Source organism: Erythrolamprus reginae, chromosome 2 (assembly GCF_031021105.1).
Source record: "Erythrolamprus reginae isolate rEryReg1 chromosome 2, rEryReg1.hap1, whole genome shotgun sequence".
Classification (NCBI taxonomy): domain Eukaryota; kingdom Metazoa; phylum Chordata; class Lepidosauria; order Squamata; family Dipsadidae; genus Erythrolamprus; species Erythrolamprus reginae.
Window position 1 is genome coordinate 231,288,697 of NC_091951.1, and position 72,089 is coordinate 231,360,785.

The 72,089-nt window shown below is 41.9% G+C and overlaps 1 protein-coding gene across 1 annotated transcript; it reads right to left on the bottom strand.

The window, feature by feature from the left end:
• Window positions 1–13,606: 13,606 nt before the first annotated feature.
• Window positions 13,607–43,425, bottom strand: LOC139158857 (perilipin-2-like). The gene is made up of 7 exons (XM_070736197.1): window positions 43,285–43,425; window positions 42,470–42,569; window positions 40,395–40,477; window positions 38,096–38,348; window positions 17,147–17,181; window positions 15,969–16,097; window positions 13,607–14,315 (listed from the first exon to the last, which is right to left on the bottom strand). Coding segments are annotated over exons 1-5 (492 nt in total). The 5' UTR covers window positions 43,339–43,425; the 3' UTR covers window positions 13,607–14,315; window positions 15,969–16,097; window positions 17,147–17,179.
• Window positions 43,426–72,089: the final 28,664 nt, after the last annotated feature.

Consider the following 72,089-nt stretch of genomic DNA (forward strand, 5'->3'; position numbering starts at 1 on the left):
GTTCAGTACAGTAAGCTCATGTATTGATATCAACAAAAAAAGCTAAGTCCATAAGCCATTTTGTATCACTTGGCGCAGGAATAGCAATCCCATCTTTCTCCACTTCCGCTCTCAACTCAAAAAATCTCTTCAATATGTTTCCCCTGCTGAGCCAACGTACCTCGGTGAAGTAGAGCACATCCCCATATTCTGACTCCATTTCCTCTAAAGAAGCCTGAAACCTGTGCTTTAAGCCCCTGGATCTGATACTCCTCAGCATGTTTAGTTGTGTAATGACATTTCAAATTGTATTCTTTGTGCAAATAAGACACGTGCTCATCACCAACCTTTTTTCTTCACTGCAGGCTTTGAAAAAGACATGTTTAGGGCTGTCTTATATATAATTGCCCCCCGGAGGCGGAGTAAAGACGCTGAGACATATATTGTGGATTAATTAAGGGTCATTTATTAGTTAGCATAAATTTAAATAAATTTAAATACGTAACTTGGAATATTTAATTCAAAACAAACTAAGGACCTGCAGAGCCAAACTAACGGGGCGGAAATTCCTAAATAACTAAATGCGCCACACCCCCTAACCAATCCAGTCCGCACCGTCAGTGTGGAATAGGCGAAAAAACGGCCGCCTCTAAAGGGGAGGCCGCAAAAAATTCCTATTCGGCCCCAAAGGCGACCTCCTTATGACACACTGTTGATAGCGGAGGGTGGGCGGGTGTTCGCTCCAATTGCCGCAATGCGGAGGTCCCTTCCGGATCGCCCTTAAATTATTAGTTTTGCTTTGCAGAGTCACTTAAAAACAAAACAGAAACATCAACTTTAAACCACATTTCGGGGGGTGGGGGTGGAAAGCAACTCAGGTTAGTCATACATACCTCAAAGCCAACGATAAAGCCACTTCTGGCCTCAGTGGTCTTTATATACCTATAAAAACATGAAAAGGCAGAGGCGGGCTATCATTGACTGACAGTTCCAAAAAGCAATCAAAAGCTTCTTCCACTGCTGAATGGGAGATAAGGAAAATTGTGTTAGGAAAGACAATGGTTTTAACAACCCACAATCAGGTTGATTAAGAATTATGTTAACTAGAATTAAAAACATCCAGAGGAGCCGATGCTAGAAAAGGTAGCTATAAATTTATAGTAACCATATCTGTCCTTTATTAAAAAGGGCAATCTTTTATTTTTTTAAAAAACCTTTCCTTTAGATTTATTAAAAAATTCATCATTATTCTAGGTCTTGCTGTTTTATTTTTCTTCATTCTACAGAGTTGTAAACACAAAGAATTAAATGTTTGTATTCTTATGAACCTCTTTCAGATTTATCCCTTTTGGGGATTATACTTTATTTTTTTCCAAGGTGTAGGTTCCTTTCCTGGTGTAGGTCGTCTCTGATTTACAACCAGTTTAATAGCCATTCAAAATTATAATGTACTCAGTTATCGCATCGTCAGATGATTGCATTTTGTGTGCCTGGCAGCCAAACTTGCATTTATGATGGCTTGCAATGGCCCATGGTCATGTCATCACATTTGCAACACTTTTTGCCAATGGCAAAACCGCCCACTGGTTAAAACGGATTTGCACTTACGACCACATGTTTTGCTTAATAATCACAATGACTTGCGTAAGGATGGTCATAAAAACAGTTGTAACATTAAATCTTATCAAATAGTGACTCAACTTATGACTGCGGTACCTTAACAACTGATATTCAGATCCTTATTATAGTTGTAAATTTTGGACTACTGACCGTCCTATTTCATTAGTATTTCATTATCCTATTAGATTTCTTTGTGCCTTTGTTTCTTTAGTGTTATGCAGCTTAGCTATTTATCATTGCTGTATCTTTATTTAGTGTTATGCAGCTTAGCTATTTATCATTGTTGTATCTTCTTGCTGTGAGATTCCGGATGCTGCGCATGTGGAGCAACCGTAATCTCGTGCGCAGACGTTCTTCCAGCAGCAAAAATTCTGTGCATGCATGGAATCAAAACCCGTGATTTTAGCTGCCAGAATTGCTTAGGTTGTGCGTGCATTGCGCCTGCAAGACCGGCGGCAGTGGACCGAGACTACGCACTCCATTGCCGCTGCCGGAATAGCGTTTCCAACCATTCTGGGTCCTGCCCATCCCTACATAGTGCAGTCTCCTGGAGTTCTGCATTCCCTGCAGGCTTTTCACAGCCAACTACCAACTCACCTCTGGAGGTGCCTGGAGCTGGTTCTTCCTCCTTCTGTTGCAGCTCCTGGGGAAGGAAGGAAAGGCTGTTATTTGTACCAGTTTGCTCTTTCTGTACTTGCCCTCTGCTCTTCCCACGTAGCATATTGGACTCCTTCCTATCTGAGGGGCTCGTCTTCTGGCATTGTTTTGATGCTTTTCTTGGGGTTTTCTTACTAAGGATACTGGAGGAGGCTGCCATTTCCTTCTCCAGTAGACCACATTGTGCCAGCATCCCCCACTAGGACCTGTCTGATTGGGTGGCCCTGCACAGCATAGCTCATTGCTTCATTGAGCTTCGCAAGGCAAGGCATTGATCCCTGAAGAGGGTAGAATACATACCTCTAATTCCTGGAGGAGGCGCTCCAAGCTGTCCGGGGTGTTTCCCTCCAGGCTGCCCAAATTCGCCGGACTGTTCTCTGGAGAATCCTGTGGACGACAATGATCCCATTCTAAATTACCAATCTCATTACTAGGAAGAATTGCCACAATAAAAATGACCATATTACCCAAATTTCTATATTACTTCCAAACAATCCCAATTAAATTAGAAGGAACCTTTAAAAAAAAAAATAGACAAATTAATATCCAAATTTATATGGCAAATGAAGAGACCAGAATTAGACTTAAATGGACACAAGATAGCCCTATGCAAGGCGGACTTGGCTTACCCGACTTCAAACTCTATTACCGAGCAGCAGCCCTAACATGGGTTAAAGAGTGGATACAACTTCAAAATACGAGACTACTAGCTTTGGAAGGATATGATATCCAGTCCGGATGGCACAGTTTCATTTGGGACAGCAAATCTACTACACACTCATATTTTAAACACCATCTGATAAGGAAGTCATTAATAGACAACTGGAACTTAATTAGGAAGCAACATTATTTTAAAATACCACTATGGTTCTCAAGCATAGAAGCAATAATTTACCCAAACACTATAAGTCGACAAAAACTATTAAACTATTCACAGTTATTAAATAAAGACTCAAAATTAAAAACACGAACACAGTTAAATGAAGAAGGAATAAAAGTGGATTGGTGGTGTTATCACCAAATATCATCTAGATTCCATGTAGACATAAAGAAATATGGAATACAGAAAAACTACACTCCATTAGATAAAATCTTATCAGGGCCCCACAAGAAATCAATTGCAAACATTTACAAAATACTCCAAGAACACCAAAACGTGGAAGAAATAGTAAAAGGGAATATGATTGCTTGGGCAAAGAATATAGGTCACACAATACAATTGTACCAATGGGAAAAAATATGGCATACCAATTACAAAATCACAAAATCCACCGCATACAAAGAAAATGCAATAAAAATGTTTTATAGATGGCATGTGCCCCCTGAAAGGCTAGCAAAAATGTACACCAACCTCAAGCCTAACTGTTGGAAGTGTGGTGAGAAACAAGGTTCATATTTTCATATGTGGTGAACCTGCAGACAAGTTAAAGGAATCTGGCACAAACTTCAGAAATGGATAAAGGAAATAACTAAGATTGAACTAGAAATGAAACCTGAAATATTTTTGCTTGGCATTATTGAAAATCAGATGAATAAGGAACATTATTACCTAATACAACATCTAATAACATCAACGAGAATAGCTATCGCACAATTTTGGAAGAATGAAAACATGCCAAATGAAAGGAATTTAATAAAAAAAAATGTTACATTGTGCTGAAGCAGATAAACTAACAATGGAACTAAAAGAAAAAGAAAAAACAAAATACTACCAAATATGGGAATAATTTTACATTTGGTTAAATAAAAGAACACCCCTTTATAGTGCTGCGAGATAAAGAAAAAACTTAAAGAACAATCTTTTTTTAAAAAGTCAATACAGTGGTCCCCCGAGTTTCGCGATCCAAAGTGTGGAATCAGAAGTGTGGAAAGTGTTCTCACTGAGAGTTAGCAACTTGAGAGGGCAAAAAAACCAGGTTCAAATCGGACTTGGAAATCAGAAGTGACAGAACGACTCGTGCCCCAAGAAAGCCGGTGACAGGGGCGAATCGGGCGGGCGGGGGTAGCGGCGAGGAGCCCGGAGACGCTGGGGGGGGTGGCCGGCATGAAAAATAACCATTGCCAGCCTCCGAACTGCCGTCGCCACACCATCTGTGCATGCGCGGCCATGGAAAACAGGACACGCTTGCGCAGATGGTGTTTTTACTTCCGTGCCGCTCATCGCGAGGTTACGATTATCGCGAGGGGTCTTGGAACGGAACCCTCGCGATAATCGGGGGACCACTGTATAGTTTTTTGCTTGGTTTATTTGATAAGAACTTACGACATAAGAATTCAACTATAACAACATACAACTCAAACCACTGGTCTTAACACCGCCAAGAATTTTTTTTTAAAAAAAAAGAGAGGACGCTGTCAACAATCTCTACTACAGGAGAAGAGAAGAAATATATTTCTTGCTTGTTTTTTCTGTTCTCTGTATTTTATGTAAATGTACTGTTTGTCGTTATTGTCTTATTATATATACAGTGGTACCACGGTACTCGACCACAATTCGTTCCAAAAGTGTGGTCGAGAACCGATTTGGTCGAGTACCAAATTTATTTATCTCATAGGAAATAATGGAAATGGATTTAATTGGTTCCCAGCCAATGTTAACTCTCTGAGAACCAATTAAATCTATTTTCTTTATTTCCAATGGGATAAATAAATTCGGTACTCCAAGTTGCAGGAAGGGTGGGGGCTGCTGCAATCCCGGCAGCTTCGGGGGGCTGCTTTCCTCATTGCTTCCTCTTATTATATGTATGCAGCTGCAAAAACTTTCTCCTTCCCGGCGCCGCCGTTGCAGCCGCCGGGAAGGAGAAAGTTTTTGCAGCTGCTTACAGGTAATAAGAGGAAGCAATGAGGAAAGGAGCCCCGCGAAGCTGCCGGGATTGCAGCAGCCCCCGGCGGTAACATTTCGGATAATGAACAAAATTTTCTCTGGCTGTTTGGTATCTGAATTTTTGTTCAGATACTGAAGCAAATTTTTGCCGAAAATTTTGTTCGTTATCCGAAATGTACGAGAACCAAAGCGTTCGAGTACCGAGGTACCACTGTATGTAAATAAAAAATTTTTTTTTTTAAAAAAAAAGAATACATACCTCTAATTCCTGGATGAGGCGTTCCAAGCTGTCCGGGGTGTCTTCGTCCAGGCTGCCCAAATCAGTGAAACTGTCCTGAGAATCCTGTGGACGACAATAATCCCATTCTCCATTAAGGACACCAGTCCCTGCTGATTTGTGGCAAAGGAGCCATTGGCACCAGAGCTTGGGAGCATGTGGCTAACCTAAGTACCATCTCCCAAGGGCCGGGTGTCCCCCTGCTCCGCTGCCCAGAACGCTCCAGCACCGCTCGGTCAGGGTAGGAGAACTAACTAGGGGGACTCCACCCCTCCCCAACTGAGAAGACTTTGTCTTACTTACCCAAGGGCTGGAGGATCCCAAAAATGAGGCCAGGTCCAGGCTGCTCCCTGACCCCATTTGAGCTGTCATCGAATCCTGCAAATGAAGATACGGAGGCTAAATCCTAAGCTTTCTGCGTCCCAGTAAGATTGAGAAAGGACAGGGTGCATCAGGCCCTATGGGCCAACAGCAAGCCTTAAGGTTAGGGCGATGCCTTCAGTCCTGATGGGAGGGGGAGAAAGCTTTTGCAAGCCTTAAGCTTAGAAGGATATCTACCATAATTTCTCCCCCTCCCATCAGGAGTCAAGGCATCGCCCTAACCCTCTCACCCTCTGCCCCCCTGCCAAAGGTTTCTTACCTCCGAGGGCTCTCGCTGCCAGATCGTATAGGTCGTCTCTCTGGGGGAAGAAAACAAAGGGGAGAAAGATCAAAAGCAGCCATGGCCCATTTTGCAAAAGTGGCCATGTAGACGCTCCAAGAGCCCTTCCAGCTGGCCTGCCAAGGGGTTTGGCCTGCCAGTGGGACTGCCCTGTGTCACCTGTCCTATGACACAAGCAGCAGCAGCAGAAGCAGAGACGCCTCCCCTCTGCACGTTTTTTTACCTACCCTGAACCCTGGCTGTATTCTCCATCTTGTGGCTCCTGAAATAAGAAGGCAAATATTATATCTATTGGCATAATTTCTTGGCAGGATGTCTGCCATTACAGTGGGGAGGGGGTCTTACCAGTGGCCTTACCAGTTCCTTAATAGAGGAGAGCCCTGGAGTCCACCTTCTGGGGATCTCCATCCTGGGGAGAGAACGAAGGGCCTGAGTCATTCTTCTGTTAGCCAAAGTAGAGGCAGAGGGTAGAGATGCCTCCCCTCTTGTAAACCTTACTCCTAGCCACCTTCTTGGGGGCTTCAGAGTCCCTCGGATGAGAGGACACTCACCCCACGAAGGGCAGGTCCCTGCCAGACTTCGATGTATTTGGGGTCCTGGCAGCCCCAGCCATCGATACCTGCAAGTAAAAAAAAAATCCAAAGAGGTCTTCTTCAGTTTTCTAGGCTGGCCAAGTTCCCCCCAGTGGGATTTCCACCCTTCCCCCACCCAGATTTGAGGAATGGCCACCCACTGGCCACGTTGCAGAAGCGTACTTACTCCAGGAGGTGTCTCTTCTCCTCCTCTTCCTCCTCCTTCAGTCCTGCCCAAAAGAAGAAGGTGGCATGTCAAAAACATCCATCTCTAGCTGAGCCTCTCCTTTCTCAGCCTGGCCTGTCAGCCTGCCCATCTTTTTGCCCCTGAAGGCCCCTCTGCACAGAAAGTCATTTTGGGGAGAGGATCTTACAGACTCTGCAGACCTTCAGCAGTGCCTAGGGATGGGCAGCAACCACTTTCAGCTGGAAAACTCCCTCATTGTCCAGGTTTACTGCCTTATAAATAAAGTACAGGCTGGAGTGGGAGCGCTGGAGGTGATTGCTTTTTTTCCACAGTTGTCCATGAGAGGCAGAGAATTGCAAAGCAACAGCCATCCCCCTCACAGGCCCATCCAAACGGAGAGGCTGCCATTGTCCAAGTTTATTTCCCTCCTGACCCTCCCCTGCCACCGCCGCTCTCCTACAGCCGCTCATGGACAACTGCGCTCGGCGAGCCGCTGGGGATTTGGAAACACCAGGGATTTGGTGGCACCTTTTAAATAAAGTAAAGTCCTGATTTTCCTTTCTCTCGACTGCCCAGAGTGAATGAAACATTTCGCTTCTCAGGGTGCTGGGACGAGGATTCTTCTCCCTCTGCTACTAATCCATTTGAACACTTTTAATTATTCAATTTTTTCAAGTTTTTTCTTACAATGCTTATAAACTCTTAGTTCTCGTTATAATCCATAGAACTATTTATTTTTTTAATGGTAATTTTATTTAAGATTACAATTTTACAACAAAGTAACAAATCAATATGTTTTACAGAACTGAAGAAGTTTCCTTCAATCCTTACTGAAAGAAGTTACTAAGGACAAACTTTAAGGAATAAATAGCGAAAGAGTATTAAATTTTTTATTTTAAAAAGTTTCAAATGCCTATTGGTTCAGATAAATTTTAAATAACATTTTGGAGTTAATTATAAAGACCCATTCTCATAGGAAAATATAATTTTTAATTATTTAAAAAATAAAAAAGTCTAAAATTTGGGCATTAAAGGAAAATAGATGAAATATTACAATTATAAAAAACCACTCACCCTCAAATTATAAATGTAGAATGAAGCAAAATATTTTAACATTGCACATACTAAAAATATTTTGAACAATGAACCTAGAAATTAACTTTAAGAGTTTCTTCCTCTACAGATACACTACTTTGTAAATTGTTACTTTGTTGCAAATTGTAATCTTAAATGAAATTACCATTAAAAAAAGAAATAGTTCTACGGTTTATAATGAGAACTAAGAGTTTATAAGCATTGTAAGAAAAAAACTAGAAAAAATTGAATAATTAAAAGTGTTCAAATGGATTAGTAGCAATTCTTAAATATCTGATTTGCAAACCGATGGAAAAAAGTATAATTCAAAGATTCCTAACAACTGAAAAACCCTTAACTGGGTGCTGACTCTGGCTTCATCCTGACCATCTGCACCCTCACGCAATGTCCTTAGGACAGTGGTTCCCAACCTTTCTTTGACCATACCCCACCTAAGCATCTCTAAAATTGTGACCCCCCCCTGACATATAATTGTTACTATTCAAAAGTGAACTCCTCAGCCAAAGGAAGCGTAAAAGGCCATTAACTTGGTTTAAACAAGGTTCCAATCGCTCCCATTAAAAATCAAATTGGCCCCCTGTAGGGCGTGGGCCCCACGTTGGGAACCATGGCCTTAGTAAAAAGTTTGGCTGCCCTATCCTGGTGTTGTCCCACCATGGCCAGGGTTTAAGGAGAAGGGGGAGGTGGTACCTGGGAATGGCTTCATCTTCTCCTGTGCAGCAGCAAAATCTTCTTCGCAAATATTTCCAAAATCTCTGTGAAATAAAATAGAGATGTTAAAAGAGTTGGGAAGCATGAACTTCCTCCCCTACTGCGAGATTCCTCCCATTTGAGATATCAACACTTACCCTGCAGCACTTTCTGGCTGCCATGCTGAGACTTCACCCGGTTAGAATGCTCTGGGGAGGGGCTTATCAGGGCAACTGACAACCAGGTTCCCTTGGCAACAGGTAAACAATAGCCATTGTCTATGTCTACACAAGTGGGGCAGCTCACCTGGGTCTAGGGAAGGCCAGTGGCTGACTCTTTTGGTGACCTTTGGCCTCTGCATTTCCTGTGGGTAGTTGTCTGTTCATGAACAACAGGGAAGTACCATCATTGTGGCACAAAGCACAGAGGGCATCATGGCATCCTAGGGCGGAATCGACTTTTAGTCCAACTCTCTCTCTCCACTTATATTATGAGTTATCCCTACATCTATGGTTACATAATTGCAATTAGATGCTCGGCAATTGTCTTACATTGGTCACTGTTTGCATCCTTCTGGAATCCATGTGATGCCTCGATTTAGGACTGCAACAACTTACAAATGTAATTCTGGCTTCAATTGCAGTCTTAAGTTGAGGATTACTGTTACTGATAATGGGACTTTACATTAGAGAGATTCTGTACTGAAATACATTCACTGCCCTAATATATAGAGAGAGACAGTTCTTCTTTCCTCAGGAATGGACTTGGTAGTAGCAAATATATTCTATTTTAAATTTCCAAATATACACTAGGAACAAAATAAAAATAAAAATAGACACCCAGTTTAAAGTAACCAGTTTCCCAACTTGTACAAAATCAGATACAATGAAATATGAAAGCACACGCTTCACGGAAACTGAACAATTTCTGACTTTCTTTTAAATCCAATTTTGCATTTTTGGTTCTAAAATATCCATTGTATCATATCGCTATAGTTTTTATTCTTCCTGTAATGGGAGAATTCAAAATATTGGAAACAGGATTAGGTAGACATAGGACAAGTAGTCATTAGGGTTCATTTAGAGTTCATTTAGTGACTGTTGAAAGTTACAATGGCACTGAAAATAGGAACTTATGACCACTTTTCAAACTTATGACCTTTGTATCAATCCCTTGATCATGTAATCAAATTGAGATGTTTGGCAATTGGTTCATACTTATGACCACTGCTGTGTCCCAAGTTCATATAAAGCCCTTCATGGCATAGGACCAGATTATCTCCGAGACCGCCTTCTGCCGCACGAATCCCAGCGACCGGTGAGATCCCACAGAGTTGGCCTCCTTAGGATCCCGTTAACCAAACCATGTCGGCTGGTGGGACCTAGGGGAAGAGTCTTCTCTGTGGGAGCCCCGACCCTCTAGAATCAGCTCCCCCCAGAGATTCTCACTGCCTCCACCCTCCTTGCCTTCCAAAAGAGCTTAAAAACTCATCTTTGCCGCCAGGCTTGGGACATTTACATCTTCCCCCTGATCAATGAATGTTTCAAGTATGAGTGTTGAATAATTGGTTTGATAGGTTTTACTTTCTTTTAATAGAATTTAATGGTTGTTTTTAATGTAGTATTAATTGGATTTATATGATTGTTCTGGTTTTTGTAAATGCTGTGAGCTGCCTCGAGTCCTTGGAGAGGGGCGGCATACAAATCCAATTAAATAAATAAATAAATAAATCTGATCATCTACTGCAACCGTTTGAAAAGCAAAATCAATGCTGAAGCCAAATTCATTTAACGACCATGTTAATAACTTATCACATACAGTTAACAACAATGGCCAAAAAAAGGTAGTAAAATGTGTCAAAACTCACTTAACAAATGTCTCACTTAAGAGCTGAAAGTTTGGGATCAATCCTGGTCATAAGTCGAGAACCATCTTTATAGCCCACGGACCAGCACTGACCAATCCGGTTTTGTGACATTATTGTAATGGCACCAGCGAGTGGCTACCGGTTCTTGTGAACTAGTCCGAAGTGGGAGAAACCCAGTTGGCGATAAAATACCAAGGCAAAACAAGGCAAGGCAACAGGAAGAAATGGTTACACCGGATATTTCTATTTGGGAGCAAATGTTATTTATTTAGCCTGCTCTGTGTCATATACATTTATTTATTTATTTATTTAGACTGGTCTATATCATATACATGGCATATACATGGACATTCTAATTTTTTAAGTTTCACCTGTAGCATCACATGATACTAGATTAGAGTTAGACCAGCTGGACATGCAAATCTAGATTCTCAATACAAAGTTATCGGCTTTCTTAACTTAATTTTGATTTTTCATATTATCTGGGCTTAGTAGTCAAAATCTTTTCAAAACCAGTTTCTGTGAAAATTTGATGGGCTTAAAAGACCATACATTTAAAGACCATACATTTCATTAGGGGTTTAACGTAGATTTGGCTGCTCCATCTTATTCTTACTAATTGAAAGTTCTAGGTTCATACAGAGGGACCCAGGTGCTCAGTGAGGAGTTCAGAACTTTTTTGGACAGGCATTTAAACTAGGTAAAGGGGACAGAGATGTAACTGATGTGGATGATTTCTGTTCCCGATCAATGATGATAAATCAGTTGCTTGAAGTTTATGAAAAGAGAGTTGTAAATAAAATAGATGTAGTTGTTGATGATAAGGGGAAAACTAATAATGATAATAATGTTCTTAGGGTAATGTGCACGAATGCTCGAAGCTTGAGCAACAAGCTCTGTGAGTTAATGGCCATAATTAGTGTTGGGCGAACCGAAATCGCAAAGTTCGGGTTCGTACCAAACTTTGCGAAATTCGGTATGCTGAACCCAAACCCGAACTTTTCCAAAGGTTCGGCAAAAGTTCGGGTTCAGGTTCAGGAGAATGCCAAGAAGCACCACTAGCCAGCTGTCACCTTCCCAGAAGAGCCGGGGAGCTGTCGGCCAGTCAGGAGGTGCAAACGGAGGTGGGGAATCCCAATAGGGGATTCCAGGGGTGGAGGTTTGACATCACGGAGACATCATTCCTGGAGTCCCCGTTTCGGCCGCCCAGGAAAGACGTCTCCGTGATGTCAAAGCTCCACCCCTGGAATCCCCTATTGGGATTTCCCACCTCCGTTTGCGCCTCTTGACCGGCCGACAGCTACCCGGCTCTTCTGGGAAGGTGAAAAATATTCTAGTCTGTGCAGTCAAAGCAAGCCTGTAGCTTCAATTTTGCCTCTTCAATCCAAGTCTTTACTGATTTAATTGTTGGTTTTGTGGCTTTAAATCTTTGTAAGCAGATAGAAAATGCATCATGCGATGATCAGAATGGCTCACAGCTGCTCTTGGTTTTTTATGGAAATTGGGTTTTGGAAGGCTGACACCTAGAGTTAAAACCTAATGGTTATCTGTAATTTACTAAGCATATCTCTCCTCAATGCAGCAGCCACATTGATTCTGTTGTAGTTCCACCCTTTGATTTTCTGTTAATTGTTCTTTCTGACCTCTTTAGCCATTCATTTCCTCCTTGTCCCTGAAAACCCCCTCTAAATCCTCCTCACCTACCTCTTTCACAAAAACCTCTATCACTGCACTATTTTGATGAAAGACTTGAGCAAGAACCCAATTCTTCTCTCCTTCTGTTTGGTCCTTTCTGAACTTTTATTTCTATTACTCTTTTCATCCTGTACATCAATGACCTCTGCGATAATATCGCAAGCAACTGTGTGCTTTTTGCCGACGATGTGAAACTTTTCAACACCACTGACAACACACTCACTCTCCAAAAAGACCTCGACTTTGTCTCAGATTGGTCTAACACCTGGCAACTTCAAATATCAACCAACAAATGCTCTACCCTCCACATCGGCAAAAAGAATCCAAACCACATATATGAACTGAATAAACAAATTCTCTCAGCCAACCCACACTCAGTAAAAGACCCTGGAATACTAATAACAAATGACCTAAGTGCTAAAGCCCACTGCAACAATATCGCCGAAAAGGCTTCCAGAGTTGTTAACCTGATCCTACGTAGCTTCTGCTCTGGCAATCTCTCACTACTGACTAGAGCCTACAAAACCTATGCCAGACCCATTCTCGAATACAGCTCATCTGTCTGGAACCCACACCACATCTCAGACATCAACACTCTCTAAAACGTCCAAAGGTATTTCACCAGAAGAGCCCTTCACTCCTCCACTCGAAACAGAATACCCTACGAAAATAGACTAACTATCCTGGATCTTGAAAGCTTAGAACTGCGGCACCTAAAACACGATTTAAATATTGCCCACAAGATCATATGCTGCAACGTCCTTCCGGTCAACGACTACTTCAGCTTCAACAGCAACAACACAAGAGCACACAACAGATTCAAACTTAATATTAACCGCTCCAAACTTGACTGTAAAAAATATGACTTTAACAATCGAGTTGTCGAAGCGTGGAACTCATTGCCGGACTCAGTGGTGTCAGCCCCCAGCCCCCAACATTTCTCCCTAAGACTCTCCACGATTGACCTCTCCAGGTTCCTAAGAGGCCAGTAAGGGGCATACATAAGTGCACTGATGTGCCTATCGTCCCCTGTCCAATTGTCTTTCCTTATCTCATATATCATATATTTTCTCTCCATTCCTTCTACTTCTCTTCTTTCTTACTTTCTATCTTTATTTATATTACTTAATGTCTATTCTATTTCATATGTATTGTATATTGGACAAAGAATAAATAAATATTAGTATGTTTAATAAGCTATGTCTAGTAATTCTGAGATTGGGCGCAGCAGGAGGCAAGTCTAACATCAGTGAACCTTTATAAAAAGGAATTAAACTATTTTTGGGCAGTTAGGTTTTTGATAGAGCTGCATACGTGCAGAGAAACTGATCCTTGTGAGAGACTTCTTTTGAAGTTGCCTGCAAGAATGAATCAAACAACCTATCTAACCTCTAAAATGGAATATAATAAATTGCAACCTTCAAGAACCAGATCAAATACTAGAACCCGCTATTTCAAGCCACTTACACATTGCCACATCACAGCTGTTTAATTGCAATTTTATTTGTGTAAACAAATGTACAATTGCCTCTCACTTATTAAAAACTTCGATCTCTATAGTAATTAAAATTCTTAAGTTATACAGTTGAGTATTTGGCTAGTAGTCAACATAAAGTACACTTACAACTATATAATATTAAAAGAATCATGCATAATATGGAAGTGGCTAATAATTACTTTTAAAAGGTCAATCCATTTACTAATTTCTCTCATTTTCTAAGAGCCCAGCCACCTAAGTCTTGTCCAAGGAATGCATCGGAAGACCCCAGTTCTCAATATTATTAATAGGAAGAATTGATATATGTTATTTGTTTCATAAATTATTAAGAGTAAAGAACTAATATACGTTATTGTGTTTTATGGATTCCTCTGCTGAATATTCAGCAGGACAATAGGGTCCCTCTACCCATGGCTGACAAGTGTATTTAGCTATATATTCCATGACTTCAAACAGAGCCTTCCTGGCCTTGTTAATTTTCTCTGTGGTCTCTTTCATGAAGCCACTGGGAAGATCCTGGAAGGATGTGGCAGTAGAGAGGACAGCTTGTAGCTCTGTTAAATCACACTGAGCCTGTTGGACTTTTTGTTGAAGATGTTCAGGAAGGCTCTGCAGGTTGGTTAAGACATTCTGGCAGACCTCCTGCATCTTCTGTGCAACAGTGTAAGATGTGGCTAGAGAATGGGATTCCATCTGTTATGAAAAAAATGAACAAAAAGATCTGTTAATTGAACATCATAGGTGTTCATCTATGGCAGGGGTAGGCAAAGTTGGCTCTTCTATGACTTATGGACTTCAACTCCCAGAATTCCTGAGCCAATCATGCTAGCTCAGGCATTCTGGGAGTTGAAGTCTACATGTCATAGAAGAGCCAACTTTGCCTACCCCTGATCTATGGGATTATCTGAAGGGAGGGAGGGGGTGGGGAGAGAGATTGACAGACGGACATAGGGCAACTGAATATTCTTGTTTATGCATGGAGACACCATTGTTGATTGCTGTTCCCTTGATTTCAGCCATGCAGTACATGCCAGGTGGCAGAATTCAAATCTCCTCCCTCTTTTCTTCCTCAAACAATTTTCTGTATGTTGTGTATGTTCTATAAAGGATCTTAGACCCAGCTCTTCATCTCAGCCTTTTCATATATCCTGAGAAACACACCAACTCTCTTCTGGTTCTGGGAATAATTTTTGCATAAATATATAGTTTGTTTAATAATGTTGCAACATCCAATTTGCGTCAGCCACTGGGGATAAAGATTTAGTCCAGTGTTGGCGAAACGTTTTTGATCCGGGTGCCAAAAGGATGCGCTTGCGGGTGATAGGGCGTGTGTGTGTACCCACATCTGTAATGCAATGCTCTCCCCCACCGCATGCACACAACCCCCCCTGCGCTGCCCTTCCACATATGCGGACAGGCCTCACTGAAGCCTCCGGACTTCCAATAAGCTTTTAGGGCCTTTTTTTGCCCTTGCCCAGGGTTCAGAAAAGCCTCCTGAAGCCTGGAGATGGCAAAAAAACAGGCCAGGAGGCTTTGTTCCAGTTTTTGCTGGAGCAAAATGGCTTCAGGAGGCTTTCCTGAACTCTGGGGAGAGCAAAAACGGCCATAAAGAAGGCACGAATCCCAGCGGCCAATTAGGTCCCACAGAGGTGGCCTTCTCCAGGTCCCGTCGACCAAACAATGTCGGCTGGCAGGACCCAGGGGCAGAGCCTTCTCTGTGGTGGCCCCGGCCCTCTGGAATCAACTCCCTCTAGAGATTCAACCAGCCCTCACTCTCCTCGCCTTCCATAAAATGTTGAAGACCCACTTTTGTCGCCAGGTGTGGGCATAATTACCACCTTTCCCCCTCTTTTTAATTATGTTTTTGGCCTTACTGTATGATAGAGTAGGTTGAATGTGTGTGATTGCATAGTTAGGGATTTTATTATGTTATTAATACTTGCTTAAATTGATTTAATTTTTATTATTGGATTTGTAATGTATTGTACTACTGTTATGCTGTGAGCCGCCTCGAGTCTTCGGAGGGGGTGGCAGACAAATCTGATAAAGTATAAACTATAACTAAACTATAAATATCAGCGGACCAGCAGGCCCGAGCTGACAGAGGGCAATGCCTCACGTGCCGTCAGAAATGGCTTCGCATGCCACCACGTGTGCCATAGGTTCGCCATCCTTGATTTAATCTATTTAATAATGAATAATAATTACCAAATAAATCATAATTGTCTAGGTTTACCCAGTATGCCTAACCACAAACCATGGTCAAGGCAGAATCTTCACTGAGCAATGGCCATTCCCTATTTTTTTAATATCTTCAAAAGATGAATCATTCTCATGCTGAGATACCTCTGTCTGATTGGCTCCATTGCTCTGATCCTGCTTAGGTTCTCCTTTGTACCATTCCTTCCACATTTGGTACATTTTTTCGTGACCTCTGTGAACTTTGTAGTCCAATTCCTCCTTGGTATATTTTAGCTACAAAAAAGCAAAAAAAAAAAAGGAAAAGGGAAAGAAAAAAATCATGCACTCAAGCCTAGTGTTTTGCGTTTGGCCTCATAACTACAGTTTTGGCTCAAAGGCCAGAGCTATACATTCCCTACTCTTATCATAAGAGCCACAGCGGCACAGTGGTTAGAATCTAGAACTGCAGGCTATTTCTGACGGCTGCTTGCGAAGCTGGTAAAATGAGGACCTAGTTTTTTGCGGGGCAAAATTCTGAGGGTAGTAATAGCTATTGCTATCTTCAATTATTCAGAAAAATCTCTTAAGGAACTTCCATCAAGTTTATTCAGGAAGTATAGGTAGCCCTTGACCTATAACTATTCATTTTGTGACTGTTCAAAGTTACTGAAAGTCAGAAATTACTCTGTTTTTTCTTGTTATTCTGCATTATTTTGACTTTTTTCTGAACCATTCTTTCCTAGTCATTCTATGCTTCTGTAATACTTTTTCTTTCTTTATATATGATCTCTTATTGAAATGTAATAGTTTTCTTTAAAAAAAAGAAAATATTTTCCCCCAACAGACAAAATAAAAAAGAACCAGTGCACAATCAGCTGGGCATTTTTTCTTCATTATATAATTGCTGTAGCCTTTCGCATTAGCATTAATAAACAAGGCTCATTTTGGCCTGGGAACCTCAGAGGGCATTGCTAGTGATCTTCTAACATGACCAAAGTAGTTGTAGTGCATATTTGTGTGTGTGGGGGGGGGGGGGGGGGAAGGTTACTATTGGACAGAGGATTAAAGGAACAAATTGGAACTTCAAGCTTTGCAGATGTTTAAAGCATCCACCTCACCTTTTAAAATTCCTCCAGTGAGAGAAAATACTTAAATCTCTTTCAGCTTTGGATATTCCATTCCTCAAGCCCCATAAATGACCCCCCCCCCCAAATTGGCATATGTCCACTGGCCTGCCAAGGGGTTTGGCCTGCCAGTGGGACTGCCCTGTGTCACCTGTCCTATGACACAAGCAGCAGCAGCAGAAGTAGAGACGCCTCCCCTCTGCACGTTTTTTTACCTACCCTGAACACTGGCTGCTTTCTCCATCTTGTGGCTCCTGAAATGAGAATGCAAATATTATATCTATTGCCATAATTTCTTGGCAGGATGTCTGCCATTATAGTAGGGAGGGGGTCTTACCAGTGGCCTTACCATTTCCTTAATGGACTCCACAATAGGGGAGAGCCCTGGAGTCCATTTGGTTGGGATCACCATCCTGGGGAGAGAACGAAGGGCCTGGCATTCAGGTAGGGCAACAACCAAGGACTGTCCAAACAGCCCAGCCACCAATATTGGATCCTAACAACATTCAAAATATTATTGCCCAATATTATATAACAGTGTATGGCTGCTTTTCAGCAAATGGCTGTTTTTCCACTCTACATGGTGATTACCGGAGCTTGCTCTAGTCACCCACAAAACCAGGCCCAGCCTCTGCTGAACCAGCCTTCTTTGCAACACAAATCTTTGGAGGATTAGAGGATCATAATTATTCAGATACCTCAGGTAATGAGAGCCAAGCCTCAGCAATGGAAGAGGCAGAGTGTCAGGATGAGGCCCTCTCTGCTGATGAAGCTTTACCAATAGAGCAGCCTACTCCTGCAGGCCTTTTTCCACCAGCCTTATTTAAATCACTTCTCCAGAAGGCTACGACTGCTTCTGGCCTGGCCACGCCTCCTATCACAGGAACTGGAAACAAAGCTTCTACTTCCATTCCATATATTGCTGAACAAGTCCAGGCAGTGGCCCTTATTCCAGCTCCTCAGCTGTTCATTGATAACATTCAGAAGCAGTTCACTGTTCCTGTGGCAGACTCAATACCTCCAACTTTTGACAAGAAGCATTTCAATGTAGCTCTTGAGCTAGCAAACTTGCTCAAGCCCCTAACTTATCACCTACAGTTAACAACAATGGCAAAAAAAAAAGATAGTAAAATGGGGCAAAACTCACTTAACAAATGTCTCACTTAACAGCTGAAAGTTTGGGTTCAATTCTGGTCATAGGTTGAGAACCACCTCTATAACTCATAGAAGCTTTCCTAGGGCTAAGATTCCAGGCTTTCCCTCCCATCTGTCCATCCACTCCCAGCTCCCAAATTTCCAACTTCTCTTCCCTCCAAGAATATAAACAGGAAGGAGGACCCCTGTGTTATTGATTGATGGTTATAAGAGCCAATCAGCATTCACTGAATTTGTGGGTAATAGGAAATGGCCTTTCCCAACACAAGGCCTCCAAATCAGGCCTGAGATGAGAGATGTTGAGATGTGGTCCATGCTGTTTGTCCTCCTGTAATTCCCCCCAGGATGAGACAGCCAGTGTTTTCAATGGTTTGCATCAGGGGTAGGTTCCAACTTCCCTCGCTGCTGGTTCGCATGGGTGCGCTTCGTGGGAGGGCCAGTTCTTTGTGGGCACACATGCACAGTAAGAAAAAAATCCCCTCCCCCCAAAAAACCCCAAAGCCAAAAAAAAAATATGTGGCCTCCATATGCACAGTACAGGAACTTGGCTTCTGCACATGCTCAGGAGGAAAAACATTTTTAAAATGTGGTGGGAATTTTTTTTATTTTTAAAGATGGTGGTGCCCATGGACCGGCACTGACCAATCCGGTTTTGTGACATTATCATGACGGCACCAGCGGGTGGCTACCGGTTCTTGTGAACCAGTACGAACTGGGAGAAACCCACCTCTGGTTTGTACACTTTTTGCAGTGAAGAGAGACACACAAACACAAAAGCCCATAATTAACTATGAGTAGGTTTATGATGGCGATAAAATACCAAGGCAAAACAAAGCAAGGCAACAGGAAGGAATTATTACACCGGATATTTCCATTTGGGAGCAAATTTTATTTATTTAGACTGGTCTATATCATATACGTGGCATATACATGGATATTCTAATTTTTCAAGTTTCACCTGCAGCATCACATGATGCTAGATTAGTTAGACCAGCTGGACATGCAAATCCAGATTCTCAATACAAAGTTATGGACTTTCTTAACTTAATTTTGATTTTTCATATTATATGGGCTTAGAAGTCAAAATCTTTTAAAAATCAGTTTCTCTGAAAATTTGATGGGCTTAAAAGACCATACATTTCATTAGGGGTTTAACATAGATGTGGCTGCTCCATCTTATTCTTATTTATCTGAAAGTTCTAGGTTAATATTTGTTTTAAATTATTATAGATGTATAGACATTTGGTCCTACCTCAAGGCATTGTTTTAAACCAGGGGTCTCAAACTCAATTTACCTTGGGGGCCGCTGGAGGTAGAGTCTGGGTGAGGCTGGGTCACATCAGGTTTTCCCCCAAAAAAGCTCTTACAAAAACATTCCAATGTTATCAAATGTCTTTATTTTTTCATCTTATTTTATGTTTAAAAATAAAAATAAATTAACAAATTCATAAGAAAAATAAAAATAAATCAGTAATAAATAAAAAAAATGAAAATGATAATAATAACAACAACAACAATAATAATAATAATACAGCAGATATAGAAGACTGAAGAAACCACATATACTGTAGTTGCTGACTAGAGAAATGTAATTAGTATTATTGAGATTCAAATGTCTGTATTAATAGTTCTTTAACATTTAACTTTCTGAACATGAATGGAACATTGAACATGAACTGTTTTGAACGTGGCTTCTTCTCCCTACTTCTTGCTGCTAGAGATCTGGCAGCTCTTACTCTTGCATAGCCAAGCCACATTTGGTTTAAGGGAGGAAGCAGTTGAGATCCTCCATAGGGCTTGGAGATGCTCATCAGTAAGTCTGGACCTGTACTTGGATTTGTTAAATCAGAAGCTGGTGGCCGAGGAAGGTTAACAGCTCTTTATTGGCAATCAGGAACAGTTGAAGTGACCAGCTCGCAGGTAGGAAGTGACTGCTGGCTACCGGCTAAAGCTGCGCCTTATATACCTTGCTGGCGCGGGGAAAACAGCCGTGAGTTCCTCTTTTTTAAACTTTTGCGCCAAGGTTTCCCTTGGCCACGACTTAAGCCAATCAGCGGTTACCTTTATTTAAAAGTACAAACATAACACCCTTCCCCCCATAGCTTGAACAAACTGTCAATCATTTAGATGTGTGACGTAGTCTTGTAGCCTGATTGGTGGCTTGCCGACTCGCCCAGACCTGCACAGTTCAGTTTGCAGGGAGTTGTCCTCCTGGTCGACTGGCTCCTGTGCTGCTCCGTCCTGGTAAAGATTGTCTTGCCCTATGGACGTAGAAGTGGCCTTTCCAACGCCAGCCGCCAGGGTTCCAGGGCAGCCGCCGCTGGATGCCAGAAGAGGATGCGCTGAGTAGTCTGGTTGGTTTTGGTAATTCCCATGCGTTTGATCTACGGGAAAAATGTCATTGTTACTTTGTGTTAACTCACTTGGATGTCGTTTTCTGATTTGGTCTATGTGTCTGCGCCAGATTTTCCCATTGGCTGGTTGGATCGTTTATGATTTGGGGCCGGTTTTGGATTCAATTGTCCCCTCTCTCCAGTGGAGATTTGAGTCAAAGTCTTTTGCATAGACTGGGTCACCCATTTTAAAAGTCCGTTCTGGTTCCGTTGTATGCTTATCTTTCCTTTCGGAATACTCTGGGTGAATTCTGTCCAGCTGGGAACGGAGTTTCCTCCCCATGAGAACTGGACTTTTGTTTGTGCTAGCCGACGGGGTGATGTCCTGGACTAATAGGAATTCGCCCAGCTGCTGTTGCCATTCTCCAGGTGCTGACCGATACAGGGCTTCTTTTGTGAACCTCAACATGCGTTCAAACCGGCCACTAGCGGCCGGGAAATGGGGAGATATTAATGCATGTCAGATCCCTCTTTCGGCCAGGAAGACCTCCATTTGCCTGGAGGTTAGTTGTGGGGTGATGTCCTGGACTAATAGGAATTCGTCCAGCTGCTGTTGCCATTCTCCAGGTGCTGACCGGTGCAGGGCTTCTTTTGTGAACCTCACCATGCGTTCAAACCGGCCACTAGCGGCCGGGAAATGGGGAGATATTAATGCATGTCGGATCCCTCTTTCGGCCAGGAAGACCTCCATTTGCCTGGAGGTTAGTTGTGGACCGTTGTCTGAGACGAGCACATCCGGCAGTCCATGTGTTAAGAAAAGTCTCCGCAGCCCCTTTATTGTAGCTGCTGTTGTAGTTGAGGTCATTAAGACAATCTCCAGCCGCTTGGAGTATGCATCGACCACAATGAGGAATGATTGTCCCGCTAGAGGTCCTGCGAAGTCTATGTGTATTCGGGACCATGGTCCCTTTGGTGTCTCCCACTCCGTTGGTTTGGTCTTTGGTGGGTCTGGGCGAGTTTGTTGGCATGGGTGACATGTGGCTACCCAGGTTTCTATGTCCTGATCTAAACCTGGCCACCAAAGGTGGCTCCTGGCCAGGCTTTCATCTTTACCATGCCTGGGTGATCCTGGTGTAACAATTTCAATGCTTTCTTCTGCAGCTGTTTAGGAATTACCACCCTGTCACCCCACAATATGCAATCTCTTAATACACTTAATTCAGTTTGTCTGTTCTTGAATACCTGACATGTCTCTTTTGGAATTTTCCCCGGCCACCCTTTAAGTACCCATTGTTTTACTCGGGATAACAAGGGGTCTATTTCTGTCTCTCTGGCTATTTCCGCTGCCGTTATTAATGGGTTTTCTTGCATTTCTATCAGCAATACATTGGACGCTGGGGCTGGGTCGTGTACTAATTCTGCCTGAGGACACCTACTTAACACGTCTGCGTGCCCAATTTCCTTCCCCCTCCCTGTGCTTAAGTACATAATTATAAGCAGCTAAAAAGATCGTCCAACGGGTCATTCTCGGAGACAGAAATGTGGGGGTCTGCTTATCTCCTGCTAAAATGCCTAACAATGGCTTGTGGTCCGTAATCAATGTAAAAGGGTGGCCAAACAAATATCCATGGAAGCGTTTAACGCCTGCAACTAAAGCTAATGCCTCCTTATCTAAATGAGAGTAATTCCTTTCTGCAGGTGAAAGGGTTTTAGAATAAAACGCAAATGGGGCATCTGCGCGGGGAAAACAGACGCTAGTTCCTCTTTTTTAAACTTTCGCAACAAGGTTTCCCTTGGCCGCGACTTAAGCCAATCAGCGGTTACCTTTATTTAAAAGTACAAACATAACAGGATTTATTGAAGTTCAAGGTAGAGAAGAGCTTTTCGCACAAGTATGTGCTCCCAAAAAGACACATGGTCCACTTGAACATTCGGGAAAGCTCAGGGAAGCTGGGGGGGCAATTCTGTCAAAAATTGCCCGAGCTTGTCTGCTTTTCCACTCACCTCCCTGAACTTGGCTTTGAGTTCAGAGTTGCACTGCAGGTCAATGAGCACCATTTGAAGCACAGGAGGGGTATCCTGCACATCAAAGGAGAAGGGGTTCCCAAAAATTTGAAATGTTGCTCTGTGCGTCGTGAAGTCTGCAAATCTGTGATCAAATTCCTCCTGTAGCTTCAAAATGACATCCACATACTCCTCACCACTGAATGGTGTGCCTGCATCTATGAGTGCCTTGCATGCTGGGAAATGGCAAATGTTTGTCTGAGAAAGCTGGGCTTTCCATAACATACGTTTTGTAGAGAATGCTCTCACATTGTCATAGGCAGCACTGACAAGTTGCCCCTGGCCTTGTAACTTTTTGTTCAGTACAGTAAGCTCATGTATTGATATCAACAAAAAAAGCTAAGTCCATAAGCCATTTTGTATCACTTGGCGCAGGAATAGCAATCCCATCTTTCTCCACTTCCGCTCTCAACTCAAAAAATCTCTTCAATATGTTTCCCCTGCTGAGCCAACGTACCTCGGTGAAGTAGAGCACATCCCCATATTCTGACTCCATTTCCTCTAAAGAAGCCTGAAACCTGTGCTTTAAGCCCCTGGATCTGATACTCCTCAGCATGTTTAGTTGTGTAATGACATTTCAAATTGTATTCTTTGTGCAAATAAGACACGTGCTCATCACCAACCTTTTTTCTTCACTGCAGGCTTTGAAAAAGACATGTTTAGGGCTGTCTTATATATAATTGCCCCCCGGAGGCGGAGTAAAGACGCTGAGACATATATTGTGGATTAATTAAGGGTCATTTATTAGTTAGCATAATTTTAAATAAATTTAAATACGTAACTTGGAATATTTAATTCAAAACAAACTAAGGACCTGCAGAGCCAAACTAACGGGGCGGAAATTCCTAAATAACTAAATGCGCCACACCCCCTAACCAATCCAGTCCGCACCGTCAGTGTGGAATAGGCGAAAAAACGGCCGCCTCTAAAGGGGAGGCCGCAAAAAATTCCTATTCGGCCCCAAAGGCGACCTCCTTATGACACACTGTTGATAGCGGAGGGTAGGCGGGTGTTCGCTCCAATTGCCGCAATGCGGAGGTCCCTTCCGGATCGCCCTTAAATTATTAGTTTTGCTTTGCAGAGTCACTTAAAAACAAAACAGAAACACCAACTTTAAACCACATTTCGGGGGGTGGGGGTGGAAAGCAACTCAGGTTAGTCATACATACCTCAAAGCCAACGATAAAGCCACTTCTGGCCTCAGTGGTCTTTATATACCTATAAAAACATGAAAAGGCAGAGGCGGGCTATCATTGACTGACAGTTCCAAAAAGCAATCAAAAGCTTCTTCCACTGCTGAATGGGAGATAAGGAAAATTGTGTTAGGAAAGACAATGGTTTTAACAACCCACAATCAGGTTGATTAAGAATTATGTTAACTAGAATTAAAAACATCCAGAGGAGCCGATGCTAGAAAAGGTAGCTATAAATTTATAGTAACCATATCTGTCCTTTATTAAAAAGGGCAATCTTTTATTTTTTTAAAAAACCTTTCCTTTAGATTTATTAAAAAATTCATCATTATTCTAGGTCTTGCTGTTTTATTTTTCTTCATTCTACAGAGTTGTAAACACAAAGAATTAAATGTTTGTATTCTTATGAACCTCTTTCAGATTTATCCCTTTTGGGGATTATACTTTATTTTTTTCCAAGGTGTAGGTTCCTTTCCTGGTGTAGGTCGTCTCTGATTTACAACCAGTTTAATAGCCATTCAAAATTATAATGTACTCAGTTATCGCATCGTCAGATGATTGCATTTTGTGTGCCTGGCAGCCAAACTTGCATTTATGATGGCTTGCAATGGCCCATGGTCATGTCATCACATTTGCAACACTTTTTGCCAATGGCAAAACCGCCCACTGGTTAAAACGGATTTGCACTTACGACCACATGTTTTGCTTAATAATCACAATGACTTGCGTAAGGATGGTCATAAAAACAGTTGTAACATTAAATCTTATCAAATAGTGACTCAACTTATGACTGCGGTACCTTAACAACTGATATTCAGATCCTTATTATAGTTGTAAATTTTGGACTACTGACCGTCCTATTTCATTAGTATTTCATTATCCTATTAGATTTCTTTGTGCCTTTGTTTCTTTAGTGTTATGCAGCTTAGCTATTTATCATTGCTGTATCTTTATTTAGTGTTATGCAGCTTAGCTATTTATCATTGTTGTATCTTCTTGCTGTGAGATTCCGGATGCTGCGCATGTGGAGCAACCGTAATCTCGTGCGCAGACGTTCTTCCAGCAGCAAAAATTCTGTGCATGCATGGAATCAAAACCCGTGATTTTAGCTGCCAGAATTGCTTAGGTTGTGCGTGCATTGCGCCTGCAAGACCGGCGGCAGTGGACCGAGACTACGCACTCCATTGCCGCTGCCGGAATAGCGTTTCCAACCATTCTGGGTCCTGCCCATCCCTACATAGTGCAGTCTCCTGGAGTTCTGCATTCCCTGCAGGCTTTTCACAGCCAACTACCAACTCACCTCTGGAGGTGCCTGGAGCTGGTTCTTCCTCCTTCTGTTGCAGCTCCTGGGGAAGGAAGGAAAGGCTGTTATTTGTACCAGTTTGCTCTTTCTGTACTTGCCCTCTGCTCTTCCCACGTAGCATATTGGACTCCTTCCTATCTGAGGGGCTCGTCTTCTGGCATTGTTTTGATGCTTTTCTTGGGGTTTTCTTACTAAGGATACTGGAGGAGGCTGCCATTTCCTTCTCCAGTAGACCACATTGTGCCAGCATCCCCCACTAGGACCTGTCTGATTGGGTGGCCCTGCACAGCATAGCTCATTGCTTCATTGAGCTTCGCAAGGCAAGGCATTGATCCCTGAAGAGGGTAGAATACATACCTCTAATTCCTGGAGGAGGCGCTCCAAGCTGTCCGGGGTGTTTCCCTCCAGGCTGCCCAAATTCGCCGGACTGTTCTCTGGAGAATCCTGTGGACGACAATGATCCCATTCTAAATTACCAATCTCATTACTAGGAAGAATTGCCACAATAAAAATGACCATATTACCCAAATTTCTATATTACTTCCAAACAATCCCAATTAAATTAGAAGGAACCTTTAAAAAAAAAAATAGACAAATTAATATCCAAATTTATATGGCAAATGAAGAGACCAGAATTAGACTTAAATGGACACAAGATAGCCCTATGCAAGGCGGACTTGGCTTACCCGACTTCAAACTCTATTACCGAGCAGCAGCCCTAACATGGGTTAAAGAGTGGACACAACTTCAAAATACGAGACTACTAGCTTTGGAAGGATATGATATCCAGTCCGGATGGCACAGTTTCATTTGGGACAGCAAATCTACTACACACTCATATTTTAAACACCATCTGATAAGGAAGTCATTAATAGACAACTGGAACTTAATTAGGAAGCAACATTATTTTAAAATACCACTATGGTTCTCAAGCATAGAAGCAATAATTTACCCAAACACTATAAGTCGACAAAAACTATTAAACTATTCACAGTTATTAAATAAAGACTCAAAATTAAAAACACGAACACAGTTAAATGAAGAAGGAATAAAAGTGGATTGGTGGTGTTATCACCAAATATCATCTAGATTCCATGTAGACATAAAGAAATATGGAATACAGAAAAACTACACTCCATTAGATAAAATCTTATCAGGGCCCCACAAGAAATCAATTGCAAACATTTACAAAATACTCCAAGAACACCAAAACGTGGAAGAAATAGTAAAAGGGAATATGATTGCTTGGGCAAAGAATATAGGTCACACAATACAATTGTACCAATGGGAAAAAATATGGCATACCAATTACAAAATCACAAAATCCACCGCATACAAAGAAAATGCAATAAAAATGTTTTATAGATGGCATGTGCCCCCTGAAAGGCTAGCAAAAATGTACACCAACCTCAAGCCTAACTGTTGGAAGTGTGGTGAGAAACAAGGTTCATATTTTCATATGTGGTGAACCTGCAGACAAGTTAAAGGAATCTGGCACAAACTTCAGAAATGGATAAAGGAAATAACTAAGATTGAACTAGAAATGAAACCTGAAATATTTTTGCTTGGCATTATTGAAAATCAGATGAATAAGGAACATTATTACCTAATACAACATCTAATAACATCAACGAGAATAGCTATCGCACAATTTTGGAAGAATGAAAACATGCCAAATGAAAGGAATTTAATTAAAAAAAATGTTACATTGTGCTGAAGCAGATAAACTAACAATGGAACTAAAAGAAAAAGAAAAAACAAAATACTACCAAATATGGGAATAATTTTACATTTGGTTAAATAAAAGAACACCCCTTTATAGTGCTGCGAGATAAAGAAAAAACTTAAAGAACAATCTTTTTTTAAAAAGTCAATACAGTGGTCCCCCGAGTTTCGCGATCCGAAGTGTGGAATCAGAAGTGTGGAAAGTGTTCTCACTGAGAGTTAGCAACTTGAGAGGGCAAAAAAACCAGGTTCAAATCGGACTTGGAAATCAGAAGTGACAGAACGACTCGTGCCCCAAGAAAGCCGGTGACAGGGGCGAATCGGGCGGGCGGGGGTAGCGGCGAGGAGCCCGGAGACGCTGGGGGGGGTGGCCGGCATGAAAAATAACCATTGCCAGCCTCCGAACTGCCGTCGCCACACCATCTGTGCATGCGCGGCCATGGAAAACAGGACACGCTTGCGCAGATGGTGTTTTCACTTCCGTGCCGCTCATCGCGAGGTTACGATTATCGCGAGGGGTCTTGGAACGGAACCCTCGCGATAATCGGGGGACCACTGTATAGTTTTTTGCTTGGTTTATTTGATAAGAACTTACGACATAAGAATTCAACTATAACAACATACAACTCAAACCACTGGTCTTAACACCGCCAAGAATTTTTTTTTTAAAAAAAGAGAGGACGCTGTCAACAATCTCTACTACAGGAGAAGAGAAGAAATATATTTCTTGCTTGTTTTTTCTGTTCTCTGTATTTTATGTAAATGTACTGTTTGTCGTTATTGTCTTATTATATATACAGTGGTACCACGGTACTCGACCACAATTCGTTCCAAAAGTGTGGTCGAGAACCGATTTGGTCGAGTACCAAATTTATTTATCTCATAGGAAATAATGGAAATGGATTTAATTGGTTCCCAGCCAATGTTAACTCTCTGAGAACCAATTAAATCTATTTTCTTTATTTCCAATGGGATAAATAAATTCGGTACTCCAAGCTGCAGGAAGGGTGGGGGCTGCTGCAATCCCGGCAGCTTCGGGGGGCTGCTTTCCTCATTGCTTCCTCTTATTATATGTATGCAGCTGCAAAAACTTTCTCCTTCCCGGCGCCGCCGTTGCAGCCGCCGGGAAGGAGAAAGTTTTTGCAGCTGCTTACAGGTAATAAGAGGAAGCAATGAGGAAAGGAGCCCCGCGAAGCTGCCGGGATTGCAGCAGCCCCCGGCGGTAACATTTCGGATAATGAACAAAATTTTCTCTGGCTGTTTGGTATCTGAATTTTTGTTCAGATACTGAAGCAAATTTTTGCCGAAAATTTTGTTCGTTATCCGAAATGTACGAGAACCAAAGCGTTCGAGTACCGAGGTACCACTGTATGTAAATAAAAATTATTTTTTTTTAAAAAAAAAGAATACATACCTCTAATTCCTGGATGAGGCGTTCCAAGCTGTCCGGGGTGTCTTCGTCCAGGCTGCCCAAATCAGTGAAACTGTCCTGAGAATCCTGTGGACAACAATAATCCCATTCTCCATTAAGGACACCAGTCCCTGCTTATTTGTGGCAAAGGAGCAATTGGCACCAGAGCTTGGGAGCATGTGGCTAACCTAAGTACCATCTCCCAAGGGCCGGGTGTCCCCCTGCTCCGCTGCCCAGAACGCTCCAGCACCGCTCGGTCAGGGTAGGAGAACTAACTAGGGGGACTCCACCCCTCCCCAACTGAGAAGACTTTGTCTTACTTACCCAAGGGCTGGAGGATCCCAAAAATGAGGCCAGGTCCAGGCTGCTCCCTGACCCCATTTGAGCTGTCATCGAATCCTGCAAATGAAGATACGGAGGCTAAATCCTAAGCTTTCTGCGTCCCAGTAAGATTGAGAAAGGACAGGGTGCATCAGGCCCTATGGGCCAACAGCAAGCCTTAAGGCTAGGGCGATGCCTTCAGTCCTGATGGGAGGGGGAGAAAGCTTTTGCAAGCCTTAAGCTTAGAAGGATATCTACCATAATTTCTCCCCCTCCCATCAGGAGTCAAGGCATCGCCCTAACCCTCTCACCCTCTGCCCCCCTGCCAAAGGTTTCTTACCTCCGAGGGCTCTCGACGCCAGATGGTATAGGTCGTCTCTCTGGGGGAAGAAAACAAAGGGGACAAAGATCAAAAGCAGCCATGGCCCATTTTGCAAAAGTGACCATGTGGAGGCTCCCAGAGCCCTTCCAGCTGGCCTGCCAAGGGGTTTGGCCTGCCAGTGGGACTGCCCTGTGTCATCTGTCCTTTGACACAAGCAGCAGCAGCAGAAGCAGAGACGCCTCCCCTCTGCACGTTTTTTTACCTACCCTGAACCCTGGCTGCTTTGTCCATCTTGTGGCTCCTGAAATAAGAAGGCAAATATTATATCTATTGGCATAATTTCTTGGCAGGATGTCTGCCATTACAGTGGGGAGGGGGTCTTACCAGTGGCCTTACCAGTTCCTTAATAGAGGAGAGCCCTGGAGTCCACCTTCTGAGAACAAAGGGCCTGAGTCATTCTTCTGTTAGCCAAAGTAGAGGCAGAGGGTAGAGATGCCTCCCCTCTTGTAAACCTTACTCCTAGCCACCTTCTTGGGGGCTTCAGAGTCCCTCGGATGAGAGGACACTCACCCCACGAAGGCCAGGTCCCTGCCAGACTTCGATGTATTTGGGGTCCTGGCAGCCCCAGCCATCGATATCTGCAAGTAAAAAAAAAATCCAAAGAGCTCTTCTTCAGTTTTCTAGGCTGGCCAAGTTCCCCCCAGTGGGATTTCCACCCTTCCCCCACCCAGATTTGAGGAATGGCCACCCACTGGCCACGTTGCAGAAGCGTACTTACTCCAGGAGGTGTCTCTTCTCCTCCTCTTCCTCCTCCTTCAGTCCTGCCCAAAAGAAGAAGGTGGCATGTCAAAAACATCCATCTCTAGCTGAGCCTCTCCTTTCTCAGCCTGGCCTGTCAGCCTGCCCATCTTTTTGCCCCTGAAGGCCCCTCTGCACAGAAAGTCATTTTGGGGAGAGGATCTTACAGACTCTGCAGACCTTCAGCGGTGCCTAGGGATGGGCAGCAACCACTTTCAGCTGGAAAACTCCCTCATTGTCCAGGTTTACTGCCTTATAAATAAAGTACAGGCTGGAGTGGGAGCGCTGGAGGTGATTGCTTTTTTTCCACAGTTGTCCATGAGAGGCAGAGAATTGCAAAGCAACAGCCATCCCCCTCACAGGCCCATCCAAACGGAGATGCTGCCATTGTCCAAGTTTATTTCCCTCCTGACCCTCCCCTGCCACCGCCGCTCTCCTACAGCCGCTCATGGACAACTGCGCTCGGCGAGCCGCTGGGGATTTGGAAACACCAGGGATTTGGTGGCACCTTTTAAATAAAGTAAAGTCCTGATTTTCCTTTCTCTCGACTGCCCAGAGTGAATGAAACATTTCGCTTCTCAGGGTGCTGGGACGAGGATTCTTCTCCCTCTGCTACTAATCCATTTGAACACTTTTAATTATTCAATTTTTTCAAGTTTTTTCTTACAATGCTTATAAACTCTTAGTTCTCGTTATAATCCATAGAACTATTTCTTTTTTTAATGGTAATTTTATTTAAGATTACAATTTTACAACAAAGTAACAAATCAATATGTTTTACAGAACTGAAGAAGTTTCCTTCGATCCTTACTGAAAGAAGTTACTAAGGACAAACTTTAAGGAATAAATAGCGAAAGAGTATTAAATTTTTTATTTTAAAAAGTTTCAAATGCCTATTGGTTCAGATAAATTTTAAATAACATTTTGGAGTTAATTATAAAGACCCATTCTCATAGGAAAATATAATTTTTAATTATTTAAAAAATAAAAAAGTCTAAAATTTGGGCATTAAAGGAAAATAGATGAAATATTACAATTATAAAAAACCACTCACCCTCAAATTATAAATGTAGAATGAAGCAAAATATTTTAACATTGCACATACTAAAAATATTTTGAACAATGAACCTAGAAATTAACTTTAAGAGTTTCTTCCTCTACAGATACACTACTTTGTAAATTGTTACTTTGTTGCAAATTGTAATCTTAAATGAAATTACCATTAAAAAAAGAAATAGTTCTACGGTTTATAATGAGAACTAAGAGTTTATAAGCATTGTAAGAAAAAAACTAGAAAAAATTGAATAATTAAAAGTGTTCAAATGGATTAGTAGCAATTCTTAAATATCTGATTTGCAAACCGATGGAAAAAAGTATAATTCAAAGATTCCTAACAACTGAAAAACCCTTAACTGGGTGCTGACTCTGGCTTCATCCTGACCATCTGCACCCTCACGCAATGTCCTTAGGACAGTGGTTCCCAACCTTTCTTTGACCATACCCCACCTAAGCATCTCTAAAATTGTGACCCCCCCCTGACATATAATTGTTACTATTCAAAAGTGAATTTCTCAGCCAAAGGAAGCGTAAAAGGCCATTAACTTGGTTTAAACAAGGTTCCAATCGCTCCCATTAAAAATCAAATTGCCCCCCTGTAGGGCGTGGGCCCCACGTTGGGAACCATGGCCTTAGTAAAAAGTTTGGCTGCCCTATCCTGGTGTTGTCCCACCATGGCCAGGGTTTAAGGAGAAGGGGGAGGTGGTACCTGGGAATGGCTTCATCTTCTCCTGTGCAGCAGCAAAATCTTCTTCGCAAATATTTCCAAAATCTCTGTGAAATAAAATAGACATGTTAAAAGAGTTGGGAAGCATGAACTTCCTCCCCTACTGCGAGATTCCTCCCATTTGAGATATCAACACTTACCCTGCAGCACTTTCTGGCTGCCATGCTGAGACTTCACCCGGTTAGAATGCTCTGGGGAGGGGCTTATCAGGGCAACTGACAACCAGGTTCCCTTGGCAACAGGTAAACAATAGCCATTGTCTATGTCTACACAAGTGGGGCAGCTCACCTGGGTCTAGGGAAGGCCAGTGGCTGACTCTTTTGGTGACCTTTGGCCTCTGCATTTCCTGTGGGTAGTTGTCTGTTCATGAACAACAGGGAAGTACCATCATTGTGGCACAAAGCACAGAGGGCATCATGGCATCCTAGGGCGGAATCGACTTTTAGTCCAACTCTCTCTCTCCACTTATATTATGAGTTATGGGGGCTGCGTATCCCTACATCTATGGTTACATAATTGCAATTAGATGCTCGGCAATTGTCTTACATTGGTCACTGTTTGCATCCTTCTGGAATCCATGTGATGCCTCGATTTAGGACTGCAACAACTTACAAATGTTCAATTGCAGTCTTAAGTTGAGGATTACTGTTATTGATAATGGGACTTCACATTAGAGAGATTCTGTACTGAAATACATTCACTGCCCTAATATATATAGAGAGACAGTTCTTCTTTCCTCAGGAATGGACTTGGTAGTAGCAAATATATTCTATTTTAAATTTCCAAATATACACTAGGAACAAAATAAAAATAAAAATAGACACCCAGTTTAAAGTAACCAGTTTCCCAACTTGTACAAAATCAGATACAATGAAATATGAAAGCACACGCTTCACGGAAACTGAACAATTTCTGACTTTCTTTTAAATCCAATTTTGCATTTTTGGTTCTAAAATATCCATTGTATCATATCGCTATAGTTTTTATTCTTCCTGTAATGGGAGAATTCAAAATATTGGAAACAGGATTAGGTAGACATAGGACAAGTAGTCATTAGGGTTCATTTAGAGTTCATTTAGTGACTGTTGAAAGTTACAATGGCACTGAAAATAGGAACTTATGACCACTTTTCAAACTTATGACCTTTGTATCAATCCCTTGATCATGTAATCAAATTGAGATGTTTGGCAATTGGTTCATACTTATGACCACTGCTGTCTCCCAAGTTCATATAAAGCCCTTCATGGCATAGGAGCAGATTATCTCCGAGACCGCCTTCTGCCGCACGAATCCCAGCGACCGGTGAGATCCCACAGAGTTGGCCTCCTTAGGATCCCGTTAACCAAACCATGTCGGCTGGTGGGACCTAGGGGAAGAGTCTTCTCTGTGGGAGCCCCGACCCTCTAGAATCAGCTCCCCCCAGAGATTCTCACTGCCTCCACCCTCCTTGCCTTCCAAAAGAGCTTAAAAACTCATCTTTGCCGCCAGGCTTGGGACATTTACATCTTCCCCCTGATCAATGAATGTTTCAAGTATGAGTGTTGAATAATTGGTTTGATAGGTTTTACTTTCTTTTAATAGAATTTAATGGTTGTTTTTAATGTAGTATTAATTGGATTTATATGATTGTTCTGGTTTTTGTAAATGCTGTGAGCTGCCTCGAGTCCTCGGAGAGGGGCGGCATACAAATCCAATTAAATAAATAAATAAATAAATAAATCTGATCATCTACTGCAACCGTTTGAAAAGCAAAATCAATGCTGAAGCCAAATTCATTTAACGACCATGTTAATAACTTATCACATACAGTTAACAACAATGGCCAAAAAAAGGTAGTAAAATGTGTCAAAACTCACTTAACAAATGTCTCACTTAACAGCTGAAAGTTTGGGATCAATCCTGGTCATAAGTCGAGAACCATCTTTATAGCCCACAGACCAGCACTGACCAATCCGGTTTTGTGACATTATTGTAATGGCACCAGCGAGTGGCTACCGGTTCTTGTGAACTAGTCCGAAGTGGGAGAAACCCAGTTGGCGATAAAATACCAAGGCAAAACAAGGCAAGGCAACAGGAAGAAATGGTTACACCGGATATTTCTATTTGGGAGCAAATGTTATTTATTTAGCCTGCTCTGTGTCATATACATTTATTTATTTATTTATTTAGACTGGTCTATATCATATACATGGCATATACATGGACATTCTAATTTTTTAAGTTTCACCTGTAGCATCACACGATACTAGATTAGAGTTAGACCAGCTGGACATGCAAATCTAGATTCTCAATACAAAGTTATGGGCTTTCTTAACTTAATTTTGATTTTTCATATTATATGGGCTTAGTAGTCAAAATCTTTTCAAAACCAGTTTCTGTGAAAATTTGATGGGCTTAAAAGACCATACATTTAAAGACCATACATTTCATTAGGGGTTTAACGTAGATTTGCCTGCTCCATCTTATTCTTACTAATTGAAAGTTCTAGGTTCATACAGAGGGACCCAGGTGCTCAGTGAGGAGTTCAGAACTTTTTTGGACAGGCATTTAAACTAGGTAAAGGGGACAGAGATGTAACTGACGTGGATGATTTCTGTCCCCGATCAATGATGATAAATCAGTTGCTTGAAGTTTATGAAAAGAGAGCTGTAAATAAAATAGATGTAGTTGTTGATGATAAGGGGAAAACTAATAATGATAATAATGTTCTTAGGGTAATGTGCACGAATGCTCGAAGCTTGAGCAACAAGCTCTGTGAGTTAAGGGCCATAATTAGTGTTGGGCGAACCGAAATCGTAAAGTTCGGGTTCGTACCAAACTTTGCGAAATTCGGTATGCTGAACCCAAACCCGAACTTTTCCAAAGGTTCGGCAAAAGTTTGGGTTCAGGAGCATGCCGAGAAACGCCGCCGCCTGGCTGTCACCTTCCGAAACAGCAGGGGCGCTTCTCGCCATTCTCCCGAATGCCAAGCCCGGAAGTTCGGCAAAAGTTCGGGTTCAGGTTCAGGAGAATGCCAAGAAGCTCTACTAGCCAGCTGTCACCTTCCCAGAAGAGCCGGGGAGCTGTCGGCCAGTCAGGAGGTGCAAACGGAGGTGGGGAATCCCAATAGGGGATTCCAGGGGTGGAGGTTTGACGTCACGGAGACATCCTTCCTGGAGTCCCCGTTTCGGCCGGCCAGAAAGGACGTCTCCGTGACGTCAAAGCTCTGCCCCTGGAATCCCCTATTGGGATTTCCCACCTCCGTTTGCGCCTCTTGACCGGCCGACAGCTACCCGGCTCTTCTGGGCAGGTGAAAAATATTCTAGTCTGTGCAGTCAAAGCAAGCCTGTAGCTTTAACTTTGCCTGTTCAATTCCAGTCTTTACTGATTTAATTGTTGGTTTTGTGGCTTTAAATCTTTGTAAGCAGATAGAAAATGCATCATGCAATGATCAGAGTGGCTCACAGCTGCTCTTGGTTTTTAATGGAAATTGGGTTCTGGAAAGCTGACACCTAGAGTTAAAACCTAATGGGGGTAAAGATTTAGTCCAGTGTTGGCGAAACTTTTTTCATCCGGGTGCCAAAAGGATGCGCTTGCGGGTGATAGGGCGCGTATGTGTACCCACACCTGTAATGCAATGCTCTCTCACCCCCCCGCATGCACACAACCCCCCCTGCGCTGCCCTTCCACATATGCGGACAGGCCTCACTGAAGCCTCCGGATTTCCAATAGGCTTTTAGGGCCTTTTTTTGCCCTTGCCCAGGGTTCAGAAAAGCCTCCTGAAGCCTGGAGATGGCAAAAAAACAGGCCAGGAGGCGCCTGTAGTAACTTGGCTCTCCTTCCTGATTTTCAAGAGAGGCTGCTCCAGAGCGGTCCGAAAATGCAATGGCAACTAAACAAACAACAATTAGATCAAAAGAGATCCCCATTCACAATCCCTGAGCTAATATTATCAGTCCGTTCATTTCACAAATAACATTCCCCACAACTAGGTTTCCGAGAAATTTTAGCTAGTAGTCACTTTAGTCCTCAAATAAATCCCCCTTGATTAAGCTTTGGGGAAATCTGAGCTATACAGTGATCTCTCGATTAGCGCGGGGGTTACGTTCCAAGACCTCCCGCGCTAATCGATTTCCGCGTTATAGTGGTGCGGAAGTAAAAAACACCATCTACGCATGCGCGCCATTTTTTTCATGGCCGCACATGCGCTGATGGTGGAGTTTGCGTGTGGGCGGCGGGGAAGACCAAGGGAAGGTTCCTTCAGCCGCCCAACAGCTGATCTGCTCCGCAGCGCGGAAGCAGCGAGGAGCCGAAGATGGGGTAAAGGCAAAGGGGAAACCCCATCTTCAGCTCCTCGCTGCTGCCGCGCTGCGGAGCGGATCAGGTGTTGGGCGGCTGAAGGAACCTTCCCTTGGTCTTCCCGCCGCCCAGGCAAAGGGGAAACCCCAAGATCGCTTGCCGCTTGCCGCTTGCCGTATTGCAGCTTGGAGCCTTGCTTCGCCTCCTTCGCTGCAATACGGCAAGCGGCAAGCGGCAAGCGATCTTGGGGTTTCCCCTTTGCCTGGGCGGCGCTGGGGCCATGCGGAGCCGCTCATCTAGGGGGGCGTGGACCGGCAAGGTGCCCTCCGCTCTCTCTCTTTCTCTCCCTGTTACCGGTGTGGTATAAGAGAGAGAAAGAGAGAGAAAGGAGGGCGACTTGCCAGTCCACGCCCCCTGGATGAACAGCCTCGCATGGCCCCAGCGCCGGGCTCCGCTGTTGCCTCCGCCCCCATTCGGCTCTGCAGCTGAGAGGCCTTCCCGGCAGAGCCCTCCCCAACAGCTCCCGCCACCAGCGCAAAAAAGAAAAGAAAAAAAATCCCCAAAAGAGGCAGGCACAAAGCGGGGGCACAAGGGGAGCTGCCCGGCAGAGGTTGCTTTTTTTCTTCTCGTGGGCAAGTGGAGGGGGGGAGAGAGAAGGGAGGAAGAGAGTGTGAGAGAGGAAGAAAGAGAGAGAGAAATGATAGAAAAAAGGGGAGAAAAAAAGAGAAATGAGAAAATGATTGAAGCATAGTGACAGGAAAGAAAGAGAAAGAGACAGAGAAGTGACTCTTGGTGATGACGTATGACGTCATCGGGTGGGAAAAACCGTGGTATAGCAAAAAAACCGTGGAGTATTTTTTAATTAATATTTTGTGAAAAACCGTGTTGTAGCGTTTCGCACTAATCGAGACCGTGCTAATCGAGGGATCACTGTACTTCGAATAACTAAAAAAAACCACATTTCAATTCCTCTCCCTCATTGTTAATAATATTTAATTGAGGAAGTGAGGGGATTATTTTAGCACATGTGCTACAATTTGGTGAGGAACCACAAAAAGAGATCAGCTTTGGCCCAGACTCCTTTTCACAGCCCTCCCTTCCCCAGCACTACACTATTATTACATTTTAGTGTAGTGAACTTAACCTTCCTGCCGTGTAAAAATAAGATCCATAGGCTTTGTGAAACTGTTCAGTTAGATTTTGTGAAAGAGGGCAAGATGGTAAAATACAACCCTTTTGGTGGAGATGGGTAGGTATGTACATTTGATCAATAAACTGATCTGTACCAGGCTCCCTATCAATCATCTGCCACACTTTAGGACAGTGTTGCTCAACCTCAGAATTTTTAAGATGTGTGGTCTCTAACTCCCAGAATTCTGTGGGATGCTGGCTAGGGAATTCTGGGAAATGTAGTCCACAATCGGAAAAATTGCTGAGATTAAGAAACACTGCTTTAGAATGTTTTTCGTAAAGTCAGAGAATTAATTTCATAAGCCCGATAAGCGTGTAATTTTGTTTGCTAAAATGTGACCCAATTTTTTAAAAAGTAAAGCATTTCATTTTTGGTGACCTTACACCAAAATTGAATGGGCAATGAGTGATAGTGATGACTTGTTATGGCCTTGAACTTTTTAGACTGGGGGTTAGAAATGCCCATGCCTTTCATTTAGGTTAGGTGACAATAAGTTTTCCAAAGTCTCCATAACAGAGGAGAAAAAACAGGTACTCTTTTCACTTAAGTCTTCAACCTAACCTTTGCATCGGTCTTAAAATCAGCTGTAGCAAGGAGGATCAGCTGGAAAGAGGATCGATAGAGGGATTTGGAAGAAATGGGCTTAGGTTAAGTCATGGATGATTGAATATGGTTTGTTGAATAAGCCACAAATACTGGCTCATCATATCAGTTGGGTCTTTCAGATTTCACATCACTCACTGACCAGCAAGAGCTCTCTAGGCAAGAGATTTTCAGAATTAACAGCACTCAATTTTAACAAAAATGAACTATAAAATATTAGATTTCGTGGTTTTTAAAAATAACTAATCTAATCTGTTTAGCATACCTAAGTCCTTGGAGAAGGGCGGCATACAAGTCTAATAAATAATAATAACAATAACAATAATAATACCTCCCAATGCTTACTTCTGACATATTTTCAATATTGTATATCTTTACTAGGCCAGCAAATGCATTCTTGGTCTACTTTTTCTAGCTAATGACTTTCAGATGTTTTAAACTTTACTCAAATGAATAAGTTTTTAAAACTGAATGAATGAAAGAAGAAATACTGTTAGTTGGTTAACTATCTCAGCTATTGTATACATTTGGATTAAAAAATTAACTGTTTTACAGTTTTAGAATTATATGCCATCCAGAGTCACTTGGCAGAGATAGATAGCTGTAGAAATAAAAGAAGTAAATAAATTTACAGGTTAAACTTATTAAAAATGTGGATAATCAAGAGAGGGAACCGCATAGTCTTACAAAATTCCTCATCCGTGATTGGCAGAAAGTGCTCTAATAAGTCATCCGATTTGAAGATAATCTTGTCAACACTACTGGCCATCATCTGTGCCATGTCGATATCCATAATGGTGTCCACAGCACTCCTCGCTGAACACAACGTTACTTCCACGCTCTCCGCGGCAGCTTCGATGCTTATATCTAGCATGGTATCCATAATGTCCTTTACTTCAGTTAATTTGGTATAAATAGATTCAATGGCATTTGTCATGATCTGGCAGTGAGAATCCAAAAAGAGAAGAATGAAGAAAATTGACAGAATTAAGCACCAGCGCATATATACTGTATCTTCCTCTCTAAATTTGGGTTACTGTGTTCCCCCAAAGTAAGACCCTGTCTTATATTGTTTTGAACCCTGAAATAAGCGTTTGGCCTTATTGCCAATGGCTTAAAAGCCCGACTATCAGGGGATGTCTTATTTTGGGGGAAACAGGGTATGTGTCATTTTTGCATCCAATTTGAATTTTATTTCAGTTTGCTTTTAGGGCAGCAATTACGTTTAAAAAACAACAACAACAAATATACAGATAGTCCTCAACCTACAACCACAATTGAGCCCAAATTTCCATCATCTAAGCAAGGCAGTTAAGCGAGTTTTATCCCATTTTACATCTTTTGCCATAAAAGTTAAGCAAATTATGTAGTTGTTTAGTGAAACTGACAATGACATTGTCATATGTCAGCTGGTAAGATTAGAAATTGTGATCACACAAGACACAGACAGTGCAACTGTCATCTATACATGCCAATTGCCAAGCACCCAAATTTTGATCATGCAACCATGGGGATGTTGTAATGGTCATTAATTGTGAAAACCTCTTAAGCTACTTTTTCAGTGACGTTATTAACTTGGAATGGGCACTAAATGAATGGTTGTTAAGTAGAGGACTATATGTGCACAAACCAAATTGATTAGTATGTTCTAGGAATACTGAGCAATGGGTCAGGGTAAGAAATGAAACAAAGATTCCCAAGAAAAAACTTTTATTTATGAAAATACCCGCAAAGCCAGTCAAATGGTTTATAAATCTGGAACTCAATTACCCTGCTAATAGGAATAATGATGATGCTGAACCTAGGGAGCGCATGTCAAATATGGCATGTTTTGGGTAACACACCAGTGTTTACCAACACCTAACAATTATTCTCAAAAGCACATGCTGTTCTCATGCAATTATCTGACATCTTGGGAGCTGCATGAGAATGGGGGTATGTGTGCGTTGCCATGTAGCCTCTGGAGGTTGTGCGAGGGGGCCACGCTCTTGCACAACCTCTGGAGGCTCTAAAAATCAGGCAAGTATCAGATAGTTTTCAGAAGCCACAGAACCTACACAAAAAAAGAATGTGAGGCCTCGTGTGATCTGGAGCTGCCTCAGATAGGCTGCAGAAAAAACACCACCTGAAGGTAAATGACATGGCAGATTCTGAGGAATCGCACAATTGTTTGATACTTTTCAAAATAGGTAAAAAATTCTTTCTCATGTGTTTTTGTGTGACACACACACGTAAGAGTCCCCCTCTGAGGGAGGTAGGCAATTCAGAAATGTGAATAAATAAAATAAAAACGTTAACTGTTTTCCAAAATTTTGACATGCCAAGCCCAAACGTTTTACCCTCACATAGACCCTACTAAACATAAGGGGCTGTTTTACATTTTTTATAAAAAAGGCAAAAAAAGCATTTTAAAATGTTTGCTGGAGGAATCCTACTAGTCCAAAAATTTGGAAGGTGAAATATTTAAAGGAGAAAATAAAATGTCTTTTTTTCCCACCCATAGGAAGAAAAGGCTGGTTGGCATTTCAGCATGACCTGGTTGGTTCAGCACCTGCTGATAACAGCTATGTCTGAAATCCATTCTCATGAAGTTGATCACTTATCTCTTATACTGACTATAGTAGAGAGAGAAAGAGAATTTGTGGTCTTCTAAGTCTTGCTGAATTACAGTGCCCTGCATCCTTCACATTCCCTGTCCTAAGGACGTTGGGAGTTTGAAATTCAATGAAATGTAAAATGTCACATTTTGGTTACATGAATCTACACAGATAGATATGATATTTATATTTATGATATTTATATTTATTTACTTACTTACTTATTCCAAAACGGAGTCAGAGCTGCTAACACGTAAGATAAATACAACAATAGTAAAATAGGGAAATAGAACAATCAGATTAAAATCAATAATTTAATAAAACAATATCCTAAAAGAACCATGCATACACTGCAGTCAATCTAATATTATGGAAGGTCAAGTGATTACCTGGTCCACCGTCTGTTGCATAATAGGATATTTGTGTTGTAGCCTGTAAAGATTCCTACAGGCAAACATATTTGCAAAAGAAACTGTAAACAGTAAAGATGAAAAAAAGATTTGATTACTTAAAAGATTCCCAGTTATGTTCAACAACTGGATTCTAGTTGCATTTGGTTTTTATGCTACTTAGAATTTACAAAATGCGATATTGTTTTATGCTGCAGTGTAATGATAAAGGAAAGTAATCACATAAAGGTGGGATTGCAATGCTATGCACTCATTTAGGTAAAGGGTGGGTTCTAACTTACCTCGTTGCCATTCGCTTCCTCCTGCGCCATGTGGGCGTGTGCGCGCAAAGCGCAGGGGCCCAAAATTTGCAAAATATTTTTTATAAAAAACCAAAAACAAGATGGCGGCTCATGCGCAGTGCCGGAAACTTGGCTTCTGCGGAAAGCAATAGACATCACAATCTCTGGAACGTTTTAATTTTTAAAAATTGTACTAAGCTACAGTAATTCATCTGTTTTGTCCATGGTCTTGTAATAGGTCTGTATTGTTCTTCACACCCACCCACCCACCCCGGAACTTTAATCCCAGGGAGTAGAAAGTAGGGAACTCAGTCTCGGAAAAGTTCTGGTTCCTCTTGGATTTTGAGATACCGTAAATTGCAAGATACACATGAAAGGGGAGAATTTTGTTAATCAGTAATAGAAGATTCTCTCCCCTCTCCCGCCCACTCTCAATTAATAAAGATCAGAAACTACCGTATATACTCGAGTATAAGCCGACCCGAGTATAAGCCGAGGCACCAATTTTTGCCACAAAAACTGGGAAAACGTATTGACCCGAGTATAAGCCGAAGTTAGAAAATGCAGTGGCTACTGGTAACTTATAAAAATGGAAAACAATAAAATTACATTAATTGAGACATGTTTTAGAATATTTATTTTAAAGAAAACCAGTAAACTAGCTCTGTAAATTTAAAAGAGGGTAAACAAATTAACAATATTAACAATAAATTAAAAAGTAAAAAAAGTAGCTCGATCAGCAACAAAGCTAAAACCTAAGAGTTAAAATCCTTCAAAACTGGATTCCTTCTCATCATTAATTGGATTTACATTATTGTTCTGTTTTTATATATGCTGTGAGCCACCCTGAGTCCTTGGAGAGGGATTGCATACAAATCCAATTAAATAAATAAACAAACAAACAAACAAATTAATAAGTGTATCCAAAGAAGAGCTTCAGCATTAGCTGCTGTGAGGTTATCAGCATAGAAAACCAAATAGATAGATAGATAGATAGATAGATAGATAGATAGATAGATAGATAGATAGATAGATATAGATAGAAAGATAGATAGACAGACAGACAGACAGATAGAAAAATAGATAGATAGATAGATAGATAGATAGATAGATAGATAGATAGAAATAGATACAGATAGATACAGATACACACACACACACACACACACACACACACACACACACACACGACTTCACCGGCTTCCCATTGCTTTTCCCCTCTCTCGGTTGGAGCAAATGGCTGCCTCGTTTGCTTGAGCCAGGGAGAGGAACTACGGCGTGCGAGAGTGGACAAAAGCTGGTGCCTCCTCGCTCTGGCTCAAGCAATGGCGCCCTCGTGTGGTGACTTTGTCAATGACCTGAGTATACTCGAGTATACTGTATACGGTATATTGCAAACAAAGACCAGGCACTATTCAAAGATGTCTCCGTGGTCATGTGGCTGGCATGACTAAACACCAGAGGCACACTGTTACCTTCCCACGAAAAGTGGTCCCTATTTTTCTACTTGCATTTTTTATATGCTTTCAAAGTGCTAGGTTGGCAGAAGCTGGGACAAGTAACAGGAGCTCATCCTATTATGCGGTACTAGGGATTCGAACCGCTGAACTGCTGACCTTTCGATCGACAAGCTCAGTGTCTTAGCCACTGAGCCACCGCATCCCTACTGACAATCTCAAAAACCATACATTGGAAAACCAAGCCAAAAAGATGAAGAATGACATGGCAAAGAATAGTTTGGAGTGAGCCTACCAGCTATGACCAATTACTTACGTTGAGGTTCAAATATGTGGAGAAGAGGCTCTGTGCTTCTTGCAATACTCTTCACATCCGTCTCTGCCATCTCAAAGACTGCTTGGATAGCTGGATGAGACTGCTTGGCAAAAGTATAGGGAGACAAAACCCACTCATAAGTAGAACCGATTAATGGCACATCACCAAACCTTTGGATGGACACTAAGAAATAAGATACCATAGAGTCACCATCTTGCTGGATTGCAGAACAGCTCTACCTTGCTGAACTGCAGTTAGATCATATTTTCAATTAAGTTACGATTCATGCTGGTATGTAAAACTGAATAAATAGTAAACCGATACTGTTGAACTTTAGTTTCTCAGCACATTATTGTGAGCTTAAAAACAGTACAGTGTAAGAATGTACACTGCTCAAAAAAATAAAGGGAACACTCAAACAAAACACCCGAGATCTGAATGAATGAAAAATTCTCACTGAACACTTTGCTGTGTACAAAGTTGAATGTGCACAACAGCATGTGAAATGGATTGTCAATCAGTGTTGCTTCCTAAGTGGACAGTTTGATTTCACAGAAGTTTGCTTTACTTGGAGTTATATTGTGTTATTTAAGCGTTCCCTTTATTTTTTTTGAGCAGTGTATTTAAGGAGTACAAAAGTTTTCCTCAGCATGTTAAGTCCTTTGATAGTTTTACTGTGATAAAACTAGGAGCCTATGGGCCTGCAGATCTTTATAAATCTATGAAATAGATTAGAAAATCCATGCTGGGTTCTATCCTTGTTACAGTTTGATCCTTAAATGGTATCCTGGCTTCTTCCAGTATTGGTCACTTACCTGGTGATCATCTACAATTCTTGTAGGGATTAACTCTGCTCCAGGAGAAGACATGATGATGATAATAATGAGAACAAGCGGGCAGCACTATAGAGAGACAAGATCCCATGCAGTCACCACAGTAATATATCAAATTACATTACACACAATTTTAGCAGCTTTTGCAGGAGGAGGAAGGCCAATTAAATAAGCAAACAAATAAACCCTACTCTATCTCTATACCTCTAATTAAGCAGTATTTATTCCAAACCTGATCTATTTTCACCACAAGAACATCTGGAGATCTCAGATTTAGCTTCAGCTTTAGCGGTGAGGTCAAAAGATTCCTCACCACTAATATTTGATTCCATACTTACTGTATGTGATTTGTTTGCTTACTGTAATGTGATTTGTTTGCTTTGGGCTGATCTTTATTCTTGCACTTTTGCCAACTAGCTGTGTTTGTACAAATTATTCAGGTTTTGATTCTTATTATTTACAAGTCAATAGCTCAGGTGTTTTCGACCAAAGACTTACACCCTCAACAAAGCAAATGTTTTAACCCTGATTCTACAGTTATCAGCATAACTTTCTTTCAAAGTAATCAGAAATTGTTGGCATTTCTGAGCATTACAGGTAGGTCTCAACTTACCACAATTGAACCCAAACTTTATGTTGTTAAATGAGAAATTTGTTACATGAGTTTTGCCTCATTGTATTACTTTCCTCACCCATTTTGTTAAGCAAATGACTTCATTTCTTAAATTAGCAACACAGTTGTTAAGTGAACCTGGTTTCCCAGCTGACTTTGTTTTTCAGATCGCAAACTGTTGTAAGGCAAAGACTGCTAATTTCTTGCAACTAAAGCAATATAGCCACAGAATTTCAGACACAGGATTTTAAAGAGAAACCAAATAATTCTGCAAAACAAGCTAAAGGGGGAAAAAACCCCACCAGGATACAGCCAAATATGGCCCCCTTTAAAAAACTCAATGAAACTAAGTTTCTGGGAAATACCTCCTCTCTTAAAATATAGCAAAGTTATGTTGGCTCCGGAGCATTTTGGTGGCATTGTTGCACAATGTAACATCCACACTGCAGAAGGCCAAGAAGCTATATCTGACAAAAGTCAAATATTTTACTAAAACCTAAACCCAAATTATAAGGATAAATCATCTCTTCCACCGATGCCCAACATGTGTTATTCAAAAGGACACAATGCAATCGACTTATCTCTGAATGAGCAATTTCCATTCAACTATCAAGCCTGGGAGACCAACACTTTGCAAAAAATTTATTAGTTTTGCTTTGCAGAGTCATTTAAAAAGAAAACAGAAAGACCAACTTTAAACCACATTTCAGGTGGGGAGGAAAGCAACTCAGGTTGGTCATACATACCTCAAAGCCAACGATAAAGCCATTTCCGGCCTCAGTGGTCTTTATATACTTATAAAACATGAAAAGGAAGAGTCGGGCTATCATTGACTGACAGTTCCAAAAAGCAATCAAAAGCTTCTTCCACTGCTGAATGGGAGATAAGGTAAATTGTGTTGGGAAAGACAATGGCTGCAATTCTATACTGTATTCCTTTAAAAACCCACAATCAGGTTGACTAAGAATTATGTTAACTAGAATTAAAACCATCCAGAGGAGCCCATGCTAGAAAAAGTAGCTATAAATTTACAGTGACCATATCTGTCCTTTATTAAAAAGGGCAATCTTTTACTTTTTTTAAAAAAAACTGTCCTTTAGATTTTTAAAAAAATTAATCCTTGTATTAATTAATGTTTGTATTCTTATGAACCTCTTTCAGATTTATCCCTTTTGGGGATTATACTTTATTTTTTTCCAAGGGGGAGAGCGTGCAAGACCGGCGGCAATGGAGCGAGACTACGCGCTCCATTGCTGCTGCCGGAATAGTGCTTCCACCCATTCTGGGTCCTGCCCATCCCTACGTAGCGCAGTCTCCTGGAGTTCCGCATTCCCTGCAGGCTTTTCACAGCCACCTACCAACTCACCTCTGGAGGTGTCTGGAACTGGTTCTTCGTCATTCCGTTGCAGCTCCTGGGGAAGGAAGGAAAGGCCAAACTGTCCTCTGGAGAATCCTGTGGACGACAATGATCCCATTCTCCATTAAGGACACCAGTCCCTGCTGATTTGCGGCTGCTGCTGCTCCCTGACCCCATTTGAGCTGACATCTAATCCTGCAAATGAAGATACGGAGGCTAAATCCTAAGCTTTCTGCGTCCCAGTAAGATTGAGAAAGGACAGGGTGCATCAGGCCCTATGGGCCAACAGCAACCCTTACGGTTAGGGCGATGCCTTCATTCCTGATGGGAGGGGGAGAAAGCTTTTGCAAGCCTTAAGCTTAGAAGGATATCTACCATAATTTCTCCCCCTCCGAGCAAGAGTCAAGGCATCGCCGAGACCCTAACGCTCACCCTCTGCCCCCCTGGCCAAAGGTTTCTTACCTCCGAGGGCTCTCGCTGCCAGATGGTATAGGTCGTCTCTCTGGGGGAAGAAAACAAAGGGGACAAAGATCAAAAGCAGCCATGGCCCATTTTGCAAAAGTGGCCATGTGGAGGCTCCAAGAGCCCTTCCAGCTGGCCTGCCAAGGGGTTTGGCCTGCCAGTGGGACTGCCCTGTGTCACCTGTCCTTTGACACAAGCAGCAGCAGCAGAAGTAGAGACGCCTCCCCTCTGCACGTTTTTTTACCTACCCTGAACACTGGCTGCTTTCTCCATCTTGTGGCTCCTGAAATGAGAATGCAAATATTATATCTATTGCCATAATTTCTTGGCAGGATGTCTGCCATTATAGTAGGGAGGGGGTCTTACCAGTGGCCTTACCATTTCCTTAATGGACTCCACAATAGGGGAGAGCCCTGGAGTCCATTTGGTTGGGATCACCATCCTGGGGAGAGAACGAAGGGCCTGGCATTCAGGTAGGGCAACAACCAAGGACTGTCCAAACAGTCCAGCCACCAATATTGGATCCTAACAACATTCAAAATATTATTGCCCAATACTATATAACAGTGTATGGCTGCTTTTCAGCAAATGGCTGTTTTTCCACTCTACATGGTGATTACCTGAGCTTGCTCTAGTCACCCACAAAACCAGGCCCAGCCTCTGCTGAACCAGCCTTCTTTGCAACACAAATCTTTGGAGGATTAGAGGATCATAATTATTCAGATACCTCAGGTAATGAGAGCCAAGCCTCAGCAATGGAAGAGGCAGAGTGTCAGGATGAGGCCCTCTCTGCTGATGAAGCTTTACCAATAGAGCAGCCTACTCCTGCAGGCCTTTTTCCACCAGCCTTATTTAAATCACTTCTCCAGAAGGCTACGACTGCTTCTGGCCTGGCCACGCCTCCTATCACAGGAACTGGAAACAAAGCTTCTACTTCCCATTCCATATATTGCTGAACAAGTCCAGGCAGTGGCCCTTATTCCAGCTCCTCAGCTGTTCATTGATAACATTCAGAAGCAGTTCACTGTTCCTGTGGCAGACTCAATACCTCCAACTTTTGACAAGAAGCATTTCAATGTAGCTCTTGAGCTAGCAAACTTGCTCAAGCCCCTAACTTATCAGCTACAGTTAACAACAATGGCAAAAAAAAAAGATAGTAAAATGGGGCAAAACTCACTTAACAAATGTCTCACTTAACAGCTGAAAGTTTGGGTTCAATTCTGGTCATAGGTTGAGAACCACCTCTATAACTCATAGTAGCTTTCCTAGGGCTAAGATTCCAGGCTTTCCCTCCCATCTGTCCATCCACTCCCAGCTCCCAAATTTCCAACTTCTCTTCCCTCCAAGAATATAAACAGGAAGGAGGACCCCTGTGTTATTGATTGATGGTTATAAGAGCCAATCAGCATTCACTGAATTTGTGGGTAATAGGAAATGGCCTTTCCCAACACAAGGCCTCCAAATCAGGCCTGAGATGAGAGATGTTGAGATGTGGTCCATGCTGTTTGTCCTCCTGTAATTCCCCCCAGGATGAGACAGCCAGTGTTTTCAATGGTTTGCATCAGGGGTAGGTTCCAACTTCCCTCGCTGCTGGTTCGCATGGGTGCGCTTCGTGGGAGGGCCAGTTCTTCGTGGCCACACATGCACAGTAAGAAAAAAATCCCCTCCCCCCCAAAAACCCCAAAGCCAAAAAAACAAAAATGTGGCCTCCATATGCACAGTACAGGAACTTGGCTTCTGCACATGCTCAGGAGGAAAAACATTTTTAAAATGTGGTGGGAATTTTTTTTTATTTTTAAAGATGGTGGTGCCCATGGACCGGCACTGACCAATCCGGTTTTGTGACATTATCATGACGGCACCAGCGGGTGGCTACCAGTTCTTGTGAACCAGTACGAACTGGGAGAAACCCACCTCTGGTTTGTACACTTTTTGCAGTGAAGAGAGACACACAAACACAAAAGCCCATAATTAACTATGAGTAGGTTTATGATGGCGATAAAATACCAAGGCAAAACAAAGCAAGGCAACAGGAAGGAATTATTACACCGGATATTTCCATTTGGGAGCAAATTTTATTTATTTAGACTGCTCTATATCATATACGTGGCATATACATGGATATTCTAATTTTTCAAGTTTCACCTGCAGCATCACATGATGCTAGATTAGTTAGACCAGCTGGACATGCAAATCCAGATTCTCAATACAAAGTTATGGACTTTCTTAACTTAATTTTGATTTTTCGTATTATATGGGCTTAGAAGTCAAAATCTTTTAAAAATCAGTTTGTCTGAAAATTTGATGGGCTTAAAAGACCATACATTTCATTAGGGGTTTAACATAGATGTGGCTGCTCCATCTTATTCTTATTTATCTGAAAGTTCTAGGTTAATATTTGTTTTAAATTATTATAGATGTATAGACATTTGGTCCTACCTCAAGGCATTGTTTTAAACCAGGGGTCTCAAACTCAATTTACCTGGGGGCCGCTGGAGGTAGAGTCTGGGTGAGGCTGGGTCACATCAGGTTTTCCCCCCAAAAAGCTCTTACAAAAACATTCCAATGTTATTAAATGTCTTTATTTTTTCATCTTATTTTATGTTTAAAAATAAAAATAAATTAACAAATTCATAAGAAAAATAAAAATAAATCAGTAATAAATAAAAAAAATGAAAATGATAATAATAATAATAACAACAACAATAATAATACAGCAGATATAGAAGACTGAAGAAACCACATATACTGTAGTTGCTGACTAGAGAAATGTAATTAGTATTATTGAGATTCAAATGTCTGTATTAATAGTTCTTTAACATTTAACTTTCTGAACATGAATGGAACATTGAACATGAACTGTTTTGAACGTGGCTTCTTCTCCCTACTTCTTGCTGCTAGAGATCTGGCAGCTCTTACTCTTGCATAGCCAAGCCACATTTGGTTTAAGGGAGGAAGCAGTTGAGATCCTCCATAGGGCTTGGAGATGCTCATCAGTAAGTCTGGACCTGTACTTGGATTTGTTAAATCAGAAGCTGGAGGCCGAGGAAGGTTAACAGCTCTTTATTGGCAATCAGGAACAGTTGAAGTGACCAGCTCGCAGGTAGGAAGTGACTGCTGGCTACCGGCTAAAGCTGCGCCTTATATACCTTGCTGGCACGGGGAAAACAGCCGTGAGTTCCTCTTTTTTAAACTTTCGCGCCAAGGTTTCCCTTAGCCGCGACTTAAGCCAATCAGCGGTTACCTTTATTTAAAAGTACAAACATAACACCCTTCCCCCCATAGCTTGAACAAACTGTCAATCATTTAGATATGTGACGTAGTCTGGTAGCCTGATTGGTGGCTTGCCGACTCGCCCAGACCTGCGCAGTTCAGTTTGCAGGGAGTTGTCCTCTTGGTCGGCTGGCTCCTGTGCTGCTCCGTCCTGGTAAAGATTGTCTTCCCCTATGGACGTAGAAGTGGCCTTTCCAACGCCAGCCGCCAGGGTTCCAGGGCAGCCGCCGCTGGATGCCAGAAGAGGATGCGCTGAGTAGTCTGGTTGGTTTTGGTAATTCCCATGCGTTTGATCTACGGGAAAAATGTCATTGTTACTTTGCGTTAACTCACTTGGATGTCGTTTTCTGATTTGGTCTATGTGTCTGCGCCAGATTTTCCCATTGGCTGGTTGGATCGTGTATGATTTGGGGCCGGTTTTGGATTCAATTGTCCCCTCTCTCCAGTGGAGATTTGAGTCAAAGTCTTTTGCATAGACTGGGTCGCCCATTTTAAAAGTCAGTTCTGGTTCCGTTGTATGTTTATCTTTCCTTTCGGAATACTCTGGGTGAATTCTGTCCAGCTGGGAACGGAGTTTCCTCCCCATGAGAACTGGACTTTTGTTTGTGCTAGCCGACGGGGTGATGTCCTGGACTAATAGGAATTCGCCCAGCTGCTGTTGCCATTCTCCAGGTGCTGACCGATACAGGGCTTCTTTTGTGAACCTCAACATGCGTTCAAACCGGCCACTAGCGGCCGGGAAATGGGGAGATATTAATCCATGTCGGATCCCTCTTTTGGCCAGAAAGACCTCCATTTGCCTGGAGGTTAATTGTGGGGTGATGTCCTGGACTAATAGGAATTCGTCCAGCTGCTGTTGCCATTCTCCAGGTGCTGACCGGTGCAGGGCTTCTTTTGTGAACCTCACCATGCGTTCAAACCGGCCACTAGCGGCCGGGAAATGGGGAGATATTAATGCATGTCGGATCCCTCTTTCGGCCAGGAAGACCTCCATTTGCCTGGAGGTTAGTTGTGGACCGTTGTCTGAGACGAGCACATCCGGCAGTCCATGTGTTAAGAAAAGTCTCCGCAGCCCCTTTATTGTAGCTGCTGTTGTAGTTGAGGTCATTAAGACAATCTCCAGACGCTTGGAGTATGCATCGACCACAATAAGGAATGATTGTCCCGCTAGAGGTCCTGCGAAGTCTATGTGTATGCGGGACCGTGGTCCCTTTAGTGTCTCCCACTCCGTTGGTTTGGTCTTTGGTGGGTCTGGGCGAGTTTGTTGGCATGGGTGACATGTGGCTACCCAGGTTTCTATGTCCTGGTCTAAACCTGGCCACCAAAGGTGGCTCCTGGCCAGGCTTTCATCCTTACCATGCCTGGGTGACCCTGGTGTAACAATTTCAATGCTTTCTTCTGCAGCTGTTTAGGAATTACCACCCTGTCACCCCACAATATGCAATCTCTTAATACACTTAATTCAGTTTGTCTGTTCTTGAATACCTGACATGTCTCTTTTGGAATTTTCCCCGGCCACCCTTTAAGTACCCATTGTTTTACTCGGGATAACAAGGGGTCTATTTCTGTCTCTCTGGCTATTTCCGCTGCCGTTATTAATGGGTTTTCTTGCATTTCTATCAGCAATACATTGGACGCTGGGGCTGGGTCGTGTACTAATTCTGCCTGAGGACACCTACTTAACACGTCTGCGTGCCCAATTTCCTTCCCCCTCCCTGTGCTTAAGTACATAATTATAAGCAGCTAAAAAGATCGTCCAACGGGTCATTCTCGGAGACGGAAATGTGGGGGTCTGCTTATCTCCTGCTAAAATGCCTAACAATGGCTTGTGGTCCGTAATCAATGTAAAAGGGTGGCCAAACAAATATCCATGGAAGCGTTTAACGCCTGCAACTAAAGCTAATGCCTCCTTATCTAAATGAGAGTAATTCCTTTCTGCAGGTGAAAGGGTTTTAGAATAAAACGCAAATGGGGCATCTGCGCGGGGAAAACAGCCTTGAGTTCCTCTTTTTTAAACTTTCGCAACAAGGTTTCCCTTGGCCGCGGCTTAAGCCAATCAGCGGTTACCTTTTGTTTAAAAGTACAAACATAACAGGATTTATTGAAGTTCAAGGTAGAGAAGAGCTTTTCGCACAAGTATGTGCTCCCAAAAAGACACATGGTCCACTTGAACATTCGGGAAAGCTCAGGGAAGCTGGGGGGGCAATTCTGTCAAAAATTGCCCGAGCTTGTCTGCTTTTCCACTCACCTCCCTGAACTTGGCTTTGAGTTCAGAGTTGCACTGCAGGTCAATGAGCACCATTTGAAGCACAGGAGGGGTATCCTGCACATCAAAGGAGAAGGGGTTCCCCAAAATTTGAAATGTTGCTCTGTGCGTCGTGAAGTCTGCAAATCTGTGATCAAATTCCTCCTGTAGCTTCAAAATGACATCCACATACTCCTCACCACTGAATGGTGTGCCTGCATCTATGAGTGCCTTGCATGCTGGGAAATGGCAAATGTTTGTCTGAGAAAGCTGGGCTTTCCATAACATACGTTTTGTAGAGAATGCTCTCACATTGTCATAGGCAGCACTGACAAGTTGCCCCTGGCCTTGTAACTTTTTGTTCAGTACAGTAAGCTCATGTATTGATATCAGCAAAAAAAGCTATGTCCATAAGCCATTTTGTATCACTTAGCGCAGGAATAGCAATCCCATCTTTCTCCACTTCCGCTCTCAACTCAAAAAATCTCTTCAATATGTTGGTGGTCTAATAGGGAGTTGTTTAAGAGGGATGGTTTGCATCCATCATACAGAGGTACCCAGGTGCTCGGTGAGGAATTCAGAACTGTTTTGGACAGGCATTTAAACTAGGTAAAGGGGACAGAGATGTAACTGATGTGGGTGATTTCTGTCCCCGACCAATGAGGATAAAGCAGTTTTTGGAAGCTTATGAAAAGGGAGCTGCAAATAAAATAGATGTAGTTGTTGATGATAAGGGGCAAACTAATAATGAAAATAATGTTCTTCGTGTAATGTGCACGAATGCTCGAAGCTTGAGCAACAAGCTCTGTGAATTAATGGCCATAATATCTAGAGATAATTTGGACCTAGTTGCCATAACTGAGACATGGTTTAAGGATTCTAATGAATGGGAAATATCCATACCAGGATATACACTGTATAGGAAGGATAGAATAGAGAGAAGGGGAGGTGGAGTAGCCATTTATGTTAAAGAAACTCTAAAAACAACACTAATTCAAAATACATGTCAAGATCTAGAGACCCTCTGGATTTGCATGCAAAATAAAGACGGTTCTGTCATTAGAATTGGGGTGATCTATAGGCCTCCAGGGCAATCTGAGGAATATGACAACAAGATGGTGGATGAAATTACCCAAATGGCAGTAAAGGGAGATATTGTGGTTATGGGTGATTTCAACATGCCTGATGTTGACTGGAATATCCCCAGTGCCCTTACATGCAAAAGTAAGAATATAGTAGAGGCCTTTACAGGAGCAGCTCTGGCACAGCTGGTTAAGACACCAACTAGAGGGGAGAATATTCTAGATTTAGTTTTTACGAATGGGAATTGGGTTTCAGATGTCAAGGTGGGAGAAAATTTAGGTTGCAGTGACCATCTATGTTTGTGGTTTGATGTAAAAACTCATTGTGAGCAATCCTATAATGCAACCAAAGTATTGGATTTCAGAAAAACAAATTTTAATGCAATGGGGGAATATTTAGATAATGAATTAAAGGGGAGGGATAAAATGGCAGGAGCGAGCACCCAGTGGACTGTATTTAAAAAGGCCATCTTAAAAGCCACTGGACTGTATGTAAGACAAATAACTAAAGGTAAAAGGAAGAAGAAACCGCTATGGTTTAGCAATGATGTAAGGACTATAGTCAATGAAAAAAAGGCTGCCTATAGGAGGTATAAAGAGTCTGGAAGTATAGCTGATAGGGAGGTGTATAAAATGAGACAGAAGGAGGCGAAACAGATAATATATGCTGCTAAAGCCTCAAAAGAGGAAGAAATTGCCAAATCTCTAAAGAAGGGGGATAAAACCTTCTTCAGATATATTAGTGATAAGAAGAAGAAAAACTGCGGCATCACGAAGCTTAGTACCGGGAAAAATGCATGCATTAATGGGAATAAGGAGATCGCTGACCATTTCAATAGCTACTTCTGTTCAGTTTTCTCAAAAGACACCTTACAAAATAATACTATAGAGGGATATAGCATTGCTTCCAACTGTACGGATTCAGCTCCAGTGATCTTAGAAGCCGATGTCTTAGAAGAACTTGAACGATTAAAGATAAATAAGGCAATGGGTCCAGATGGCATCCACCCCAGAGTTCTTAAAGAACTCAGATCTGTCATTGCTACCCCCCTGACTGATTTGTTTAACCAATCCTTGTTAACAGGAGATGTTCCTGAGGATTGGAGAATGGCAAGTGTTGTGCCTATCCACAAGAAGGGCAGTAGAGAAGAAGCTGGTAACTACAGGCCAGTTAGCTTGACATCAGTTGTCGTTAAAATGATGGAGACTCTACTGAAAAAGAGGATAAATCAGCACCTAAAAAACAATAACTTATTGGACCCAAATCAGCATGGCTTTACTGAAGGCAAATCATGTCAGACTAATCTCATTGATTTCTTTGACTATGTCACAAAGGTGTTGGATGAAGGTGGTGCCGTGGATATTGCCTACCTGGACTTCAGCAAAGCCTTTGATACGGTTCCACATAAAGAGTTGATAGATAAATTAGTGAAGATTGGACTTAATCCCTGGATAGTTCAATGGATTTGCAGCTGGCTGAAGCATAGACACCAGAGGGTTGTTGTGAATGGCGAGTATTCTGAGCAGAGTCAGGTTACAAGCGGTGTGCCACAAGGGTCTGTTCTGGGTCCTATTCTTTTAATATGTTTGTGAGTGACATAGGGGAAGGTCTGGTAGGGAAGGTTTGCCTATTTGCCGATGACTCTAAAGTGTGCAATAGGGTTGATATTCCTGGAGGCGTCGGCAATATGGTAAATGATTTAGCTTTACTAGATAAATGGTCAAAGCAATGGAAACTGCAGTTTAATGTTTCCAAATGTAAAATAATGCACTTGGGGAAAAGGAATCCTCAATCTGACTATTGTATTGGCAGTTCTGTGTTAGCAAATACTTCAAAAGAAAAGGATTTAGGCGTAGTGATTTCTGACAGTCTCAAAATGGGTGAACAGTGCAGTCAGGCAGTAGGGAAAGCAAGTAGGATGCTTGGCTGCATAGCTAGAGGTATAACAAGCAGGAAGAGGGAGATTATGATCCCGCTATATAGAATGCTGGTGAGACCACATTTGGAATACTGTGTTCAGTTCTGGAGAACTCACCTACAAAAAGATATTGACAAAATTGAACGGGTCCAAAGACGGGCTACAAGAATGGTGGAAGGTCTTAAGTATAAAACGTATCAGGAAAGACTTAATGAACTCAATCTGTATAGTCTGGAGGACAGAAGGAAAAGGGGGGACATGATCGAAACATTTAAATATATTAAAGGGTTAAATAAGGTCCAGGAGGGAAGTGTTTTTAATAGGAAAGTGAACACAAGAACAAGGGGACACAATCTGAGGTTAGTTGGGGGAAAGATCAAAAGCAACATGAGAAAATATTATTTTACTGAAAGAGTAGTAGATCCTTGGAACAAACTTCCAGCAGACGTGGTAGATAAATCCACAGTAACTGAATTTAAACATGCCTGGGATAAACATATATCCATCCTAAGATAAAATACAGAAAATAGTATAAGGGCAGACTAGATGGACCATGGGGTCTTTTTCTGCCGTCAGACTTCTATGTTTCTATGTTTCTATGTTTCCCCTGCTGAGGCAACGTACCTCGGTGAAGTAGAGCACATCCCCATATTCTGATTCCATTTCCTCTAAAGAAGCCTGAAACCTGTGCTTTAAGCCCCTGGATCTGATACTCCTCAGCATGTTTAGTTGTGTAATGACATTTCAAATTGTATTCTTTGTGCAAATAAGACACGTGCTCATCACCAACCTTTTTTCTTCACTGCAGGCTTTGAAAAAGACATGTTTAGGGCTGTCTTATATATAATTGCCCCCCGGAGGCGGAGTAAAGACGCTGAGACATATATTGTGGATTAATTAAGGGTCATTTATTAATTAGCATAAATTTAAATAACTTTAAATAAATTTCAATACGTAACTTTGAATATTTAATTCAAAACAAACTAAGGACCTGCAGAGCCAAACTAACGGGGCGGAAATTCCTAAATAACTAAATGCGCCACACCCCCTAACCAATCCAGTCCGTACCGTCAGTGTGGAATAGGCGAAAAAACGGCCGCCTCTAAAGGGGAGGCCGCAAAAAATTCCTATTCGGCCCCAAAGGGGACCTCCTTATGACACACTGTTGATAGCGGAGGGTGGGCGGGTGTTCGCTCCAATTGCCGCAATGCGGAGGTCCCTTCCGGATCGCCCTTAAATTATTCGTTTTGCTTTGCAGAGTCACTTAAAAAGAAAACAGAAAGACCAACTTTAAACCACATTTCGGGGGGTGGGGGGTGGAAAGCAACTCAGGTTAGTCATACATACCTCAAAGCCAACGATAAAGCCACTTCTGGCCTCAGTGGTCTTTATATACCTATAAAAGCATGAAAAGGCAGAGGCGGGCTATCATTGACTGACAGTTCCGAAAAGCAATCAAAAGCTTCTTCCACTGCTGAATGGGAGATAAGGAAAATTGTGTTAGGAAAGACAATGGTTTTAACAACCCACAATCAGGTTGATTAAGAATTATGTTAACTAGAATTAAAAACATCCAGAGGAGCCGATGCTAGAAAAGGTAGCTATAAATTTATAGTAACCATATCTGTCCTTTATTAAAAAGGGCAATCTTTGAACACTGGGAACACTGTATTTCATTATCCTATTAGATTTCTTTGTGCCTTTGTTTCTTTAGTGTTATGCAGCTTAGCTATTTATCATTGCTGTATCTTTCTTTAGTGTTATGCAGCTTAGCTATTTATCATTGCTGTATCTTCTTGCTGTGAGATTCCGGATGCTGCGCATGTGGAGCAACCGTAATCTCGTGCGCAGACGTTCTTCCAGCAGCAAAAATTCTGTGCACGCATGGAATCAAAACCCCAGTGATTTTAGCTGCCAGAATTGCTTAGGTTGTGCGTGCATTGTGCCTGCAAGACCGGCGGCAGTGAAGCGAGACTACGCACTCCTTTGCCGCTGCCGGAATAGAGTTTCCAACCATTCTGGGTCCTGCCCATCACTACGTAGCGCAGTCTCCTGGAGTTCTGCATTCCCTGCAGGCTTTTCACAGCCAACTACCAACTCACCTCTGGAGGTGCCTGGAGCTGGTTCTTCCTCCTTCTGTTGCAGCTCCTGGGGAAGGAAGGAAAGGCTGTTATTAGTACCAGTTTGCTCTTTCTGTACTTGCCCTCTGCTCTTCCCACGTAGCATATTGGAGTCCTTCCTATCTGAGGGGCTCGTCTTCTGGCATTGTTTTGATGCTTTTCTTGGGGTTTTCTTACTAAGGATACTGGAGGAGGCTGCCATTTCCTTCTCCAGTAGACCACATTGTGCCAGCATCCCCCACTAGGACCTGTCTGATTGGGTGGCCCCGCACAGCATACCTCATTGCTTCATTGAGCTTCGCAAGGCAAGGCATTGATCCCTGAAGAGGGTAGAATACATATCTCTAATTCCTGGAGGAGGCGCTCCAAGCTGTCCGGGGTGTTTCCCTCCAGGCTGCCCAAATTCGCCGGACTGTTCTCTGGAGAATCCTGTGGACGACAATGATCGCATTCTAAATTACCAATCTCATTACTAGGAAGAATTGCCACAATAAAAATGACCATATTACCCAAATTTATATATTACTTCCAAACAATCCCAATTAAATTAGAAGGAACCTTTTTAAAAAAAATTAGACAAATTAATATCCAAATTTATATGGCAAAAAAAGAGACCAGAATTAGACTTAAATGGACACAAGATAGCCCTATGCAAGGCGGACTTGGCTTACCCGACTTCAAACTCTATTACCGAGCAGCAGCCCTAACATGGGTTAAAGAGTGGATGCAACTTCAAAATACGAGACTACTAGCTTTGGAAGGACATGATATCCAGTCCGGATGGCACAGTCTCATTTGGGACAGCAAATCTACTACACACTCATATTTTAAACACCATCTGATAAGGAAGTCATTAATAGACAACTGGAACTTAATTAGGAAGCAACATTATTTTAAAATACCACTATGGTTCTCAAGCATAGAAGCAATAATTTACCCAAACACTATAAGTCGACAAAAACTATTAAACTATTCACACTTATTAGATAAAGACTCAAAATTAAAAACACGAACACAGCTAAATGAAGAAGGAATAAAAGTGGATTGGTGGTGTTATCACCAAATATCATCTAGATTCCATGTAGACATAAAGAAATATGGAATACAGAAAAACTACACTCCATTAGATAAAATCTTATTAGGGCCCCACAAGAAATCAATTGCAAACATTTACAAAATACTCCAAGAACACCAAAACGTGGAAGAAATAGTAAAAGGGAATATGATTGCTTGGGCAAAGAATATAGGTCACACAATACAATTGGACCAATGGGAAAAAATATGGCATACCAATTACAAAATCACAAAATCCACCGCATACAAAGAAAATGCAATAAAAATGTTTTATAGGTGGCATATGCCCCCTGAAAGGCTAGCAAAAATGTACACCAACCTCAAGCCTAACTGTTGGAAGTGTGGTGAGAAACAAGGTTCATATTTTCATATGTGGTGGACCTGCAGACAAGTTAAAGGAATCTGGCACAAACTTCAGAAATGGATAAAGGAAATAACTAAGATTGAACTAGAAATGAAACCTGAAATATTTTTGCTTGGCATTATTGAAAATCAGATGAATAAATAACATTATTACCTAATACAACATCTAATAACATCAACGAGAATAGCTATCGCACAATTTTGGAAGAATGAAAACATGTCAAATGAAAGGAATTTAATTAAAAAAAATGTTAGATTGTGCTGAAGCAGATAAACTAACAATGGAACTAAAAGAAAAAGAAAAAACAAAATACTACCAAATATGGCAAGAATTTTACATTTGGTTAAATAAAAGAACACCCCTTTATATTGCTGCGAGATAAAGTAACAACTTAAAGAACAATCTTTTTTTTTAAAGTCAATATAGTTTTTTGCTTGGTTTATTTGATAAGAACTTACGACATAAGAATTCAACTATAACAACATACAACTCAAACCACTGGTCTTAACACCGCCAAGAATTTTTTTTTTTAAAAAAAAGAGGACGCTGTCAACAGTCTCTACTACAGGAGAAGAGAAGAAATATATCTCTTGCTTGTTTTTTCTGTTCTCTGTATTTTATGTAAATGCACTGTTTGTCGTTATTGTCTTATTATATATACAGTGGTACCTCAGTACTCGACCACAATTCATTCCAAAAGTGTGGTCGAGAACCGATTTGGTCGAGTACCGAATTTATTTATCCCATAGGAAATAATGGAAATGGATTTAATTGGTTCCCAGCCCCTGTTAACTCTCTGAGAACCAATTAAATCTATTTTCTTTATTTCCAATGGGATAAATAAATTCGGTACTCCAAGCTGCAGGAAGGGTGGGGGCTGCTGCAATCCCAATGAACAAAATTTTCTCTGGCTGTTTGGTATCCGAATTTTTGTTCAGATACTGAAGCAAATTTCTGCCGAAAATTTTGTTCATTATCCGATATGTACGAGAACCAAAGCGTTCGAGTACCGAGGTACCACTGTATGTAAATCAAAATTATTTTAAAAAAGAAAAAAACGAATACATACCTCTAATTCCTGGATGAGGCGCTCCAAGCTGTCCGGGGTGTCTTCCTCCAGGCTGCCCAAATTGGCCAAACTGTCCTGAGAATCCTGTGGACGACAATAATCCCATTCTCCATTAAGGACACCAGTCCCTGCTGATTTGTGGCAAAGGAGCCATTGGCACCAGAGCTTGGGGGCATATGTCTAACCTAAGTCCCTTCTCCCAAGGGCCGGGTGTCCCCTTGCTCCGCTGTCCAGAGCGCTCCAGCACAGCTCGGTCAGGTTAGGAGAACTAACTAGGGGGACTCCACCCCTCCCCAACTGAGAAGACTTTGTCTTACTTACCCAAGGGCTGGAGGATCCCAAAAATGAGGCCAGGTCCAGGCTGCTCCCTGACCCCATTTGAGCTGTCATCGAATCCTGCAAATGAAGATACGGACGCTAAATCCTAAGCTTTCTGCGTCCCAGTAAGATTGAGAAAGGACAGGGTGCATCAGGCCCTATGGGCCAACAGCAAGCCTTAAGGTTAGTGCGATGCCTTCAGTCCTGATGGGAGGGGGAGAAAGCTTTTGGAAGCCTTAAGCTTAGAAGGATATCTACCATAATTACTCCCCCTCCCATCAGGAGTCAAGGCATCGCTGAAACCCTAACGCTAACCCTCTGGCCCCCTGCCAAAGGTTTCTTATCTTCGAGGGCTCTCGACGCCAGATGGTACAGGTCGTCTCTCTGGGGGAAGAAAACAAAGGGGACAAAGATCAAAAGCAGCCATGGCCCATTTTGCAAAAGTGACCATGTGGAGGCTCCCAGAGCCCTTCCAGCTGGCCTGCCAAGGGGTTTGGCCTGCCAGTGGGACTGCCCTGTGTCATCTGTCCTTTGACACAAGCAGCAGCAGCAGAAGCAGAGACGCCTCCCCTCTGCACGTTTTTTTACCTACCCTGAACCCTGGCTGCTTTGTCCATCTTGTGGCTCCTGAAATAAGAAGGCAAATATTATATCTATTGCCATAATTTCTTGGCAGGATGTCTGCCATTACAGTGGGGAGGGGGTCTTACCAGTGGCCTTACCAGTTCCTTAATAGAGGAGAGCCCTGGAGTCAACCTTCTGAGAACAAAGGGCCTGAGTCATTCTTCTGTTAGCCAAAGTAGAGGCAGAGGGTAGAGATGCCTCCCCTCTTGTAAACCTTACTCCTAGCCACCTTCTTGGGGGCTTCAGAGTCCCTCGGATGAGAGGACACTCACCCCACGAAGGCCAGGTCCCTGCCAGACTTCGATGTATTTGGGGTCCTGGCAGCCCCAGCCATCGATACCTGCAAGTAAAAAAAAATCCAAAGAGCTCTTCTTCAGTTTTCTAGGCTGGCCAAGTTCCCCCCAGTGGGATTTCCACCCTTCCCCCACCCAGATTTGAGGAGTGGCCACCCACTGGCCACGTTACAGAAGCGTACTTACTCCAGGAGGTGTCTCTTCTCCTCCTCTTCCTCCCCCTTCAGTCCCGCCCAAAAGAAGAAGGTGGCATGTCAAAAACATCCATCTCTAGCTGAGCCTCTCCTTTCTCAGCCTGGCCTGTCAGCCTGCCCATCTTTTTGCCCCTGAAGGCCCCTCTGCACAGAAAGTCATTTTGGGGAGAGGATCTTACAGACTCTGCAGACCTTCAGCGGTGCCTAGGGATGGGCAGCAACCACTTTCAGCTGGAAAACTCCCTCATTGTCCAGGTTTACTGCCTTATAAATAAAGTACAGGCTGGAGTGGGAGCGCTGGAGGTGATTGCTTTTTTTCCGCAGTTGTCCATGAGAGGCAGAGAATTGCAAAGCAACAGCCATCCCCCTCACAGGCCCATCCAAACGGAGATGCTGCCATTGTCCAAGTTTATTTCCCTCCTGACCCTCGCCTGCCACCGCCGCTCTCCTACAGCCGCTCATGGACAACTGCGCTCGGCGAGCCGCTGGGGATTTGGAAACACCAGGGATTTGGTGGCACCTTTTAAATAAAGTAAATAAAATCCTGATTTTCCTTTCTCTCGACTGCCCAGAGTGAATAAAACATTTCGCTTCTCAGGGTGCTGGGACGAGGATTCTTCTCCGGCTGCTACTAATCCATTTGAACACTTTTAATTATTCAATGCTTATAAACTCTTAGTTACAATGCTTATAAACTCTTAGTTCTCGTTATAATCCATAGAACTATTTCTTTTTTTAATGGTAATTTCATTTAAGGTTACAATTTTACAACAAAGTAACAAATCAATATGTTTTACAGAACTGAAGAACTTTCCTTCAATCCTTACTGAAAGAAGTTACTAAGGACAAACTTTAAGGAATAAATAGCGAAAGAGTATTGAATTTTTGATTTTAAAAAGTTTCAAATGGCTATGGGTTCAGATAAATTTGAAATAACATTTTGGAGTTAATTATAAAGACCCATTCTCATAGGAAAATATAATTTTGAATTATTTAAAAAATAAAAAAATAAAAAAGTCTAAACTTTGGGCATTAAAGGAAAATAGATGAAATATTACAATTATAAAAAATCACTCACCCTCAAATTATAAATATAGAATGAAGCAAAATATTTTAACATTGCACATACTAAAAATATTTTGAACAATGAACCTAGAAATTAACTTTAAGAGTTTCTTCCTCTACAGATACACTATGTAAATTGTTACTTTGTTGCAAATTATAATCTTAAATGAAATTACCATTAAAAAAAGAAATAGTTCTACAGTTTATAATGAGAACTAAGAGTTTATAAGCATTGTAAGAAAAAAACTAGAAAAAATTGAATAATTAAAAGTGTTCAAATGGATTAGTAGCAATTCTTAAATATCTGATTGGCAAACAGATGGAAAAAAGTATAATTCAAAGATTCCTAACAACTGAAAAACCCTTAACTGGGTGCTGACTCTGGCTTCATCCTGACCATCTGCACCCTCACGCAATGTCCTTAGGACAGTGGTTCCCAACCTGTCTTTGACCATACCCCACCTAAGCATCTCTAAAATTGTGACCCCCCCTGACAATCTGGTTCCCTTGGCAACAGGTAAACAATAGCCATTGTCTATGTCTACACAAGTAGGGCAGCTCACCTGGGTCTAGGGGAGGCCAGTGGCTGACTCTTTTGGTGACCTTTGGCCTCTGCATTTCCTGTGGGTAGTTGTCTGTTCGTGAACAACAGGGAAGTACCATCATTGTGGCACAAAGCACAGAGGGCATCATGGCATCCTAGGGCGGAATCGACTTTTAGTCCAACTCTCTCTCTCCACTTATATTATGAGTTATGGGGGCTGCGTATCCCTACATCTATGGTTACATAATTGCAATTAGATGCTCGGCAATTGCCTTACATTTGTCACTGTTTGCATCCTTCTGGAATCCATGTGATGCCTCGATTTAGGACTGCAACAACTTACAAATGTTCAATTGCAGTCTTAAGTTGAGGATTACTGTTATTGATAATGGGACTTCACATTAGAGAGATTCTGTACTGAAATACATTCACTGCCCTAATATATATAGAGAGACAGTTCTTCTTTCCTCAGGAATGGACTTGGTAGTAGCAAATATATTCTATTTTAAATTTCCAAATATACACTAGGAACAAAATAAAAATAAAAATAGACACCCAGTTTAAAGTAACCAGTTTCCCAACTTGTACAAAATCAGATACAATGAAATATGAAAGCACACGCTTCACGGAAACTGAACAATTTCTGACTTTCTTTTAAATCCAATTTTGGATTTTTGGTTCTAAAATATCCATTGTATCATATCGCTATAGTTTTTATTCTTCCTGTAATGGGAGAATTCAAAATATTGGAAACAGGATTAGGTAGACATAGGACAAGTAGTCATTAGGCTTCATTTAGAGTTCATTTAGTGACTGTTGAAAGTTACAATGGCACTGAAAATAGGAACTTATGACCACTTTTCAAACTTATGACCTTTGTATCAATCCCTTGATCATGTAATCAAATTGAGATGTTTGGCAATTGGTTCATATTTATGACCACTGCTGTCTCCCAAGTTCATATAAAGCCCTTCATGGCATAGTACCAGATTATCTCCGAGACCGCCTTCTGCCGCACGAATCCCAGCGACCGGTGAGATCCCACAGAGTTGGCCTCCTTAGGATCCCGTTAACCAAACCATGTCGGCTGGTGGGACCTAGGGGAAGAGTCTTCTCTGTGGGAGCCCCGACCCTCTAGAATCAGCTCCCCCCAGAGATTCTCACTGCCTCCACCCTCCTTGCCTTCCAAAAGAGCTTAAAAACTCATCTTTGCCACCAGGCTTGGGACATTTACATCTTCCCCCTGATCAATGAATGTTTCAAGTTTGAGTGTTGAATAATTGGTTTCATAGGTTTTACTTTCTTTTAATAGAATTTAATGGTTGTTTTTAATGTAGTATTAATTGGATTTATATGATTGTTCTGGTTTTTGTAAATGCTGTGAGCTGCCTCGAGTCCTCGGAGAGGGGCGGCATACAAATCCAATTAAATAAATAAATAAATAAATCTGATCATCTACTGCAACCGTTTGAAAAGCAAAATCAATGCTGAAGCCAAATTCATTTAACGACCATGTTAATAACTTATCACATACAGTTAACAACAATGGCCAAAAAAAGGTAGTAAAATGTGTCAAAACTCACTTAACAAATGTCTCACTTAACAGCTGAAAGTTTGGGATCAATCCTGGTCATAAGTCGAGAACCATCTTTATAGCCCACGGACCAGCACTGACCAATCCGGTTTTGTGACATTATTGTAATGGCACCAGCGAGTGGCTACCGGTTCTTGTGAACTAGTCCGAAGTGGGAGAAACCCAGTTGGCGATAAAATACCAAGGCAAAACAAGGCAAGGCAACAGGAAGAAATGGTTACACCGGATATTTCTATTTGGGAGCAAATGTTATTTATTTAGCCTGCTCTGTGTCATATACGTTTATTTATTTATTTATTTAGACTGGTCTATATCATATACATGGCATATACATGGACATTCTAATTTTTTAAGTTTCACCTGTAGCATCACACGATACTAGATTAGAGTTAGACCAGCTGGACATGCAAATCTAGATTCTCAATACAAAGTTATGGGCTTTCTTAACTTAATTTTGATTTTTCATATTATATGGGCTTAGTAGTCAAAATCTTTTCAAACCAGTTTCTGTGAAAATTTGATGGGCTTAAAAGACCATACATTTAAAGACCATACATTTCATTAGGGGTTTAACGTAGATTTGGCTGCTCCATCTTATTCTTACTAATTGAAAGTTCTAGGTTCATACAGAGGGACCCAGGTGCTCAGTGAGGAGTTCAGAACTTTTTTGGACAGGCATTTAAACTAGGTAAAGGGGACAGAGATGTAACTGACGTGGATGATTTCTGTCCCCGATCAATGATGATAAATCAGTTGCTTGAAGTTTATGAAAAGAGAGCTGTAAATAAAATAGATGTAGTTGTTGATGATAAGGGGAAAACTAATAATGATAATAATGTTCTTAGGGTAATGTGCACGAATGCTCGAAGCTTGAGCAACAAGCTCTGTGAGTTAAGGGCCATAATTAGTGTTGGGCGAACCGAAATCGCAAAGTTCGGGTTCGTACCAAACTTTGTGAAATTCGGTATGCTGAACCCAAACCCGAACTTTTCCAAAGGTTCGGCAAAAGTTTGGGTTCAGGAGCATGCCGAGAAACGCCGCCGCCTGGCTGTCACCTTCCGAAACAGCAGGGGCGCTTCTCGCCATTCTCCCGAATGCCAAGCCCGGAAGTTCGGCAAAAGTTCGGGTTCAGGTTCAGGAGAATGCCAAGAAGCTCTACTAGCCAGCTGTCACCTTCCCAGAAGAGCCGGGGAGCTGTCGGCCAGTCAGGAGGTGCAAACGGAGGTGGGGAATCCCAATAGGGGATTCCAGGGGTGGAGGTTTGACGTCACGGAGACATCCTTCCTGGAGTCCCCGTTTCGGCCGGCCAGAAAGGACGTCTCCGTGACGTCAAAGCTCTGCCCCTGGAATCCCCTATTGGGATTTCCCACCTCCGTTTGCGCCTCTTGACCGGCCGACAGCTACCCGGCTCTTCTGGGCAGGTGAAAAATATTCTAGTCTGTGCAGTCAAAGCAAGCCTGTAGCTTTAACTTTGCCTCTTCAATTCCAGTCTTTACTGATTTAATTGTTGGTTTTGTGGCTTTAAATCTTTGTAAGCAGATAGAAAATGCATCATGCAATGATCAGAGTGGCTCACAGCTGCTCTTGGTTTTTAATGGAAATTGGGTTCTGGAAGGCTGACACCTAGAGTTAAAACCTAATGGGGGTAAAGATTTAGTCCAGTGTTGGCGAAACTTTTTTGATCCGGGTGCCAAAAGGATGCGCTTGCGGGTGATAGGGCGCGTATGTGTACCCACACCTGTAATGCAATGCTCTCTCACCCCCCCGCATGCACACAACCCCCCCTGCGCTGCCCTTCCACATATGCGGACAGGCCTCACTGAAGCCTCCGGATTTCCAATAGGCTTTTAGGGCCTTTTTTTGCCCTTGCCCAGGGTTCAGAAAAGCCTCCTGAAGCCTGGAGATGGCAAAAAAACAGGCCAGGAGGCGCCTGTCGTAACTTGGCTCTCCTTCCTGATTTTCAAGAGAGGCTGCTCCAGAGCGGTCCGAAAATGCAATGGCAACTAAACAAACAACAATTAGATCAAAAGAGATCCCCATTCACAATCCCTGAGCTAATATTATCAGTCCGTTCATTTCACAAATAACATTCCCCACAACTAGGTTTCCGAGAAATTTTAGCTAGTAGTCACTTTAGTCCTCAAATAAATCCCCCTTGATTAAGCTTTGGGGAAATCTGAGCTATACAGTGATCTCTCGATTAGCGCGGGGGTTACGTTCCAAGACCTCCCGCGCTAATCGATTTCCGCGTTATAGTGGTGCGGAAGTAAAAAACACCATCTACGCATGCGCGCCATTTTTTTCATGGCCGCACATGCGCAGATGGTGGAGTTTGCGTGTGGGCGGCGGGGAAGACCAAGGGAAGGTTCCTTCAGCCGCCCAACAGCTGATCTGCTCCGCAGCGCGGAAGCAGCGAGGAGCCGAAGATGTGGTAAAGGCAAAGGGGAAACCCCATCTTCGGCTCCTCGCTGCTGCCGCGCTGCGGAGCGGATCAGGTGTTGGGCGGCTGAAGGAACCTTCCCTTGGTCTTCCCGCCGCCCAGGCAAAGGGGAAACCCCAAGATCGCTTGCCGCTTGCCGCTTGCCGTATTGCAGCTTGGAGCCTTGCTTCGCCTCCTTCGCTGCAATACGGCAAGCGGCAAGCGGCAAGCGATCTTGGGGTTTCCCCTTTGCCTGGGCGGCGCTGGGGCCATGCGGAGCCGCTCATCTAGGGGGGCGTGGACCGGCAAGGTGCCCTCCGCTCTCTCTCTTTCTCTCCCTGTTACCGGTGTGGTATAAGAGAGAGAAAGAGAGAGAAAGGAGGGCGACTTGCCAGTCCACGCCCCCCTGGATGAACAGCCTCGCATGGCCCCAGCGCCGGGCTCCGCTGTTGCCTCCGCCCCCATTCGGCTCTGCAGCTGAGAGGCCTTCCCGGCAGAGCCCTCCCCAACAGCTCCCGCCGCCAGCGCAAAAAAGAAAAGAAAAAAAAATCCCCAAAAGAGGCAGGCACAAAGCGGGGGCACAAGGGGAGCTGCCCGGCAGAGGTTGCTTTTTTTCTTCTCGTGGGCAAGTGGAGGGAGGGAGAGAGAAGGGAGGAAGAGAGTGTGAGAGAGGAAGAAAGAGAGAGAGAAATGATAGAAAAAAGGGGAGAAAAAAAGAGAAATGAGAAAATGATTGAAGCATAGTGACAGGAAAGAAAGAGAAAGAGACAGAGAAGTGACTCTTGGTGATGACGTATGACGTCATCGGGTGGGAAAAACCGTGGTATAGCAAAAAAACCGTGGAGTATTTTTTAATTAATATTTTGTGAAAAACCGTGTTGTAGCGTTTCGCACTAATCGAGACCGTGCTAATCGAGGGATCACTGTACTTCGAATAACTAAAAAAAACCACATTTCAATTCCTCTCCCTCATTGTTAATAATATTTAATTGAGGAAGTGAGGGGATTATTTTAGCACATGTGCTACAATTTGGTGAGGAACCACAAAAAGAGATCAGCTTTGGCCCAGACTCCTTTTCACAGCCCTCCCTTCCCCAGCACTACACTATTATTACATTTTAGTGTAGTGAACTTAACCTTCCTGCCGTGTAAAAATAAGATCCATAGGCTTTGTGAAACTGTTCAGTTAGATTTTGTGAAAGAGGGCAAGATGGTAAAATACAACCCTCTTGGTGGAGATGGGTAGGTATGTACATTTGATCAATAAACTGATCTGTACCAGGCTCCCTATCAATCATCTGCCACACTTTAGGACAGTGTTGCTCAACCTCAGAATTTTTAAGATGTGTGGTCTCTAACTCCCAGAATTCTGTGGGATGCTGGCTAGGGAATTCTGGGAAATGTAGTCCACAATCGGAAAAATTGCTGAGATTAAGAAACACTGCTTTAGAATGTTTTTCGTAAAGTCAGAGAATTAATTTCATAAGCCCGATAAGCGTGTACTTTTGTTTGCTAAAATGTGACCCAATTTTTTAAAAAGTAAAGCATTTCATTTTTGGTGACCTTACATCAAAATTGAATGGGCAATGAGTGATAGTGATGACTTGTTATGGCCTTGAACTTTTTAGACTGGGGGTTAGAAATGCCCATGCCTTTCATTTAGGTTAGGTGACAATAAGTTTTCCAAAGTCTCCATAACAGAGGAGAAAAAACAGGTACTCTTTTCACTTAAGTCTTCAACCTAACCTTTGCATAGGTCTTAAAATCAGCTGTAGCAAGGAGGATCAGCTGGAAAGAGGATCGATAGAGGGATTTGGAAGAAATGGGCTTAGGTTAAGTCATGGATGATTGAATATGGTTTGTTGAATAAGCCACAAATACTGGCTCATCATATCAGTTGGGTCTTTCAGATTTCACATCACTCACTGACCAGCAAGAGCTCTCTAGGCAAGAGATTTTCAGAATTAACAGCACTCAATTTTAACAAAAATGAGCTATAAAATATTAGATTCCGTGGTTTTTAAAAATAACTAATCTAATCTGTTTAGCATACCTAAGTCCTTGGAGAAGGGCGGCATACAAGTCTAATAAATAATAATAACAATAACAATAACAATAATAATACCTCCCAATGCTTACTTCTGACATATTTTCAATATTGTATATCTTTACTAGGCCAGCAAATGCATTCTTGGTCTACTTTTTCTAGCTAATGACTTTCAGATGTTTTAAACTTTACTCAAATGAATAAGTTTTTAAAACTGAATGAATGAAAGAAGAAATACTGTTAGTTGGTTAACTATCTCAGCTATTGTATACATTTGGATTAAAAAATTAACTGTTTTACAGTTTTAGAATTATATGCCATCCAGAGTCACTTGGCAGAGATAGATAGCTGTAGAAATAAAAGAAGTAAATAAATTTACAGGTTAAACTTATTAAAAATGTGGATAATCAAGAGAGGGAACCGCATAGTCTTACAAAATTCCTCATCCGTGATTGGCAGAAAGTGCTCTAATAAGTCATCCGATTTGAAGATAATCTTGTCAACACTACTGGCCATCATCTGTGCCATGTCGATATCCATAATGGTGTCCAGAGCACTCCTCGCTGAACACAACGTTACTTCCACGCTCTCCGCGGCAGCTTCGATGCTTATATCTAGCATGGTATCCATAATGTCCTTTACTTCAGTTAATTTGGTATAAATAGATTCAATGGCATTTGTCATGATCTGGCAGTGAGAATCCAAAAAGAGAAGAATGAAGAAAATTGACAGAATTAAGCACCAGCGCATATATACTGTATCTTCCTCTCTAAATTTGGGTTACTGTGTTCCCCCAAAGTAAGACCCTGTCTTATATTGTTTTGAACCCTGAAATAAGCGTTTGGCCTTATTGCCAATGGCTTAAAAGCCCGACTATCAGGGGATGTCTTATTTTGGGAGAAACAGGGTATGTGTCATTTTTGCATCCAATTTGAATTTTATTTCAGTTTGCTTTTAGTGCAGCAATTACGTTTAAAAAACAACAACAACAAATATACAGATAGTCCTCAACCTACAACCACAATTGAGCCCAAATTTCCATCATCTAAGCAAGGCAGTTAAGCGAGTTTTATCCCATTTTACATCTTTTGCCATAAAAGTTAAGCAAATTATGTAGTTGTTTAGTGAAACTGACAATGACATTGTCATATGTCAGCTGGTAAGATTAGAAATTGTGATCACACAAGACACAGACAGTACAACTGTCATCTATACATGCCAATTGCCAAGCACCCAAATTTTGATCATGCAACCATGGGGATGTTGTAATGGTCATTAATTGTGAAAACCTCTTAAGCTACTTTTTCAGTGCCGTTATTAACTTGGAATGGGCACTAAATGAATGGTTGTTAAGTAGAGGACTATATGTGCACAAACCAAATTGATTAGTATGTTCTAGGAATACTGAGCAATGGGTCAGGGTAAGAAATGAAACAAAGATTCCCAAGAAAAAACTTTTATTTATGAAAATACCCGCAAAGCCAGTCAAATGGTTTATAAATCTGGAACTCAATTACCCTGCTAATAGGAATAATGATGATGCTGAACCTAGGGAGCGCATGTCAAATATGGCATGTTTTGGGTAACACACCAGTGTTTACCAACACCTAACAATTATTCTCAAAGGGCACATGCTGTTCTCATGCAATTATCTGACATCTTGGGAGCTGCATGAGAATGGGGGTATGTGTGCGTTGCCATGTAGCCTCTGGAGGTTGTGCGAGGGGGCCACGCTCTTGCACAACCTCTGGAGGCTCTAAAAATCAGGCAAGTATCAGATAGTTTTCAGAAGCCACAGAACCTACACAAAAAAAGAATGTGAGGCCTCGTGTGATCTGGAGCTGCCTCAGATAGGCTGCAGAAAAAACACCACCTGAAGGTAAATGACATGGCAGATTCTGAGGAATCGCACAATTGTTTGATACTTTTCAAAATATGTAAAAAATTCTTTCTCATGTGTTTTTGTGTGACACACACACGTAAGAGTCCCCCTCTGAGGGAGATAGGCAATTCAGAAATGTGAATAAATAAAATAAAAACGTTAACTGTTTTCCAAAATTTTGACATGCCAAGCCCAAACGTTTTACCCTCACATAGACCCTACTAAACATAAGGGGCTGTTTTACATTTTTTATAAAAAAGGCAAAAAAAGCATTTTAAAATGTTTGCTGGAGGAATCCTACTAGTCCAAAAATTTGGAAGGTGAAATATTTAAAGGAGAAAATAAAATGTCTTTTTTTCCCACCCATAGGAAGAAAAGGCTGGTTGGCATTTCAGCATGACCTGGTTGGTTCAGCACCTGCTGATAACAGCTATGTCTGAAATCCATTCTCATGAAGTTGATCACTTATCTCTTGTACTGACTATAGTAGAGAGAGAAAGAGAATTTGTGGTCTTCTAAGTCTTGCTGAATTACAGTGCCCTGCATCCTTCACATTCCCTGTCCTAAGGACGTTGGGAGTTTGAAATTCAATGAAATGTAAAATGTCACATTTTGGTTACATGAATCTACACAGATAGATATGATATTTATATTTATGATATTTATATTTATTTACTTACTTACTTATTCCAAAACGGAGTCAGAGCAGCTAACACGTAAGATAAATACAACAATAGTAAAATAGGGAAATAGAACAATCAGATTAAAATCAATAATTTAATAAAACAATATCCTAAAAGAACCATGCATACACTGCAGTCAATCTAATATTATGGAAGGTCAAGTGATTACCTGGTCCACCGTCTGTTGCATAATAGGATATTTGTGTTGTAGCCTGTAAAGATTCCTACAGGCAAACATATTTGCAAAAGAAACTGTAAACAGTAAAGATGAAAAAAAGATTTGATTACTTAAAAGATTCCCAGTTATGTTCAACAACTGGATTCTAGTTGCATTTGGTTTTTATGCTACTTAGAATTTACAAAATGCGATATTGTTTTATGCTGCAGTGTAATGATAAAGGAAAGTAATCACATAAAGGTGGGATTGCAATGCTATGCACTCATTTAGGTAAAGGGTGGGTTCTAACTTACCTCGTTGCCATTCGCTTCCTCCTGCGCCATGTGGGCGTGTGCGCGCAAAGCGCAGGGGCCCAAAATTTGCAAAATATTCTTTATAAAAAACCCAAAACAAGATGGCGGCTCATGCGCAGTGCCGGAAACTTGGCTTCTGCGGAAAGCAATAGACATCACAATCTCTGGAACGTTTTAATTTTTAAAAATTGTACTAAGCTACAGTAATTCATCTGTTTTGTCCATGGTCTTGTAATAGGTCTGTATTGTTCTTCACACCCACCCACCCACCCCGGAACTTTAATCCCAGGGAGTAGAAAGTAGGGAACTCAGTCTCGGAAAAGTTCTGGTTCCTCTTGGATTTTGAGATACCGTAAATTGCAAGATACACATGAAAGGGGAGAATTTTGTTAATCAGTAATAGAAGATTCTCTCCCCTCTCCCGCCCACTCTCAATTAATAAAGATCAGAAACTACCGTATATACTCGAGTATAAGCCGACCCGAGTATAAGCCGAGGCACCAATTTTTGCCACAAAAACTGGGAAAACGTATTGACCCGAGTATAAGCCGAAGTTAGAAAATGCAGTGGCTACTGGTAACTTATAAAAATGGAAAACAATAAAATTACATTAATTGAGACATGTTTTAGAATATTTATTTTAAAGAAAACCAGTAAACTAGCTCTGTAAATTTAAAAGAGGGTAAACAAATTAACAATATTAACAATAAATTAAAAAGTAAAAAAAGTAGCTCGATCAGCAACAAAGCTAAAACCTAAGAGTTAAAATCCTTCAAAACTGGATTCCTTCTCATCATTAATTGGATTTACATTATTGTTCTGTTTTTATATATGCTGTGAGCCACCCTGAGTCCTTGGAGAGGGATTGCATACAAATCCAATTAAATAAATAAACAAACAAACAAACAAATAAATAAGTGTATCCAAAGAAGAGCTTCAGCATTAGCTGCTGTGAGGTTATCAGCATAGAAAACCAAATAGATAGATAGATAGATAGATAGATAGATAGATAGATAGATAGATAGATAGATAGATATAAAGATAGATAGATAGACAGACAGATAGAAAAATAGAT

Bases quoted from the DNA above. Each gene is read 5' to 3' on its own strand.
- LOC139158857 (XM_070736197.1), bottom strand. From the start codon at position 43,338: ATGTCTTCTCCTGGAGCAGAGTTAATCCCTACAAGAATTGTAGATGAT. The intron at 42,570-43,284 runs GTAAGTGACCAA...TTTGCCAAGCAG, and splicing joins GAATTGTAGATGATCACCAG to TCTCATCCAGCTATCCAAGC. The intron at 40,478-42,469 runs GTAAGTAATTGG...TACTGTTTACAG, and splicing joins CCACATATTTGAACCTCAAC to TTTCTTTTGCAAATATGTTT.